The 72,089-nt window shown below is 37.1% G+C and overlaps 3 protein-coding genes across 6 annotated transcripts; all 3 read right to left on the bottom strand.

The window, feature by feature from the left end:
* Positions 1 to 27,765: 27,765 nt before the first annotated feature.
* ppp2r5cb (protein phosphatase 2, regulatory subunit B', gamma b) lies at positions 27,766 to 59,054 on the bottom strand. Of its 3 annotated transcripts, none has more exons than XM_030128324.1 (16): positions 58,930 to 58,956; positions 58,306 to 58,365; positions 54,981 to 55,146; positions 42,733 to 42,932; positions 38,838 to 38,948; positions 38,605 to 38,697; positions 38,336 to 38,466; positions 38,149 to 38,208; positions 37,902 to 38,010; positions 37,343 to 37,396; positions 35,940 to 36,110; positions 35,697 to 35,824; positions 35,441 to 35,542; positions 34,370 to 34,442; positions 34,015 to 34,131; positions 27,766 to 30,695 (listed from the first exon to the last, which is right to left on the bottom strand). In XM_030128324.1, the coding sequence occupies exons 1-16, from the start codon at positions 58,954 to 58,956 to the stop codon at positions 30,564 to 30,566; spliced, it is 1,734 nt and encodes a 577-aa protein (XP_029984184.1). In that variant the 3' UTR covers positions 27,766 to 30,563. The 3 variants fall into 3 exon arrangements, with proteins under 3 accessions (XP_029984184.1, XP_029984185.1, XP_029984186.1); XM_030128325.1 differs by having other exon boundaries at positions 30,564 to 30,695; positions 54,981 to 55,143; positions 58,930 to 59,054; XM_030128326.1 differs by lacking the exons at positions 54,981 to 55,146; positions 58,306 to 58,365; positions 58,930 to 58,956 and adding an exon at positions 48,606 to 48,790 and having other exon boundaries at positions 30,564 to 30,695.
* Positions 59,055 to 59,993: 939 nt separating this feature from the next.
* hsp90aa1.2 (heat shock protein 90, alpha (cytosolic), class A member 1, tandem duplicate 2) lies at positions 59,994 to 66,567 on the bottom strand. Of its 2 annotated transcripts, none has more exons than XM_030128319.1 (11): positions 66,410 to 66,567; positions 63,910 to 64,059; positions 63,421 to 63,787; positions 63,168 to 63,301; positions 62,624 to 62,944; positions 62,363 to 62,528; positions 61,989 to 62,179; positions 61,325 to 61,477; positions 60,970 to 61,233; positions 60,525 to 60,858; positions 59,994 to 60,410 (listed from the first exon to the last, which is right to left on the bottom strand). In XM_030128319.1, the coding sequence occupies exons 2-11, from the start codon at positions 64,057 to 64,059 to the stop codon at positions 60,298 to 60,300; spliced, it is 2,193 nt and encodes a 730-aa protein (XP_029984179.1). In that variant the 5' UTR covers positions 66,410 to 66,567; the 3' UTR covers positions 59,994 to 60,297. The 2 variants fall into 2 exon arrangements, with proteins under 2 accessions (XP_029984179.1, XP_029984178.1); XM_030128318.1 differs by having other exon boundaries at positions 60,970 to 61,238; positions 61,330 to 61,477.
* A 411-nt stretch (positions 66,568 to 66,978) lies between these two features.
* hsp90aa1.1 (heat shock protein 90, alpha (cytosolic), class A member 1, tandem duplicate 1) lies at positions 66,979 to 71,424 on the bottom strand. Its single transcript, XM_030128320.1, has 11 exons — positions 71,295 to 71,424; positions 70,249 to 70,398; positions 69,790 to 70,156; positions 69,536 to 69,669; positions 69,132 to 69,437; positions 68,857 to 69,022; positions 68,545 to 68,735; positions 68,288 to 68,435; positions 67,900 to 68,168; positions 67,414 to 67,747; positions 66,979 to 67,306 (listed from the first exon to the last, which is right to left on the bottom strand). Exons 2-11 carry the CDS (start codon positions 70,396 to 70,398, stop codon positions 67,197 to 67,199), a joined length of 2,175 nt encoding a protein of 724 aa, XP_029984180.1. The 5' UTR covers positions 71,295 to 71,424; the 3' UTR covers positions 66,979 to 67,196.
* Between the last annotated feature and the right edge of the window lie 665 nt (positions 71,425 to 72,089).

The raw sequence follows: 72,089 nt of genomic DNA, 5'->3' as shown, positions 1-72,089 counted from the left end.
GCGAACAAACTTAAATACTATGTTTTTGGGCTTCTGAGACCTATATGACGTGACTGAACAATAGCATAATACGGGACCTTTAAAGGATTAATTCCGAGTTACTCAGAAATTCGGGTTACGATGCCGGCATAGGAACAGAACTTGTTCCTAACCTAAGTACCTGTTGTATATTGTAGCATAAATGGAAGTGAGATCAATATAATGTGCCAGATCAAAAAGTGCTTCAAAGTTGACAATATATTATGATTTTCATTGTACAATACTAATTTTAGATGAACAGGAAAGTCATAGTTCTTCCTATGGCTCTGACTCATGGTGCAGCTCTACAAAAATACAAAAACAAACACAAAAAGGCCAGTAAACACTGCCATACACACATTAAATCCAAATTAACACTAACACCACAACCCCGCTGAACCCCTGCACATAAAAATAACACATTTTCAACAACATGCCCAATACCCACAATGCAATGCAAAGATAAAAAGGTGTGGTCATGACTAAAACTTAGTGATTTAATTCCATTCAACTTAAACTTTTTCGTGCTTTCAACTATGTCTACAAATTAGCAGAATATACTTAACATTTTATAATAACATCATAAAACTTAAATCATTTAAGTGCATTGTAATTAAAGCATTTTAGTAAATACAAATTCCGGGCTTACAGTGTAGTAGTCACTACAGTAGACAGGTATTCAAAGTTGTTCTCTTGTATATTGATGGATTTTGTTGTTTTATTTGCATATCAGCCAACACAGTGGACGTTTATGCATCATCTCATACACTGCAGTTCATACCATTACTGTAACTTTCCTGTTCTTATCTGCAGTAACATGTTTGAGTGTAAATCAATTGTTAATGGTTATTAGACTGGAATTAACAGGAGTTTTTCTAACTTTATTAAATTATGAGAAGCTTAATCAAGATTTTTTTTCCCGGAGTGTTTTTATTCCTCTTTAAGCATGAAAAATAATACAATTGAAATTTTTTTTATGAACTTATTTTACATGGAGTTGCACAAATGTCCACTCAGCTGGACACCATGTGTTTAATTTTTGAAGCAAAGAAACATGTATTTATTGATATACTGTGTGAAAACAATGAAATAAAAACATTTTTCATGCAGCTAATCTGATGTTTTCTCCTATTTAACATACTCTAATACTAGTTATTACTCACTTTATGGAGATTATATGGGAAAAAAAAAAAAATTGTAAAAAAACAAAACTTATAATTACAGTCTAATAACAATCAGCAATTGATTTACACTAAAACATGTAACTGCAGATCAGGTTTATCAAGAACACCAAAGTGACAGTATTGGTATGAATATCAGTGTATTATGGGATGGTGCATAAGTGTCCACTGTGTTGGCTGATATGGAACTAAAACAACAAAACCCATGAAAATACAAGAGAACAGCTGGAGAATAACTGTCCACTGGAGTGACCGCTATGCATGAAAGGGTTATACTTTCTTTCTTTTTTTTTCAGCACAATACAATGTATACATATAAGTACAGTTCAGTTAGTTTCTTTTCCTTTTTCACAGCTGTATGTGTATTCCCACAAACCTCCACAGGCAACATAGGATGGAAATTAAAGAAAACAATAACAATCACTGCAAACAAATAATGTCCACTTCCAAAAATAAGGCTGTAGATATAAATCTTAGTCAGAAGCAGTATGATAACATGGAGTTTTGCATCACCAATTAATATTATTGCAGCAACAAAGGTAACATAGGTTCCCATCTTTTTGTAAAGATGGTTTTCTGAAGCCTGCGTAAGAATGTGATCTGCTCCATTTGGTAAATATCCCAAACCTTTTGAATCCATGTATTATATAAGGGAGGTTCTGGTTTCATCCAACTGATGGTTCTAGACTTTAAGGCAGCGAGGAATACTACAGGGTGTCCCATAAGTCTCCATACATAGGAAGAATAAACGTTTCTTGACATAAACCATTTTTATTTATATAATATGCTCTATATGACTGCCATTTTGTCGGGAACACATTTCAATGCGTGTCTTCCACTGCTGAAGAACTATAAAGAAGAAATATAAAGAAATACATGTTAGAACCATATATGTATTATGTCTCCTACGTATGGAGACTTATGGGACACCCTGTATATTACAGAGGTATTTATCTGCCCTTCAGGTATTACTCCAGGTACTGCCACTGTGAAGTTTTATGGGATGTTCATTTTAAAAACCTCCGTCAGGGCATTGAAAACCTCCTTCCAAATATCTGACAGTTTTAAGATGAAATACGACACATTGATAAAGACAAACCCAGTGGTTGCCTAACTGTTTAGCTTCTTCTTACAAAAAACACTGCTTGTATCTCCATCAAAAACTTAATTTTCCCTCCAAACTAGTCCAAAATTTACAAATTGTCACAAAAATGAATGAGAAAAAGCCCTGATTTGTGAATCCTCTCTTTAAACTGCATATAAAACTCACTCTACCTCCAGTAACATCCAGCTTTATATAATAAAAAACATAATAAACATGATATAATATAACAAGTGGTCCCTGGCACAACAAACCCCACCCCTCGCGCATATTGTAGCTTATTTTGGCATCGATCCAGCTGATGTCATCATGTCTATGCGTGTGCTGACGTCAGCATATCAATTGCCTCTATATATGTGCCAAGTTTGGAGTAAATTGAAACAAATGAATGAATGAATGAATGTTTTTATTATTGTGTCTTGCATAAAGAACATGCCCAGCCCTTACATGGGCTTATAAGACACCAAAAATACAAACCAAAAATCAAACACCAGACAACAGGCACAATAGATATGAACAAAACAAAATACTGACCTATTTAAACAAACACATCTGCCGCTATTTCCAGGCTTTACAAACAAATAATGCTAATTTATATACATTTGAACTAAACAACCATTTCATCTTGTCATCATCAGTGCTCCAGAACATATCAGGATTTCGGATAAACATATCATCAAACAAAGGGGCTCTCAGTTCATCAAAACTGAAGAAACTGATGTTTTCATAGACATTTGAAATTTCACCCATTATAAGTAAATGGGGGAAAAAAAGATTTTTAAAAATTTATAAAAAAAATTTGAACATTGAACTACTTTTCCCAAATCTATTCACATCTGTTTTGGGCCACTGATAATCTATAAACCCAATTTGAAATGAATTCAACTGTTTTGCTGCTACAGACATATGAAATATTGCCCATTACAAGTAAATGGGAAAAAAAAAAAAAAAAGATTTTAAAAATTCATAAAAATTTTCAACTTTGACTTACTGTTCCCAAAATATAATCACATCTATTTTGGGTCACTGACAATCTATAAACCCAATTTGGTATGAATTCAACCAAGAGTTTTGCTGCTAGAGTGTTAAACAAACAAACACACAAACAAATCAAACCAAAAACATTACCCCTTACCTCCCCTTTGGGGGGCCGGGTAATAAATGCACAACTAAATGGCTTCCCCAAACAGTGATTTACTGTTTTACATTTAGTTTAATAATTCAGCTTCAAATTAAAGCTTCCACGCTGGACATTACATGAGGATCAGATAATTTTATAACAAAGAAATGCCACAGTCTTTAAAAACAACTTCAAATTATTGCTGAACATTGTGGCCGACTGGAGCCAGGAATGCAGGACTAAATGCACAGTACACATAAGAAATATGGACAGAAGCTCATTTGTTTTTAATTTGATTCCATAGAGCTGTTGTATACTGATGTTAAACTAGCACATGATATTTAACAAAGCTGCCATTGTCCAACTCAGCCTGTGATATGTAAAGGATGATGTTTAACTGTATTGTAAACTGGGACACCATAAAACTCTACAATTCATGGTCAGACCTTGTGTCTGGCCATGGTTCTGGTGTTTGACGTAACATACAAGTTGTAAATGTGCAGAAAGCAGCTTTTTGGAAAGCACAAATAGACTCCACCTTTAGGGGAGATCCTCCAGCCGTTAGACAGAAATATCAGACAGTTCATTCCCTAAAAATGTACTGCATTTGGATTTGTTGCATAAAATACCAGGGCTAGAGGCTCCAAATTTCAACTGAGCTGATCATCATTTGTTTTGTGGAACAGATTACGTTTTATTTAAGAGAGTCGAAGCAGAAGGTTACTCTTTTACAAAGAACAGTATGTTAATGGCATAACACTAACTGTAGAATCATAGAAGACATTTATATGGACACTTATATTCAGAAACTGTGCAAGACTGGAGTTAGTTTATTGATCAATAAAACTGTCACACAGGAGTATTCAGCCTCTGTTCAAAAACAGATATATATGCAGGGAGGTTTCACAATACACAAATGAATGGAAATCAAAAGTAGTTAAGGGTACGTATTTTTATTTAGGCTTACGTAATCAACATTGTCATATTCAGTTACTGATTAATATTAACTCAACAGTTCACCAGTACTGTTAACTTGTGAATACACACTAATTAAAAGCCCTTGAATGAGTAATAACTGCAAATAAGATAAGATAAGATAAGATGCAAGAAATATAAAGAGAGATCTGCTATTTATTTTACTTGTACTGTACATACAAAAATACTATTTACATATTTACAATATAGTTGCACAACTAAAACAAAACTAAAACACAACAATATGAACATAAATCTTAAAAATAAGAAACGCAAAATCAAATAAGGAACATGCAATTAGCCATAGTTTAATGACCTTCTAGAGCAGGACAGACTGAAACATCCTAAATTTTATTAAATTTTTTGTTATTGTTTTTTTTTTCAAGAGGATTTTGTAAAATGTGAGGAGTGCTTCAGGAATCTCTGTCCTAACAAAGGAAATCAGAGTATTTATTTTAGGACTGAGCTGTAGTTTTGTTGTTTAAACCCATACAGGTTTGACACATTGTGTGCATAAATAACAGAATCAAAAGTCAAACACATGTAGACACTAAAATTAACCCTATGGTATTCCATCCAGCAAGGCCCTTACTAAGTACCAAGTGTGCCTTTTTCGCACACTTGTGGAATAATGTCCAAAAAATTTTCATACAGTTTGTTTTTAATTCTTTTACACTTTTTTTTATTTCATCAACTTGAGCCCTAAATAAAAATACCAAATACTCAATAATTGTCACATTTTTTATCCCTTTAAATGCCATGTTTGTAATGGAAACAAACAATGTTTTGATGCAAAAAACACAAATTTTTTTTTTTTTTTTCAAAATACTACATAAAAATTGAATCACATATTATTTGATTTTTGCATCCTGGCATATGTCAGTGATTAACTCTAACATCGGTTAATTTACAAAATTTTTTTTGGCGCTAGGTCAAATGTTCAAAAATACTAGCATCTGTCACCAAGTATGCGTAAAATGCACACCTATAAATAAAACTATTAAATATTATATATTGATTTATTTTTCTGCTCTAATTTGATCTTATTTTTGTAAATCAAGGTCAGCCCTAATCATACATATCAAATGGAGGAAATAGTGCGTTTTAGGCACACTTGGGAGACAGATGCTAGTCTTGTAATTTTCTTTTGTTTACCATTTGCAAATTGTAGTTGGTGGCCAGAATTTAAAAGATCATGCAAAAATGAACAACTTTTGAATTCTAACCTTATTTAAATTGTGAAAAATAATATGAAGTTTTTTTAAAATGAAGTGCAACGTGTGCCTAAAAGGTGCACCCGGATACTGGAGGGTTAAAGAGCAAAAACATGATAACTGTGATGATTTGTGATCAGCTTTAGGTTACAGTTCAATTTAAAAGAGTTTTCAATGTGAATTAAATACTCATAAATATAATCACACATTTAGAAAGACCAGTGATCCTAAAGAATGCAGGTTTTAGATTCAAGAGTGTCCCTTTAGTTTTATGATCAGTGAAGCTCCAGCAGAAGAACCACTTCTAGTGTGATGCACTATATTTGCAAGAAATATTACTGAAAGGTGGGAAAGTTGCTTTTTGTGCATTTTAGCATCCCAGATACATGATAGAAAATGTATTGTCCTGCATATCGTCAAAGTTATTTTAGTTTTGTTGCTTTTTAACTGTATTGTTGACTAAGTTATAGGCAGACTGAAGATGTAAAATCGCCCAAATTATGAGCTAAGGCAACAAAATAACCGACAGTTTTCGTGATGTATGTTGTAACTCATGTATTTGTCATTATGTTTATGTTTATGCATTTGGCAGACGCTTTTTTTCCAAAGCGACTTACAGGGGAAAACCAATCAAATCACTCAATCAATCAAATTTTATTTATATAGCGCCAGATCGCAACAAAAAAGTTATCTCATGACACTTTATATATAGAGTTGGTCAAAACCAGACTAAGCCAATTTACAGAAACCCAACAGAATCCTCCAGGAGCAAACACTTGTGACTGGTGACAGTGGAAGGAAAAACTTCCCTTTAACAGCAGAAACCTGGAGCAGACCCAGACTCCTGGAGGATGGACGTCTGCCTTGACCAGTTTGGGTTAAAGAGAGAGGGTAAAGAAAGAGAAAAAGAGAGAGCGATAGAGATAGAGACTGGGGGAGAAGGGGGGAGTAGGGGGAGACACATGGATGCAGTTGAGGATAAATGAGTGATGATGATAAAGGCAGGAGAGAGGCAGGACCACCGCAGCACGTCCAGAGATGATCCTGGGAAAATCTGTGATAATCCTGGGAAAAACCTTATTAAAATATTTAAAATGGAATGTTCGAAAGTGCTAGGACAGGAGGTGCTCTCGGAAGAGTTGGGTCTTCAGGAGCTTCTTGAAGATAGGCAGGGATGCCTCTGTTCTCGCAGTGCTCAGTAGAACGTTCCACCAATGTGGAACAACCCATGAAAAGAGCCTGGATTGTCTTGTACAAGGTCTGGGGACCACCAGACAACATTCCCCAAACAAGCGGAGTGGCCGTGGGGCAACATAAGCTTTTAGCATTAAGGCTGTTCACATTCTCTAACATTATAATTCTGTATTAATGTGACATAATAGCTACAATTACACCAGTATGTTCAGTCTAATGATGATGTTTCCAAGAGATGTGTGATTTCCTTCAGGCTTTGTTTTCACTGATGTCACTCTGTTTCAAACATGGCATACTTAGTTTTAACCCATGAAGACCCAAACAGCCACTGACGACCAAAACCATCTACTGATCTAAAACGTTTAAGAACTTCTGAACCACTAATCTTATTGATACATGTAAAAAAAAAACTGTAAAATGCAGTTTGTCATGTTTTCATGGACATCAGATTTAACCCATTTGGATGTTCAGAGGCTCCGTAGTTACTGTGGAAACATTGTCATCTTCTACAACATTAATTCACCAGTAAAACGCATGGAGTTGGATCAATGATAGTGGATGGAGACACGTGGTTTATGTTCAATTAATGATATAGTTTGCTGAAAAAGTCACTTTTTCTTCAGTTTTCTCTGTTTCTGTTATAATTACCATCAACTTTAACCTATAAAGACCCAGTGCTACTTTTGTGGCAGTAACTTATCTCTATTTAACCTTTCTTAAGTGAAACATCACCATATTATCTTCTATATTTTGCATTTTTCAGTGAAAATCTGGAATTTTCCTATATTTAATTTACTGATCATGTACTTTAATCATCAAGATGAGATTACATTTAAGGGTTATTATATCAAAAACAGAGAAAATTGAAGAAAACATTGACTTTTTCTGTCAAATCTATCATTTAACTCAACATAAATCAATCCATCCACTGTCATTGATCCAACTCCATGGGTTTTACTGGTGAATCAATGTTGTAGAAGATGACGGTGTTCCCATGTTCACTACAGAGCCTCTGAACATCCAAATGGGTCATATGTGAAGACCATGAAAAGATGACAAACTGTATTTTAGACCAATTATTTGAACATATTGATAGGATTAGTGGTTTTAAAGTTATTCAACATTTTAGATCAGTAGATAGTTTTGGTGACCGGTGGATGTTTGGATCTTTATGGGTTAATCTGAGCTTTTATGCACATCTACATAATCAGTGAATTAAATACAGGAAAATACCTGATGTTCACTGAAAAAAAACACAAAATACAGAGGATTTTGTCATGATAAATTGTGATAAATCATTGAAGAAAAGTTAAATATAAAACAAAATATTTTGGAACTGACACAAAAATATCACTGGGTCTTTATGGGTTAATATGAATGAGACACCAAGATACTTTTGGTTAAATGTCTATTATTTACAACAAATTTAAAAGATATGCTTAAAATAATTTGTTCACATAACTATTGCATATGACTTATAATTAACTCAGCAGTGAGCACATAGTGTGGAATGTGCTGCGTAGTCTTTGAAACTGAAAACACTGGTACATTTGTGTGAGTCTTTGTTGGAGATATTTGGAGCAGGTCACAGGGTCAACCTCACTTGTCAATATGATGAAATTGGTTATTTAAGTTGTACTTAACAAATGCAGTGAGCATTAGAGTTTCTTTGTGAACGTGTTTTGTGTAGTTAATAACCTAATCTTTTTGATGAATTGATTTGGAGAAGCCAGTGTGTGAAAAGACTCAAGTGAAACTGACATACCGGTAGTCATAGATTCCAGCTGATCAATGGGCCTATTGTTGAGGGAGTTAGCATGTAGCGTTGTGTTTACTGTTCCATGTTCTATTCATAACATATTACAGATTTAGTGAAGTATCTGTGGTTACTGCTATTGTTCTTGATAAGTTTTCTCCTTAATAGTGTAGTAGTAGTAGTTCACTGTAAAAAAAAAATATATACTGTTGTTTTTACGGAAAAAAAACTGGCAGCTGTGGTTTCCAGAGCAATACTGTAAAAAACACATCCGACTGTAAACATATTTCTGAGGTAACATGTAGATTTAACATTTTAAATATTGTATATTTAACACTGGATTTAAATGGTAAATGGACTACACTTATTCAGTGCATTTTCTACACCTTCATGGTGTCCAAAGCCACCAGGTCAGTTTAGGCTTCAGTGTCTTCCATGGACACTTTGACATATGGACAGTCTGAGCCAGGATTCGAACCACCAACCCTTTGGTTACTGGACGAGCCACTCTACCAACTCTACCAACCCATGAAGCTGTCATCAATCATGGACAATGTCTCCCACCCCCTACATGAGACTTTTAGAGCCCTGGAAAGCTCCATCAGTGACCGGCTTCTTCACCCACGCTGTACGAAGGAGAGATACCGCAGGTCCTTCCTTCCCTCTGCTGTCAGACTCCACAATCAGTCCTGCTCCCAGTAGATCACCACATATGTGGTCTACATATGTGGTGTAATAACAACCCTCCTTCCATTCCATTTATGTTGTCCATCACTGTCCATATGGATCACTGTCTATAGGCACCATATTTATATATCTAAAACCGCACCTGTCCAAATCTGTATATATTCAAATACATATTTATATTTTTTTTATATTTATAACCATTTGCACTACATTCATATCAAACCGTATTTGCACTCTCCTTTTAAACACTTTTTTATTCAATTTATATGACTGTTTGTTTTACGTGTATGTGTATGTTTATGTGTATGTTTGCTGCTAACAACACTGTGAATTTCCCCATTGTGGGATCAATAAAGGAATATCTTATCTCATCTTATCTTATCTTATCTTATCTTATCTTATCTTATCTTATCTTATCTTAACCCATTAATTTACAAATTTAAAATGTTACATTGTTAAATGTTTACTTTTTTATATAACTTTTTTATTAACAAAAAGCAAATATACTGTTATTTCAACATTATGGTCTTGCAATTTAAATGACATCACGTTCTTTTTAAATGTACAGTTTTATTTTCTAAAAACAATAGAAATACATAATTTCTACATGCAAATCTAGTTTTGTTCACATACTCTTCCCGTAAAAACTACAGCTATATTTGATTCAATTGTTAACACAAAAATCTTGTCAAATAAACAACTTTGCATTGTATTGTCACTTACAGTTTTTTTATGTTGTAGTTTTACAACTTTTGGTGTTAATTCTACGGTCATTTTTTTACAGTGTAGTTTATTTGGTCGTTAATTACTTCAAACAACAAACAAAAACAACATATCTATTGCTCCATATCCAATGCGAATGAAAGGGTTTAGGCAGAAAAACAGACTTAGGCCCAATCCCAATTCACCCCTTGGCCCTTGCACTTGACACTACTCCTTGAAACAGAGCTGCAAGGGGTAGGGGTTGAAACATTCTCCTATGAAATGGGGCAACCCTCCGTGACCTGTTACATCACAGGTGTCAAACATGCGGCCCGGGGGCCAAATCTGGCCCGCCAAAGGTTCCATTCCGGTCCCGCAGGATGAAAGTGCAAAAATGAACCTGAACAGTCCAGGTTGTCCAAATCATTTTGGTTCAGGTTCCACATACAGACCAATGTGATCTACAGTAAAAATAACAACACAATAACCCATAAATAATGACAACGACAAATTTTCTTTGTGAAAAATTATTTGGAAAAAATTTAAGTGAAAAAAATAGCATTACACTGTGAAAATATTTACATTTACAAAACTATTCTTTCACAATAAAAATGCAAATAAATACATAAATAAAAACAAAGATGAACAACCTGAAATGTGCAATTTTAACAATATTCTGCCTGTTAATAAATGTTTTGTGCATTTATGGATCCACTGTGATCTGTAGTTGTATTAATAATAACAGATGTAATATTGTAGAAATTGTTCAAATTTTAGTTCCAAACTCCAAAATTTTAACAAAATTCTGCCTGTTACTAAATGTTTATGTAACACTGTGTGTAAATGTACATACATAAATAATAAGTCGAGGCATAATATTGTAAAAAATTGCAGTAATTTTTCAAATGAAATTTCAGTTTTTTCAGGTTATTCACATCTTTTTTGTAAAGTGTAAATATTATATATTATATTATTATTATATATATAATATATTCAGAATTTAATTGGGGTTTTTTTGTGCTAAAACAAAAAGAAAAATTGGATTTGTTATTATTTATAGGTTATTAAGTCATTATGTTACTGGTCTGGCCTGCTTGAGATCAAATTGGGCTAAATATGGCCCCTGAACCAAAATGAGTTTGACACCCTTGTGTTACGTCATCAGCGGCCATCGATGCCGCTATAAACAGATGCAACAGCTTTGTTTCCGAAAGTATTCTCTATGCTGTCGGCAGCTGTAACCACCTCTGTTCCATGGGCTTTGGTCATCTTTTTGCGGTTATCAACTATAAACTGCAGAAACGCGATCTACATTGAAACAACATTAAACGGTCAATCAAATGATTAAATTGTTTACAAAGAAAATACGTACATTTGTGTGTTTCTTTCATCACACTGCTGCACTTTTTGGCTGCGTTTACCTCCATCTTGTCAATGATTCAAACAGAATTATGGGAAATTTCTCCTACCCCTCTGTTCGTAGTGTGGTCCTGGAAAATCTCCATTTCTAGGGCCATACAGCCGTCCACCTTAGCCCTTCCCCTCCGTCTAATCGAGAATCGGGACAACACCACCCCTTCACGTGTACGCGCAAAACGGAGGGGTAGGGGTAAGGGGGAGGGGCCAAGGGGTGAAATGGGATTCAGCCTTATTTTGCCTAATCCTATTTACAATTAACACAATGTTTCCTCAAGAAAACAAAAAAACAAACAAACAAAAAATTTTTTTAAATGTAATTATTGCTAAATATACAACAGAAGAGAATACATATTTAAATTTAATTCAGGTAAACCATGCCCTTATCTCAGCTACCAATACTGATCCTAGTCTTTCAAACAAGTAAGTTCTTTAGTCAGTCCAATCCAGTCCAATCCAATCCTTCATTAATTAACCATAAATTAACCAGGCACTGTAATACACTATAATCCCTGTAATGCCTTATTTTGCCTAACCCTATTTACAATTAACACAATGTTTCCACAAGAAAACAAAAAAACAAACTTTTTTTTTTTTTCAATGTAATAATTGCTAAATATACAACAGAAGAGAATACATATTTAATTTTAATTCAGGTAAACCATGCCCTTATCTCAACTACCAAAATTGATCCTGGTCTTTCAAACAAGTAATTTCTTTAGTCAATCCAATCCAATCCAATCAAATCCTATCAAATCAAATCAAATCCTTCATTAATTAACCATAAATTAACCAGGCACTGTAATACACGTTTCATTTGAATGTATTGTGTTTGCTTGTTGTGTCCACTGCAAATTATTTGGTTCTTACCAAGATTAAAAAAAGAACAACAATTTAGATTTAGAAGCGTTAGATAATTTATCTTGTTCTTATTTTAAGTATTTATACATCATTTAGACATGCTTATTTCTAGATTTAACTATCTTAAGTCAAGAAATCTTGTGAAGTGAAATTCTCTTGTTGCACGGACAGATATTTCACATGTTTTGACTACCTTTTTCCTCAGATTTTGTGTTTTTATCATATTTCTAGACACCCCTTTTTTGCAGCGTAGGACTGGATGCTTTTCCTCTGAACTGCAAAATCATTTTACCTACAGGTACCAATAAAGAAACCTGAACCTGAACTTCAGAAATACATCTGAAAATGCATCTTAAACTGTACCAGAGTTCCATCCTAATGCTAATTGTGCAAAGCCTTTTTTTTTTATTTATTTATTTTTTTTTAGCTTTACACCTGTAAACTGAGGCTTTCTGCTGCTGATAAATGACTGCACTAAAAAACTGCTGTGATACTAACATGGTTACCATAGTTCAGGCTAACATCTCAGTTTGATCCAAACGAGGGGCATCTGTTTGTTTTATGAATGCTTTATCAATGAGCCACATCTGTTAGGAGACCACATGTAGGCACAAATTACATGGACATACGTAATAAGTTACATAACAGCAACAGGAACAGCGTGGACTCTACAACACCTTAAATCAGATCATTTTTACAGACTGACACTTTATTTACAAAGGAGGTAGTACAATAATAATCATACTGAACATCGTGTGTGTGTCACTGATGTGTGTTTGACTGTTACCACATTGTAGTTTTGTACAAAAGCACTGTAATGGACAATTTTACCAAAAATGTTGTTGTGTTTGTTTTGTTTGTTCTCTCTTTTCTCCCTTGTTGGTATTGTTAAATGTGAAAAATACAAATCCATGACCTTACTATGAAATTTTTACATGAATAAAACATTGAAAATACCCTGAAAACAAATATCTTCCTGTGAGTGAATAGGGATTAGAGGCTCCATTGGAACTATGCACTGCTAAAATCCAAATCTTACCAAGTGTATTTTTCTCATTTCACACATAAAATAAGACACAATCACCTAAGGAGTAAATTTTCAGTGAGATGTAAGAACTTATTTTTTAGACAATAGATCTTGAAAATCTTATTTCAAGAAATCTTAATTCAAATCTTAATTCAAGATTTTTTTTTTTTTTGTTTAATTCAAGCAAAAAAAATCTGCCAATGGAACAAGTGAAAATTATCTTGCTAAGATTTCTTAAAATAAGATTTTGAAGATCCATTGTCTAAAAATATGTTCTTATATCTCACTTACAAGTTACACTTTAGGTGATTATGTCTTGTTTTAAGTGTGATGAGATATTTTGACTAGAAATGACAAAAATACACTTGGTAAGATTTGGATTTTTGCAGTGTAGCTTTGTACAAAAGCACTGTAGCGTACAATTATACCAAAAATATTGTTGTGTTTGTTTTGTTTGTTCTCTCTTTTCTCCATTGTTGCTATTGTTATATGTGAAAAATACAAATCCATGACCTTTCAATGAAGTATTTACTGAATAAAACGTTTAAAATGGGCTGTGAGTGAATAGGGATTAGATGCTCCATTGGAACTATGCACTACAAAAATCAAATCTTACCAAGTGTATTTTTCTCATTTCTAGTCAAAACATCTCATCACACTTAAAATAAGACAGAATCACCTAAAGAGTAACTTGTAAGTGAGATATAAGAACGTATTTTTAGACAATGGATCTTCAAAATCTTATTTTAAGAAATCTTAGCAAGATCATTTTCACTTGTTCCATTGGCAATTTTTTGGGTTAGTTTTTTTTTTTTTAATTCAAGCAAAAAAAAATCTGCCAGTGGAACAAGTGAAAATTATCTTGCTAAGATTTCTTAAAATAAGATTTTGAAGATCCATTGAAGATCTTCAAAATCTTATTTTAAGAAATCTTAGCAAGATAACTTTCACTTGTTCCATTGGCAATTTTTTTTTTTTTTTTTGCTTAATTCAAGATTTTTTTTTTTTAATTCAAGCAAAAAAAATCTGCCAATGGAACAAGTGAAAATTATCTTGCTAAGATTTCTTAAAATAAGATTTTGAAGATGTCTTGTTTCAAGTGTGATGAGATATTTTGACTAGAAATGAAAAAAATACACTTGATAAGATTTGGATTTTTGCAGTGTAGCTTTGTACAAAAGCACTGTAATATACAATTATACCAAAAATATTGTTGTGTTTGTTTGGTTTGTTCTCTCTTTTGTCCCTTATTTCTATTGTTAAATGTGAAAAATACAAATCCATGACCTTACTATGAAATATTTACATGAATAAAATGTTGAAAATGGCCTGAGTACATATACCTTCCTGTGAGTGAATAGGGATTAGATGCCCCATTGGAACTATTGGTATCCATAATGTAATTTTTAGGGGGAACGGGCGTAGAAAGAATTTAGTAGCTAAGCTTTACTGCTTTTTATTTCCATAAAAGTTCAGAAACACTGAGTCCGTGGCTCCATCAGTGCACATGCTGGCCGAACCATCCACCCGTGCTGTTTAGATAAAGCCTCTGAGCTGCACATCTCTTCCTGTGAAAGGTTGTCTCCGTCATTCTCTGCACATTCGTCGATCGCTCAGCCAAGTGGAAAAAGAGCAAAAGAGTGTGAAAGACCTCAGTGTGTGATGTCTCTGTGTGCTTGTCTTGTTCCCTCTGTTTCTATGTCAACTTTTTTTTTTATTGTGTTTTTTTCTCCACATATAAAATAACCCTCTCTTCTTCTTCTTCTTCTTCTTCTTCTTCTTCTTCTTTTTTTTTTTTCTGGCTTTCATGTCAAGTTCCAGACAGTCAGGTGAGGCTGCCGGGTCCACAGTGTGTTCAGTGTTTTGGTTTAGCTGGCCCACATATAGTCAGACAGTTACCTGTGTCCCCTGTACAGACTGAATGCTTACGTGTCTGTGTGGCTTAAGCAGACAATGGGGTTGTCCTCAGGTGCCCCAGATACTGGAAGATAATAAAGGTTTTTGTGTGTGTGTTCCAGACAGTGGCGGTAGAAGAGTGTCCCTGTATGGCTCTGCTGTGTCCATGCTGACAGGCTGTAGGATTACAGCTGAGGAGGTTACCACCGCTTCATCTCCCAAATGCATGCATGTGCCCGTGCACGCACATGGAGCACAGGCCAACGGTGTCATTACCTAACAGCATTTGTGCTTGTATTTTTTGTTTGACATTTACCTTTTTTTAATGACTTGAAAGCAACGTTAGAAGCTCAATTACGCTGAGCTGGAAACATCATTATAGGAGCATTTGATCGATCTTTGTATATAATTGGCATAACCCATAAAGACCCAAATATACACTGGTGACCTAAACTATCTACTGATGTAAACTGTTTAATACCTGCTGATCCACTAATCCTATCAATACATGGAAATAATTAGTGTAAAATGCAGTTTGTCATCTTTTCATGAACATTTGACATGTTTGTTTTTATTCTGTATCAGCTAAAATTTGCTTAGAGCTCTTATTTATGTCTTTGTGCAAAAGAAATCAATATAAGTGAATCCCCAAAGGAACTTTGTGTTGGTAAATGCAAGTTATGCAAATTGACAGGATTTCAGTTCTGTTGCAACATGTTGATGCTCATATGAACTATGTTTTCAGGTCAAAAATGTCCAATTTCATCACAATTAATGCTATATTTTCATGTCACAAATGGCCAAGTTATATTTGAACTGAATTTACCTGAAAAATAAATATTCTATTCTTTTAGATTCCCCAATTTTTCTTACAAGATTCTATCCTACATATCACATGTTTTATTTTTACAGGTTCAATATGGAGTATGGTGCTGATCCATCCTGCTTATGTTACGCCAATACATACATTAAGAATGTCACACGTCACTTTTTAAATCAACAGTTTTCTAATAATAAGCATTTTTATAAAGAAATAACAATTCTATATTGTTATTTACTCTTTAGTATGATAATAAACTATACAATAAATAATTCTGATCCTAGTTTTTGCACAGGGATCATTTGTGGAAACGGTGACATGGCTGCTGAGCATCAGTATGATGGGATCCGTAACAACCATGTCACATCCGTCCACTGCCACATTTTGTGTTTTTGTGTCAGCTGTTATTGTTTTAGATCCACAATACTAACATTTATGAATAAGAGGAGAATTAGCAATAGTAAGTATATAAGTTTATTACTAATAAAGTACTGGTACTAACCAGATCATCATGGGTAATGTCACGTCTGTCCACCAGCAAAAGTTTTCACATACACGTGTTATTCCAAATCCAATATTTCTGAAAATATAGCTTCCACTGTCAAATAATATCAGTAGTCTGTGCACAAATGTATTAGCATTATTTCAACACAGTTCTATGCATTTCTTACAACTTTTTTTTTTTTTTTGACAAAAATGGCCACTCATTTGACCCTTTAAGTAAATTTTAGCTGGTATATATATTTACACTTTTTTTTCTTTTCAACTGTTTTGCACTACGCACCACATGAGAGTTGTCCCTTTTAATTTTGTTGTACATATGTATAATGACAATAAAGGCATTCTATTCTATTCTATTCTATTCTATTCTATTCTATTCTATTCTATTCTATTCTATTCTATTCAGAGGTTTCGTAGTGGACCCGGAAACACCGTTATCTTCTACAACACTGATTCACCAGTAAAACCCATGGACTTTAACGAATAACAGTGGATGAAGACACTTGTTTTATGTTCAGTTAATGATATATTTTACTGGAAAAGTAACCTTTTTTTTTTGCTTTCTTTGTTTTTGGTGTGATAACTCTCAAGTGTAATCTCAGCATGATGACACTGGTCTACAAGTAAAATGCTTCCAGAATAAAAAATATTTAAAGGTGTGATATTTTGCTTTTTTAAATGGAATTATGCATTTTAAAACATTTCCCTGTGGTCTACATAAACTGTAAATGCTATACTTGGGTCTGAATTCTTCATTAATTCAACTCCACAGGTCCATCTTCAACCCTATTTCTGAGTAATGACACCAGAAAGGTTGTTTTGAGCGCTGGCCCTTTAAATGCAAATGAGACACTTTACGCCCTACCCCCTCCAGGTTATTGGCTGTGCTGTTCTGTCCCGTTCAACCAACAACTGAACATTTTAGATAATCAGCTCAAAGTTTGGACATATTTTCTGTATGGACTACAACCTCTGCTGCTGATAAACAATTATGTTGTACTCAGAGAAATGTTCGTCGGAAGTCTTGACCTTATACACTACATCACCAAAATTATTCGCATACCTGCCTTGCCTCGCATATGAACTTAAATGACATCTCATTCTTAATCCATAGGGTTCAATATGACATTGGTCCACACTTTGCAGCTAGAACAGCTTCAACTCTTCTGGGAAGGCATTCCACAAGGTTTGGGAGTGTGTTTAAGGGACTTTTTGACCATTCCTCCAGAAGCGCATTTGTGAGATCACACACTCACTGCAAAAATTAAAATCTTATCAAGTGTATTTTTCTCATTTCTATTCAAAATACCTCATCACACTTAAAATAAGAACATATTTTTAGACAATAGATCTTGAAAATCTTATTTCAAGAAATCTTTCCAAGATCATCTTCACTTGTTCCATTGGCAGATTTTTTTGCTTAATTTGAGATTGTATTTTTTTTTTTTTTTTTTTTGCTTAATTCAAGGTTTTGTTCTGTTTAATTCAAGGGGGGAAAAATCTGCCATTGGAACAAGTAAAAAATATCTTGGTAGGTAAAATTTCTTGAAATAAGATTTTCAAGATCTATTGTCTGAAAATAAGTTCTGATATCTCACTGAAAAGTTACTCTTTAGGTGATTATGTCTTACCTACCAAGATAATTTTTACTTGTTCCAATGGCAGATTTTTTTTTTTTTCTTTTTTTTGCTTGAATTAAGCAGAACAAAATTTTGAATTTAGCAAAAATAAATAAATAAATAAATGTCGAATTAAGCAAAAAAAATCTGCCAATGGAACAAGTGAAGATGATCTTGGTAAGATTTCTTGAAATAAGATTTTCAAGATCTATTGTCTAAAAATAAGTTCTTATATCTCACTGAAAAGTTACTCTTTAGGTGATTATGTTTTATTTTAAGGGTGATGAGATATTTTGACTGGAAATGAGAAAAATACACTTGGTAAGATTTGGATTTTTGCAGTGCTGAGGTTGAGGTGAGCATGGACATGTCCAAAATCTCTTGCTTCAGCATACCAAGAGATTTTGGACAATTCCATGCTCCCAACTTTTTGGGAACAGTTTGGGGATGGTCCCTTCCTCTTCCAACATGACTGTGCACCAATGCACAAAGCGAGGTCCATAAAGACATGGAGAGAGACTTTGGTGTGGATGAACTGGACTGGCCTGCACAGAGTCCTGACCTCAACCCAATAGAACACCTTTGGGATGAATTAGAGCAGAGACTGAGAGCCAGGCCTTCTCATCCAACATCAGTGTGTGACCTCATAAATGCACTTCTGGAGGAATGGTCAAACATTCCCATAAACACACTCCTAAACCTTGTAGAAAGCCTTCCCAGAAGAGTTCAAACTGTTCTAGCTGCAAAGGGTGGACCGACGTCATATTAAACCCTATGGATTAAGAATGGGATGTCACTTAAGTTCATATGTGAGTCAAGGCAGGTGAACGAATACTTTTGGCGATATAGTGTATGTGCAAATGTCTTGAGGTAACTAGTTATAGACGTAACAAATTAAGCAGGAATTAAAACAGGTTGTCGAAATCCTCTGCCAAAATAAATATAAAAATAGCTTTGCAGCACCTGGAGGGTTCACATTCAACCTTTATGAACTATTAGGGTCCAAATACATAAATAAATGTACCAAAGACTAATAAAAGTGGGTTTAGCAAAATATGAGCCCTTTAAACTTAACCATATTCAAGTCACTAGTAAAGAAAAATGAAGTCAAAAATGCTAGTTGGTTGTAGTTTCTAAGATACAGTCTTGGGCCAACTTCCCAAATGACTTTTTCTCTAGATTTAACGATTCATAAGTTATTTGTCATCATTTATTATAACATTACCCTCTGTATTGTACTTCTTTTTGTGAAAATCATGTTTTTTCTGTATTTTATTCACTGATCATGTAGATGTTATAAAAGCTCAGATTAAAGTTGAGGGTTATTATATATCAAAAACAGAGAAAACTGAAGTAAAAGTTGCTTTTTTCAGCAAATATATCAATAACTGAACATATACCTGATTTTTACTGAAAAATGCAAAAAAAATAGAAGATAATAATATGATATATGGTGATAAATCACTTCTCATTCGTATTAACCCATAAAGGACCCAGTGTTATTTATGTGTCAGTTCCAAAAGATTTTGTTTCATATTTAACTTTTCTTCAATGATTTATCACAATTTATCATAACAAAATCCTCTGTATTTTGTGTTCTTTCAGTGAACATCAGGTATTTTCCTGTATTTAATTCACTGATTATGTAGATGTGCATAAAAGCTCAGATTAACCCATAAAGACCCAAATATCCACCGGTCACCAAAACTATCTACTGATCTAAAATGTTTAATAACTTTAAAACCACTAATCCTATCAATATGTTGAAATAATTGGTGTAAAATACAGTTTGTCGTCTTTTCATGGTCATCAGATATGACCCATTTGGACGTTCAGAGGCTCCGTAGTGAACACTGAAACACCATCATCTTCTACAACATTGATTCACTAGTAAAACCCATGGAGTTGGATCAATGACAATGGATGGAAACATTTGATTTATGTTGAGTTAAATAATAGATTTGACAAAAAAAGTCAAATTTTTCTTCAGTTTTCTCTGTTTTTGTTATAATAACCCTTAAATGGAATTTCATCTTGATGATTAAAGTACATGATCAGTAAATTAAATATAGGAAAATACCAGATTTTCACTGAAAAATGCAAAATATAGAAGATAATAATACGATATATGGTGGTAAATCACTTAAGAAAGGTTAAATAGAGAGATAAATTACTGCCACAGAAGTAGCACTGGGTCATCATAGGTTAAAGTTGATGGTAATTATAACAGAAACAGAGAAAACTGAAGAAAAAGTTGCTTTTTTCAGCAAAATCTATCATTAACTGAACATAAACCAAGCGTGTTCATCCACTGTCATTGATCCAACTCCATGGGTTTTACTGGTGAATCAAAGTTGTAGAAGATGACTGTGTTTCCACGGTAACTACGGAGCCTCTGAACATCCAAATGGGTCATATCTGATGACCGTGAAAAGATGACAACCTGTATTTTACACCAATTATTTACATGTATTTATAGGATTAGTGGATCAACATGTATTAAACATTTAGATCAGTAGATGGTTTTGATGGTTGTGGTTGTTTGGGTCTGTATGGGTTAAACTGGTGGTTGTTAAATAAATGAGAATCTACGCACTGCATCAGTTCAGGATAAAGAATGTGTTGCAGCTAAAACACATTAATCATTGCAGTAAATATCCAATGGAACTGAACTGAACTATTTATCAAGTTAAATCCAGACATGGACTTTTTTTTTTTTTTTTTTGTCCAGGCTGAATACGTTCCCAGTTGTTTGGGAGGAAACTAGTCACATATAATGATGTTCCTTTACAAAATAAATATAATTGCAGTCACATGGAGTTCCTGTGAATATTAAGTAACTGAATTGCAGTTATTAACGACAATATTCTGTTCTGTTACATCTTGTGCATGAATGGGTTTTTTTTTTACGGTAGATTTACACAGGTCAGTAAAACCACTTGAACAAATATGAATGAAACTCCATCAACAGAAGAAGGATTGAGTACAAGAAGCTGTCTCTACATCTGGACATGCTTCATTCATTCATTCATCAGTCAGCTGCACAGAACACAAACCATTTATCCATCCATTCATTTTCTGAATTGTTTAGTCCTCATGAGGGTCTTGGGGGTGCTGGACCATATCCCAGCTACCTGGACATGTCACTAGGTCATCACAGATATACACTTTATGGACAAAAGTATTCAGACACATTGAATTCAGGTGTTTCTTTTATAAACTATAAGGACAAAAATATTTGGACGCATCGTAGCTACAGCTGTAAGATGTTCCATTCGTGCTGATTTTGAAATACAAACATCAATATTTGCTTAAGGTTCAATGGCAGATTTTTCTTCCAAAGTGAGATGTGAAGAACGTAGATGGTTAATTGTGACAGAAAATTATTATTTACAGTCAGAGCATGAAAAATATTTTAGAAATTTAGAGGTAGAACATTTAAAATCACAGTCATGGATGATTAAATAAATAAATAAATAAATACATACATACATAAATAAATACATAAATAAATTTTAGGAGAAATTAGGTAATTTTGGAAGCAAAGATTTTTACAATTCTACGCACCACATGAGAGTTGTCCCTTTTAAGTTTGTTGTACATATGTGTAATGACAATAAAGGCATTCTATTCTATTCTATTCTATTCTATTCTATTCTATCCTATTCTATTCAGAGGTTTCGTAGTGGACCCGGAAACACTGTTATCTTCTACAACATTGATTCACCAGTATAACCCATGGAGTTTAACAAATAACAGTGGATGAAGACACTTGTTTTATGTTCAGCTAATGATAGCTTCCACTGTCAAATAATATCAGTAGTCTGTGCACAAATGTATTTGCATTATTTCAACACAGTTCTATGCATTTCTTGCAACATTTTTATTTTGACAAAAATGGCCACTCATTTGACCCCCTAAGTAAATTTTAGCTGATTGTTAAAAGTGAAAAATACAAATCTGTGACCTTACTATGAAGCATTTACACGAATAAAACACTGAAAATGGCCTGAGAACATAACATATCTTCCTGTGAGTGAACTGGGATTAGATGCCTCGTCGTTCCCCTCCTCACATTCTCCAGAGAAAACTACTTTCTGCTTTACTTTAGCCAGCTTTTCTTTTCTTTTTTTTTTATGTGTGAAGCACAATTGCGCCAACTTTGTCTTGTTTTATAACCCCTTAAGAAAACTAGTCCTGTTAAAGGCGGATGACCCTAAAGGGAAGATGCTCCATCCTGCCTCGGTGTCTCTCATGTGAGGCAGGATGCTGGACTGCTGCTGGGCCCGATCCCAAGTCCTCGGCTTTGATGCTCAGGACTTTGAAGCGGAGTGTCAGAGGCATCAAAGAAAGGGACTGGGCTGCACCCCAAACCTCTCCACGCCGGGGGAGACCCAGCTGAACTGTTAAAGTGTGACTACACAGTTTGCTGAAGAGGACTGGCCTGAGGTGACGGCCTTCCACGGCTTCAGCGTGAGAATTCAGCCTGAAAAGGTGGATGAGGAGCACAAAAGCTAAGTAGGATTTCTGCTGCCTTGCATCTCAGACCCCCTGGGTGGTGTGATGAGTCACCCTCACAAACGCACAATCAAAACCCAACTCCACCCAGTGTTGCACACACACACACACACACACACACACACACACACACACACACACACACACATAGACACACATACATGGACCGAGAGGCAGGCATGGCACAGAATCAGGTCCACGCAGATGTACCCACACCACACTTCAGACTAAAGTAATGCAGCGCTGAAAGCTTTTCCTAAAATCTGATTGGATGCAGTCACAATGGGGGTCAATGCTCGAAAAGTTTTGAGCACTGTTTCCATGGCGATAGGTTCTGACATCTCCTGTCGTGACGAGATGTTTTTTTGGTTACAAGAACCAGAGAGAGAGGCGGGGGGATTGCGCAGCAAGATTTTAACACTGACAGTCAAAGGAGGCTGTCAGAACATCCTGATCCAAAAAAAAAAAAAAAAACTGAATGAAATAAAAAAGCATCACACCATATTTCAAGTACAACTGTGCAGCTCTCCGACTGCAGGAAAAAAGCAGCGAACCCAAGTGACCTCATCTCAGTGAGGTAGAGATGCACAGACTCTTTTAACCACCCACAAACCCACTGACGTATTCAGATTGTCAATGACGCATCAGGCCCAGGGGAGTATTTCCTCTTAGGTAATAGGGATACAATGTGTTGATAATGAGATAAATAGGTTTTGTTTTTTCCCAGGATTGAGTTTGCATCCTCATTAGGGCACGAAGTCTATTAGTAGCAGTAAATACAGAAATGTATGTTTAGTCCTTAAAAAAAAAAAAAAAAGCTTTAAGGAATGAAACAAGGTGACTTCATCCCATTAAAGATGCAGAAATGGAACATGAATATCCTTTTTAAGACAGTCCATCACTGCTGTTATGGCAGCTCTATATTTTAGATTAGATTCAACTTTATCATTGCACATGTCACAAGTATAAAGCAATGAAATGGAGTTTGCATCTAACCAGAAGTGCTTAGCAGTGATTAAATTTTGTCTTTTACAGGTTAAAAGAGCATATGATGAAGTATTGCAACTAGGAAGATTTGTTAAAAAAAATAAAAATAAAAAAATTGAATTAAGTCGGGCAAATAACATGAGAAAATAAATATTGTGGGATAAATAGTGTGAATCAGTAGTGCAAATGGGATGATTACAATATATACAGAATATATATATGTACAGAATGTATATACAGGATGTATATTATCCACAGAGAGGGGGGTGGTGGGTATGTGTGTGTATGTGTGTAGGGCAGGGGTCTCAAACATGCGGCCCGGGGGCCAAATGAGACCCATGGGATGAATGTGTATAGTGCAAAAATTCCACAGTCAAGGCTGTCGAACTTATTATAGTTTAGGTTCCACATACAAACCAATATTATCTCAAGTAAAATAACAGCATAATAACCTACAAAAAATAATAACGTCATATTTTCTTCTCGGTTTGATGTGAAAAAAATAATATTACATTATGCCTATAAATAATGACAACTTAAATGTTTTGTCTTTGTTTCAGCGCATAACATTAAATTAACATTAAATTATGAAAATATTTACATTTACAAACCATCCTGTAACAATAAAATGTGAATAACCTGAACAAATATGAACGACCTGAAATGTCTAAAGAAAATTAAGCACAATTTTAACAATTTTCTCCCTGTTACTAAGTGTTTAGTGTCTTTGTAGATCTGATCCATAATGCACATGTATGAATGATAAGCTGAGGCATAATATTGTTAAAATTCCACTTATTTTTCTTAAGAAATTTCAGTTTTTTCAGTTTTTTATTTACATCTTTTTTGTTTGGATAGTTTATAAAAGTAAGTATTTTCATAATTTGATGGGGTTTTTTTGCACTAAAACAAAGACAAAATTTGGAGTTGTCATTATTTATAGGTTATTATGCTATTATTTTACTGATCCGGCCCACTTGAGATCAAATTGGGCTGAATGTGGCCCCTGAAAGAAAATGAATCTGAGACCCCTGGTGTAGGGGATGTTGGGGAGTTTTCATTTAGGCGGCAAAAAACTCAACAAGCTTATTTGTTTTCTAAATCCCTGAGTTCATCTGGGTTCAGCACAGATCCCAGCAGGGGTGCTAGACACAAGAGGGTGGGCGGGTGCCAGACCTTACTGTCATCAAATGAATGAGGGAAGTGACCTCAGATGAGCCAATACAGGAAGTGATGGGGCAACAGCGAATGGCCGACAGCAGCACCTAAAGCAGCATCCTCTGGAGAAAAGATGAAAGGTGGGAACGAACGATTGTATAATAGAGAAGATACGAGTTTTGGGTCCTGATTTAAGCCAAAGTAATGAATATATGCTGATGGGTAATGGATTAATAAAATGTTCATCTATTTGTGTTCAATACTGCATCATTGACACAAACAGAATGCAAAGATGTACTAAATACCATTTTCAATATAAAATTGATTTCATTATTTTTTTTATTTTTTTTATTTATTTATTCTAATTCTAAACAGTGATATTTAATAGTATATTTAGAATTATCATAAGCATTTTCAGACTCATCATCTGGCTTTCAAGAGGTTTTCAGTGAGTAGACATTACCACTTTAATCCAGAAGGTGGCAGCAAAGGACTGTGGTATTATTTTAGATCTTTCTACTTACTCTGGTGACCCATAGGACTTTAATGCAGCCATAAAGCACTGATGGTACAGTAGCATCATTTTAAGCTGTAAGTAAGCTGTCAGCATCATGAAGAAGAATTCCATGGATATTTTCTAACTTCATCTAAAAACAGGAAGCTACATTTTAGAAACCAGACAAAGATGGTTTAAAGCTAGAGTGTCAAACTTTAATTTTCTTTCAGGGTCCAGACCAGTAAAATAATAACATAATAGCCTTTAAAAAATGACAACTGCAAACTGTTCTCTCTCTTTTAGTGCAAAAAAGGACATTAAATTATGAAAATATTTACATTTACAAACTATCAAATGTGACTGACTGGAAAAAATGGAAATTTCTTGACAAACATAAGTGCAATTTTAACAATATTATGCTTTAACTTATCATTTATACATGCGCAATACGAATCAGATCCATAAAGGCACAAAACATTTAGTAACAGGCAGAAAATCGTGAAATTTGCACTTAATTTTCTTTAGACATTTCAGGTTCATATTTGTTCAGGTTATTTACATTTTATTGTTAAAGGATAGTTTGTAAATGCAAATATTTTCATAATTTAATGTGATTTTTTTTTTTGCACTAAAAGAAAAATTTGGAGCATTTATAGGCATAATGTACTTTTTTTTTTTTTTACATTAAAGAAGAAAATTTGGAGTCATTATTTATAGGTTATTATATTATACATATGTGGCCCCGGAACTAAAATGAGTTCAACACCCTTGATTGTTAATATCTTCAGTCTAACAGTAGTGTAGTGTACACTTCGTAAATTCGTGGGCCAGATTGGACCCTTTGGTGGGCAGTTTTGGTCCACGGGCACCTGTGGTTTAGATATTTTGATCAGACCATCACAAAACCCTGATCATAATCCAACAGAAAAGAATGTAACGAGGCCTACAAATCTGATTAAACACACAAGTTCTTTAGGAGGAATGAGCTAAAATTCATGCAATGTTACAGGAAACTTAAGGAAAGTCATCTTAAACATCTGCTTTAAGTTAAACTATATAGTACAACTGAAGTGTACGTAAACTGGACCTCCTGAGAATCTATACTACTACTAGTTAAATTTCACATCAGAATAAAGGAGTTGAGCTAAATGAACAGAGGAACACGAAGCCATAGGGCACTTCATTAGTTACCAGGTGTACCTAATAAAGTGGCCAGTGAGTGAATATGCTGCTGAAGTCAAAGTGCTTCAGGATCGAAGTGTTGTGCTTTCAGACATGTTCACTTACCTCAGTTACTGTTGTCTTTTGTATCAGCATGAACCATCTGACCTCTGGACTCTGCAAGAGACTTTGACCCAGAGATCTGCCGCTCATCAGATACTGGATACATTCTCTTTTCTTGTGCATTCTCAGTAAACCCTAAAGATGGTTCCCTGTGAATATCTGAGTTCATGAGTAGTTTTTGACAAACTCTGACCTTGGCAGAGTTCTTGGTGTCTGATTCTGGTGCTTGGTTTGGTCTTCGGTAGATCATATTGACCACGTCTACATGTCTAAATGTACTGAGGTCCTGCCTTGTGATTGGCTTTTTAGATAGCTGTACTAATGAGGAGCTGGTTAGATGTACCTAATAAAGTGGCCAGTGAGTATATACTGACATGAAATATTAGTCAAGGTGTTTGCAAATCCCTTACATCAATAAGAGTGGAATTTTTAATTATTTTGATACTTCAAAATAATCAAACGTGGGAATGTTTGGTTAAAGCCCAACACCTTGACCTGCAATCTGCAAAACCAGTCCTTGACCTGTGTGTGTCTGTGTGTGTTGTTTCCATCCAGACAAGTTGGTTAAAGGTAAAGTGACTTTGACAGGGTTCCTACAGGTTACAACACGTTCAATTTAAGACCTTTTTAAGATTATTTAAAACAGAATTTAATGCCCATTTCACGGCCGTACTGGCAAAAATTTGTGACTCCTAGAATTAAGGGAAACTTTTTTATTTACATCTGTAGATTGAATATTACATACATACTGTGCACAAAACTGACTGTCCCGTGATCATTTCTCACCAGAGGCTGCAAAGTTAGCAATAATTGATTCCCAGTTTCAACATAAATTGTCAGGTCTGAACAAGTGGAACTGAGTCAACTAACGGTCCTTTCTTTGCATCTTGGACATTTAAACATAATACAGCACACAAGTTTATGGCAACATAACTTAAGACCTACCATATCAAGTTTAATACCTTTTAAAGACTTTTTTAAAGCTATTAAATGCAGATTTTTAAATTAATTTTAAGATCCCACAGGAACCCTGTTTGAACAGATTAGATAAACCACTGAAGTTTCAGTAACTGCATTAACATGTTGGTCTTTTCTGCATTTTTTTTTTCTAACCCAGTAAGACACTGACGTGAACATTTCGCCTTCGCTGTTTGTTTGTACTGATGTCCTTCAAACTAAAAACCAAAAAAAAACAGACAACATACATGCGATGAATAAAGACTCTTGGAACTGTTTTTAGGATGAAAATATAAAACTCACATGTTCTCTTTATTTGCTGAATATAGATAGATGTACACCACTGGAGATTCGGATAAAAGCACACACAAAAAGCTCATGTATGTAGGATCTCAACACATGTCTGGAGGTGGAAACATAACGGAAATATGTCGGATTACAAATAGATAAAAAACTATCCAAATTCTTTACGGTTTCTAATGTAAATAGTCACATGTGTTGAAGTCTGTGCCACATACCAACTGTCTGCAGTTGCTAATAACCTCTGTATTCTGTACACAGAATATTTTGTACAAAATATGAAATCTACCATTTAATAATAGTTATAACATAAAATAAAAGTATATTATACTGTATGTACAATATTAGATGAAGCCATTTAGTATGAGACATATACTAAAGGACACTTGCAATTATCATTCTTTTAAAAGAAAAAGAAAACAAAGCTTATGTAAAATGAGGAGACCTCCAAAGAAGCCAATATTAAAGCCATTTCAAGAAGAACAACAGTCACCAAAGGGACACTGCTATGCTCCAATAGCACAACCGACAATCAGAAGATGGAGATTACTGATGGGATGCATATGACTTCTTTCATTAAAATCCACTGCAATTCCCAGTGTAGGTTTTCATAAAAGCCTTAGTCATTGGCAAATGTTGTTCTTCAAGACAAACATGAGGAAACAGAGCAATGTGACTGCAGTAATATTTACAATTTGCACATTCAGTTGAAACACTGACAAGAGGTTCTGCCGGCAAAGGAGAATAAAAACCACAACAAAAATAACTTGCAAGCATCCAGAAGCAGATCAAACAGATGTCCAAATAATGAGCCCAACAGTGTAGTAAGCTTTAACGGGGGGGGGACAATAGTACTGCCAATACAGGGACACAAATCAAAAGTGGAATGGGGGCAAAGGGGGGAGGGGGGTACAGAATGGAAAGTTACAACAACAATGGGAGGCAACTTCCTCTCCTGTGGAGGCTAGCTTGTATCAACAGGCACCCAGGGGAGGTGAGCCCACACACCAAGACAGACAGCATCACGGATTTCAATTCATTACTAGTTTGTTTTTCAGTTGTGTTTCTATTTTCTTTCAAGTTTTATCAGGAAGTGCTTCATTGCTGAAGTGGCTGGGGTGACCACTCTGCTGCTCCTCTCCAAACTACAAATCCATCAAATTTGTAGCTTAAACAAGGCATGTGCTGGGGGGTCCGAGCTGCTGAGATGCATTCTGCTGTTACAGAACAGCGCCGTGTGCCAACATAAAATGCATCTTTGCTGGAAAATACTATTACAATTTTAAATAATCTGGCATTTTAGTCAATGCTACTACTCTATTCTCAGTTGAGCGAATGTCTCCTCAGACTGTAAAAGGCACTGTGAAAAGAAAGGCTTATGTTTGATTTTTCCAGACCAAACATACCTCATCTATGACGCAATCTAATCTTGACAAGTATTTTATAAATAAAAGGGACTTGCTTGAGAAGAGTAGAAAAAGTGATCACTATCTGCCCCCGCTGACTTCTCGACACACAGTAAAATCCCAGACTTGAAACTACATCTCTCTGATCTCCCTTAAGCCTCGTATGAATGACCGTGACTTGTAGTGAATGCTAATGACCGAGTGAAACACACTCCAACAATGGCTGAATGTGAAAGAGGAACTAAAAATAAACCTCACAAATCTTCTCGTGTATCTGGCGCAGCAAAACCAGGCTCGGACTTGAACTGATCAAATGGTTTTAAACGTGTAATCGACCATCTGATCAGCTGCTGTGGGAGCCGTCGACACCCGCCACAACCTGCGTTAACTTATTGCCTGAACAATTCAAAAGATAATTTTCAAGAAAGGAGCAAAACCACAGAGAGGAGTTGGCACTAAACTAGACCCCTACACGGTAACATAGACGAAGCTTGCACCTGAACCTCTGTGTGGAAAGCACTTTAGGATGAACAGGAAGTTTGTTAAAACACGATGACAACGTCCTGATTAATACAATGATCAATCAATTTTTACAGCTGATTGAGAAAAATAAAAATAAAAATCATAAATTTGATGAGAACATTAATAAAGTCAGGAAGTGTGTTTTACTCTCCTAAAATACTACGTATGAAAAAATATAAACAGCCGTCTAGTTTTCATGTTATGAGAAAAATAGCTAATATTAAATATATAGAAACAACCGACATTTTATCTTCAGCTGATGTTTTTTTTTTAATTTATTTTGCTTTAATTAAAGAATTCCTCTGTGGAGATTACAGCTGGGGGCTCATATAATTTGTACAAGCACCTGACATCTATAAATAAGAGGTGAGAAGAGAAGACAGCTCACACAAAACAGAACACCTGAGAGAAATAACCAGAAGGGGGCAGCACAGCACCCCAAAAAACACAGAGTTGAAGGATAGAAGGATAGAAGAGAGAAAGAGAGAGAGAGATCAGGACACTACAGTATCTTGGGTGAGGTTCAGGACAAGGGTACACGTAGAGGTCAAACAGGACTGTCCAGACATCTCTGTTGGATCACAGCGGGGGTTGGGGTGGGGGGGGTGGGGGGATGGGGGTAAAGGACCGAGCACCGCTTGTCCGAACAGAACTGAAGCCGAACCAGGCTTCGATGTGCGGCGTTAGACATTTTTCTGTGTCAGGTGGTGCCGGGACTGTTCATGTCTGTCGTGTTGTGCTAGGATGAACTGAGATACCATAGTTGTGTTGTGCTGGCCTCCGTCGGCCTGTGGTTCCTCTGTGGATGCTGCTGCTGCTGGTTTGTGGCAAACTTGGGTGGTCTCTTTAGTGGCCGTCGTGCGTTAGCATTTCCTCGGCCCTCCGGTGCAACTCCAAGGCTGTGACAGTGGAGATGTCCTTAGGGAGCTCCGATTTCCTCCTCATCAGGGGACGCTCTCTACGATGGTCCTTCTGGAGCTGAACATGGGGACAATGAGAAGCTTAGTTTTCATTCACTTGGATAACTGCACGTTATCATTCAATGTAATTTTATCACACAGAGGGTCATGATATAAAACATAGGAGACCTTAGGGGTGCACCAATCCGATTTTTTCAGTTCCGATGCCGATACCAGGGCCTTGCGTATCAGTCGACTCGATACCCGATACTGATCTGATTTTGTTGATTGAAGAAGCTACAAGTCTTTCCTGGTGCAGTGTTTCCTGTGGAATTGATCGCTTAGATGCAAGTTTCTGTCCTACTTATTCACTGAGCACCCCTTGCGTACCTCACAGTTTTGTCTACTGCGCAGGTGTCAAACATGTGGCCCGGGGGCCAAAACCGGTCCGCCAAAGGGTCCAATCTGGCCCCCGGGATGAATTTGTGAAGTGCAGAAATTACACTTAAGATTTTAACAATCAAGGATGTTAAAATAATTTTAGGTCAATTCAACCTAAAGTGGGTCAGACCAGTAAACTACTATCATAACAACTTATAAATAATGAAAACTGCAAAAAAAAAAAAAAAAAAAAAGGAAAATTACACAAAAATGTTTACATCTACAGACAAGACTTTTACAAGCAAAATATGAATAACCTGAACAAATATGAATAACCTCAAATGTCTTAAGAGAAGTATGTGGAATTGTACCAATATTCTGCCTGTTACTAAATGTTTTGTGTATTTGTAGATCCACTGTGATCTGTAAGTTGTAATGCATATGTATAAATGATAAACTCAGGCATCATATTGTTAAAATTGCACTTATTTTTCTTAAGAATTTCCAGGTTTGTATTTGTTCATGTTATCTTCAAGTACAGTTCGTAGATGTAAACATTTTCATTCCGGAATTTTACTTTTTTCACTCAAAAACATAGAGAAAACATTGGAGTTGACATTATTTATAAGAGCTTATCCTATTATTTATATTATTTTACTGGCCTGGCCCACTTTATATCTTATTAGGCTGTATGTGGCCCCTGAACTAAAATGAGTTTGACAACCCTGGTCTGCTGCATTGATGTCGGCCATTAAGTGTCCATAAGTATCTGTCCCATATATCTCTCTCTCTCTAATTTCACAAGGTACGCACAAGCTGTACAGACATACAGACTGCAGGCACCAATGGTGGGGTGTGCCACGGCAAAACCTTACCAGCAAAGACGTTGCTATTGTGGTAAGTGGGACCAGTTCCTCTAAGTCCCCCGCTGTTGCGCTGCTAATTTTCCTTTTCCCTACTTTCGCAAACTTCAATTTGCCCCCTCAAATTAAAGTTTGCGAAGGTAGGGAAAAGGAAATTCAGCAGCACAACAGCGGGAGACTTAGAGGAATTAGTAAAGCGTCTTAAGTTTCACTTTCACTTTGTATGATTGTATGGTCTGCGTGCACTCGTTGTCCCCCCAGGGATCGGTTTTATGGATCGGTTGCTTTTACTGATCCCCTTTCCAGCTAAAATGTTGATATAGGAGCTGATATTCAATCCTAATATCAGATCGGTGCAACCCTCAAAGACATGCAAAATAATAAATACAGAAGCTCAAATAAAGAACAATAATAAAAACTGCAAAGAGCTAACTTCTCAAGCTCTATAAATAATATTAAGTAACTGGCATGTTACAAAAAAATGCATGACTGTATATACCACATGCAATGCAGATTTGCTATTTTACTGCAGATATTTAACACATGGACAGCATGAAGGGAAACACATCTATATAGGGAAGCATCTTTATGCAGCATAAAAAGTAAAGATGAAAAGAAAATGAAGTATGGTAATGAGCATGACAACACAAGGCAACAAGGCAAAAGGAACTGTTGTCACATTCTCCTGGTTTGAACCTTGTTCCACTTTCAGAGGATGGGAGGCTGCTGGGTTTATATTTACGAATCACATGATCCATATTTATTAGATTTGCATAATCATCTCAACAGAAGAAGTAATTTACAAGGCAGAGTTAAATTGGCGGCTTGAAACATGAAAAAGCCTCGGATGCTTAAGATGCAGTTTGCTACAAATGAACATGGTCGACAGTTGCTAAATGGATTACAATCTATATTTGAAAGCAACTTAAAGCAATTAGAAACTGTAAAATCTGTAGAAAATATTCAGTTTCTTGCCCTCATTCTGCTAAAAATTGTAAATATTCCACAAATATCATAAATATTAGACCAAACTGTTTTCCTTCTGATCAGAAATGTGTAGTCGTTTTGATAAACCATCTCCAATCTCAGTACAATACAAAGAGCTGAATGTAAATACATAGGAGACGAAATATACATATAAAAAAAACTGAGACACATTCCAAATTTGTTATATGCATAGAATGTCCAGAGTCCAAAGAATATGCCCCCCCGCCCCCCCCCCAAAAAAAATCAGATTATGTAAGTGGAATGTTATTTACATAAACCTGTATCAAATTCACAGCATAATTCTATTCACAATAACAGTGGTATATTACTGTGTGGAACATCCTTGGGCACTATCGAACACCAAACAAAGAAGGTAACTGTCCACATTTACATTCATGCATAAAAGGTACAATACAATAACAGGATCTAAAGGCAGCTTGAAGCCAAGCAGTTTTAAGAACGAATGGTGACTGACAACCGTTTCCGCCTCCATCAGCCGAGATGGAGCTCCCAGTTTTCATTATGAATAAATATACATTATGTTTGATGGTTAAACCTCAGTAACATTAACATTTATATGTAAAACAAAACAGTTTACTGAACATTAAGAACAAACGGACAAATGGTGTTGGTTAAAGCAGATATGCAGACGCCAAAGGTAGAATCACTGAAGTAGACATCATACATAAACGTCCTCAACACCTAGCCTGGCCAGTTATCTGTCTTTCTCAATGAGAAATCTGTCTGAAATCGCTGGGCTTGAATCCAAATATGCAGGCGGGACTAACAGGCGCTGAGGAAACCAATCACAGATAAGATGGACATGATGCTTTTGTCCAAAAAACTTGAGAATACAGGGTGCAATTTGCAATTCAGTCCTTATTTTTGAATCAACTAAACAACCGTCAACAGTTGTAAAGAGATTTGACTTTGACTCGCAACAAAAAGAAGTCGGTGCATATGACACATTGCAAAACATCCGCCCTCCGAGACTTGTGACTGGTTAGGTATAGAATAGATTGTGCATATTTCACAGTGACTGACTGTTTTCTCAGTATTGAATACACTGAGAAAACTGGATGGCTGGCCAGGCTACTCAACACCTGGCTAAGGAAATAAGACATGCATATGCACTTCTGCAGTACACTACACCACTCTATTCCTCACCTGTGTGGCTTCCTCCTCTACTGTTTTCTTTAGCATGCCGACATCATCTAATAGTGGCCCGTCTGTCTCCATGTCCATCGGACTGCCTGAGCCTGTCGAATCGATATACAACAGAAACTGCACAGAGAGAAGAAAAGACCAAGAGCAGGTATGAGACACCACAGCACACACACTGATGGAACAATGCATATTCAAAGGCTGAACAACTGGGACAAGTGCAAATGAAACACAATTTGAGTAACGGGAGACATAAAAAAAAAACAAAAAACAGATGATGCACAATAATGAAATCCACAATAAGATAGCAATAAGTCTGACAGAGAAAGTAATGAAAGAGTCTCTTCTATTTACTCACCTGTGGGTTTGACTTTGCTAGATTTTCGATCTTTAACCACGCTTCTTCTCGTTCCTTCCATTTGCTTTTCTCTCTGGCACATCAACAAAACAGTAAAAATCTTTAAAGACAGCTTCAGGGGGTAAATTAAAACCACACTGCACATATAACATTCCTATTGGTAGATTAAAAATCTGTTTGCAAAACATAACAGTAACACTATTTAGGTCACAGGTGGCCAAAACCGTCCTGCCAAAGGGTCTAATCTAGCCCATGGGATGAAGTTGTGAAATGCAGAAATTATATTGAAGATATTAACAATCATTTTAGTTCAGGTTCCACATTCATCCCAATCTGATCTCAAGTGGGTCAGACCGGTAAAATACTATCATAATAATCTATATATAATAACTCCATTTTTTTTTAATTACATGAAAAACGTTTACATTTACAAACTTTCTTGTCAAAAATGTGAATAACCTGAACAAATATGAACAATCTGAAATGTCTTAAGAGAAGTAAGTGTAATTTTACCAATATTCTGCCTATTACTGAACATTTTGTGTATTTGTATATCCACTGTGATCTGTAAACTGTAACATACATGGGCAAATGAGAAGCTGAGGCATAATATTGTTAAAACTGCACTTATTTCATTTTATTTTGTTCATGTTATTCACATTTTTAAGTATAGTTTGTAGATGTAAACATACTTCAAACATAATTTCTCTTTTTTCACTGTAATACATAGAGAAAAGTTTGGAGATGACATTATTTATAGATTATTATGCCTATTATTTTGCTGGTCTGCCCAATTCAGATCATACTGCACTGAATGTGGCCCCTGAACTAAACTGAGTTTGCCAGCCCTGATCTAGGTCCTAAAATATGTGTCATCATAAACAACAATCAAAGTCTAAAATTCTAAGATTAAGCTGTAATGCTAAAGCTACTTACTAATGCATCATCAGCAAACTTTACCAGGAAAAAACACTAAACACATGCTTATCAGTGTATGTTAATTTGGATCGATACGTGCATTATTCAATCTTGAAAACTTAAAATCATGCCAGAGTCAGTTTTGTGTCTTACTTGCTCTTTTCTGCTCTAAACTGTTGGGTGCAGTCATCAAACAACTTCTGGTTCATCTCCATGAAGAGTTTAAGAGCATTGTAGATCAAGCCGTGGATCGTCCTGCGAACACAAACACAACCACGGTTCACCTGACGTACAATAAGTATTACAACAACCGGTTTCATAGAAAAACGAAATTAATTTATAGAACGGTTTTCATTACAGTCGCAATGTGCTTCATGACAGTGTGGCGGACTGTAGTGTGGTGACTCACTTGTTCCAGTGTGTCTTGGAGTTGCGGTAAAGGGCTGGGAACATGATGGGCAGAATCTTGGCTGCGTTGTCACTGATGAGGCTCATGATATATTCATTGTTCCAGTAGTAAAGGGCTCGCTCTGCCACCTAATAACACACATGTTATTAGACATGGGCAGAGACTGTTTCATGATGCAAATAGACAGTAAATGTGTACTAGTAATGCAGCCAAATGCTAAATCACATCAGCTCAGTGTCAGACCTGAAAGTGTGGGCTGGATACACATTTGGCCAGCTGTCTGAAGAGGGGCTCCATGACTTTGACAAATTCTGAAGGTTCAATGACGTCCAAGATCTCCTCCAGTTCATTGAGGAACATCACTTCTTTTGGACTGTGGGTCTTTGGCCAATACTTTAACAAAGCCATCACCGTCTGCACACAGTTTTCAGAGAGATTCAATACACACGTGTCAAGTTATTCCTTAGCCTTGCATTTGTACTCACACAAAACACATCAGTAAGTAGAAAAGTCAATGACCTATATCTTTATGACTACTCAGTGACATTTGTTTCTTTACATTCATACAGGCATTAGGTAAATTTAAGGTCCATGTAAAGGAGTAATTACTGTGTTCAGTTATTAACCAGCAAATCAAAACTGAGCAACGGACCATTTTCAAAATGATAAAAATATAAGTATAATATTCTACATTCTGAAACACGGGGATGCATTCACTGAGGCCACACCTTTCACAGGAAATAAGCTGTCTGTCAAGAATCAAATACCACTACAACTTAAAAAAATGGAGGATTCCTCTTGCAGTGTTCTGTATCCTGTGCAGCCATATACCACAGATATAATGCAATGAATAATCTGAGAAATCGTAATAGATTAAAAACACAACATATGCAAAATAGAAATATCTATGACCGACTACCATCACCAAGCCAAATAAAGTAAGGCTATCATTACAAACCATAGAACAAAACATATTACATTACTTCACCTGATACTTTTGTCTGTAAAGTCATAGATAAACCAGTCCACTGTTAAAAATTATTTCATCATTAACCGTCACTTAACCTGGAGAAAACTCATTGAGATTAAAAATCTCTTTTGCAAGAGCGTCCTGGCCGAGACAGCAGCAGATGTTATAAATAGAGGTTTCATCCATACATCCACACTAAAAAATTTACATAAAACACTTGATAAAACTTAGCTCTAAAACCATACATAAAAGCCAAAATAGAAACATACATATAAAACACCATCAATAATTTAAAAAGGTACTAAAAGTATACAACAATGTTCCTTAAAAGCATCTCAAAGCAGAATCTGACTCAGTTTGAAAAACATCTACATCCAGATTTATCCTTTCCCCATTCATTTAAAAAGACTTTGAATGTATTTATACAGTGACTCATGATTATATGGAATAACTACTGATCCTAATGTGCTCTACTTTTTTGCAACACTTGAGCGTTTTTTCAGTAACACATAGTTCAGTCTTTTCCCATTTTCAGTAATTACTCTCTTGCATGTATAATGGATTTAGTAACAAATGTCTAAACTCCCTTAACAACGGACTTTAAGCAAACGGGATATTGAAGGGTAACTTAATCTACAATATTAATGATATTATAGCATTATAAATCAAATCTTACCGGTTCTGTGAGCGTGCTATCCTTCTCTAAGAACTGTACCACACAGTAGGCCAGCTACAGGACAACACACAAGACAATGTTCCCACATTAATTGATCTGCATCGATATATGCACTCGTGTTAGAAGGTTTCATACAAAAGGGTAGAGGTAGACCGATTGTGCTGGCCGATATATCAGGCTGATGTATTGATTTTTTTTTTTTTTCAATATTGGCCATATTTTTTATTTTTTTTGAAAAGCTGATATTTGATCAGTAGTAAAAATGTTAAAAGATATTTGATCAGGCACCTGGGTGGGCTGCACTTGAAGCTCAATAAATGCTAAAAGAGTACTATGTGTACGTGTATTAATAATTTCATTCATATTGCTGCATGAAAATCTTAATCATCTGAGTGTTTTAATTGTATTTTAGGGTCAATGAGATTAAAAATAAATAAATAAAATCAGCCTTAAATATTGACCTCAAAAATCAACTGTAGATATCGGCATCAACCTTAGGAAAACCCATGTCAGTCGACCTCTACAAAAGGGCAGCGGAACACAACAATATTGTGGTTACCTGTGGGTGATATACACTAAGAGACTTGACTTTGTGTAAAGGCAGTAGGACTTTCAGCAGGAATATCTTGTGCTCTTCTTTTAATGGTAATGCAAATCCATTGATTATACTGTAATGAGAAGGAGAGTCGTTAGGGAAAACAGAGCTCTACTTCCATATATCATGAGTCTTTTCTTAAAAACAGTAAACCATTACCGGAAATTAACCACAAGAAACCCATTCTGTGCACCTTCTGAAAATAACTTACCTGCCTAGTATTTCCAGTAATTCTGCTATTCCATTATGATGCTCAGTTTCATAAATGAACCTGGGAAGCGACAAGCAGACACGAGGTCATACATCAAGGTGATACATCAGGGCTGTAACATTCATTCCACAAGCCCACCCAAGAGTCCCTCATGAACTACTTAAGTTTAATTCAACTACTCACTCACCTATAAAATATGTTATTTATCTGTTTCCTAATGTACGCTCGCAAGCCCAGGAACTTGCCATAGATTCGATGCAGAGTGGTCTTTAAAAAATCTCTTTCCCTGGGGTCTTCACTGTCAAACAGGTCTAAGAGCTGGGGACAAATCATTTACAGAGACATCAGTGGTAAACTCAACTATGCACCAAATACAGATATTTATATTAAAAAGATCACAGCATGCCTTCTTATTCTCAAACATGAATGGTAATATAAATATTATCATATCCTCACCTGCATTACAAACCTCTGGTCAATATACTTTTTGGCTATGTTAGGTTGAAAGTCTGGTGACTCTAGGAAACGTAGAAAGAATTCATAGACGAGCTGCAGAAAGAACAGCAGAAGTTAAATCTCTCCAATAGAGCTACACCAATTTATTCTCAAGAATGTATCCTGAAAGAGAAATATGGCATGTGTGGTGTGAATGAGTCAGTATGTGTGTGTGTGTGTGTGTGTGTGTGTACCTGTAGATGTGGCCATGCAGCCTCTAGCGTGGGCTCGTCTTCTTCTGGGTCAAACTCTGCCCCTGTGGGGTTGGATGATGGTGGCAACGCCCTGAACATATTGACAGCGAACTGTGGAAGAGATAGCAATGGGCAGGTCAGGTCAGTACATGCTTTACTGAAACACTCAAAAGCACTGAGTGTATGTAAAGATGAACACTATGGTGTATCTGAGGAGTAATTTGGAGCCACGGTCCAAGTAGTAGAGATGGATTTATAACATTAAATAACCTACTACATTCAAAAAGATCACAAAAATGTTGATTTGACCACAATTCTGTCATGAAAATATAACCATTCAAGTTCAATCTACTTTACTGAATGTGCTCTTAGAATAATAATGACAGCTGAATCGCACAGAGAGGTGATGTTAATAAAATCTACTACAGTCTTCATCAACAATGAAGATGTTTTGTCTTCACTTTTGAGGTGCTGTCATTGTGTCATCTTTATAAACACTGTCTATGGTCAACACTTTTGATATTTGACACAAAAGTGCTAAACTAGATTCCCTAAACTTTCCTCAGAGTGAAAATAATAAGCGATGTAACTGTATAGTAGTTCTACGATACTTAATACAAAGACAAGCACATATGATACATCACAATGTTGGAGGGAAAAAGGCAAAATTTAGATTTTACCAACAGAAATTAAACAGTGCACAAAGAAAAGCACATGAAGTCTAAGCTGAGAGTTTGATAAAGCTATGCAAACATGAGCTGTGGCTATTATGTTAGTGTACTCTATTTGGGCTAGGGTTACTCCTGACTGGTTCAATACAAAGTTTTCACTATTTATAGTCTGGTCTGGTTTGCTAACCACCTCACCTCACCGGGTGAGGATAAAAGCCATTTATTCAGCATCTCTCAAAAGTTAACCACCAGTACATGCCATCATGTCAAAGAGTGAAACAGCCCTGCTTTAAATGCATTCATCCCATCCATTATGATTTCTCCTTTAGAAATACTTTGTCTATATTTTAATCCGTTTTTGTTACAAACTAGCAAAGAAGTGGAAGCCTTACCCTGCACTAGATGTTCAAAATACATCACCCACAGTGTTTTACTGCAGAAGAGCGATGTTTACATGTAATCACTTCTGACGTAATATTACAATAAATAAGGTGTTTGGGAGTTTATGACCAACAAAAACAGCCCAACCATATTCTCCACAGACCACAGCTGTGACCAGAGAAACACTTTTAGGAAATACTTTCAAAATAAAAACTCACCACCTAAAAATAAAACACTTTTCCAGATGTTATCCAAACAATTTCTAAACACAGATTAATACAAATGTCAATGATTGCAACCTGTGTCACTTGCAATGCAATTCCCCAGCCTGGGTAGCAACCATCTATTTTACCTCTGAGTCTATTCTCACTTTCCTGACAGCACTCTTAGAAAGTCCCTCCCGAGTGCAGTCGACCAAAGGTCAAAGCACACTCTCAACATCATGTTTATATTCTTAGAAGAAACCATTTCTTACTTCCCCCCAGAGAGTGGGAATAATGAACAACCACTGCAGTGTCATCCAAAGGTCTGCCAAATATTATTCTAAACCTTGAACAGTGTGGCATCAAACATGATCTGAAAAAACAAGGGATTATTAGATATTATTATATGTGTATAGCCTTAACATAAGAATACTCTCTTTATGGCGATAAAGGAGTTTGTCGTGTCACTCTTCATACTTTGATGATGAAAGCCGTCAGGAGACTTCAAAGAGTCCTTGTCTTTAAGGGGGCAGGGGAAGGGGGCTGCCTGGAATAAGAGTATATTTTCATGCTGATTTAGGAGGTCTGTTGCATTTTCTGTTGTGCTGATCAAATAAAGCCACGACAAGGAGGATGTGGGTAAATTTGCACCTTGATCACCAGCAGTTTACCATGTGGTATTGAGACGGAGCTTTGATTAACATCAAAGGCCTTTTCATTTAGCTTGGGAAAGCGAACCTGGCACAATGCAATGCAGCTCAGTGGAACCTACTTCTAATCACCAGCAGGAGCTACATGACGGTCACAGTGACTAGAGTCTAAAACAGCTTTAGATCTGTGCAGCTAGGAGCTACAAACAATTTAGCATTAGTCACGTCATGTTTTGACAATCTTTAGGCAAACACCACTAACTGACCACTTGATGGAAACAAAATAAATAGAAAGCTTAATGGCCAGCCACAAGATCTTAAGGACAATGTGTTCTGTTTATGTGACACACTGTGACATCTCCAGGTTTGAATTAAGGCCAGTGATGCTCATGTGAGTTTCCTATGACTTTTCAGGAGCCAAGAAATAAAGACTAATGATTCTGAAACCACAAAGTATTGCTGGTAGTGGTAACCGCTGTGCATTCTCTTTCGTCATGGTGCAAAAATAGTCCAGAAAAAGGTCGCCCTTTTTAACAAATGGCAGATCATTACACAAAGGTTAAGGGAATATGGCAGCACTAAGTACAGTCTAATATCCACGCTGAGTCAGGTGGCTCTACAGTGTCACATGTACTCAGTTATACACAGCAGAGCCTTATTCATAAACATGCCTTGAAGAAATTTAAACAGAAACTTATTTCACTGAGATCTGACAACTAACAGGCATTTTACTGAGAATTTAATGTAAGTGAATGTTCTCAAGGCTAACCAACATCCTCTGACCTTCATCTCAGACAGGAAGAAACAACCACAAATTGGGTGTTCAACCATATGGCCTCATTGTATAAACTCAGATTATCTTAGCTGGGGAATACCATCCCTAGGAAAAGCGAACTCATTACAGGTGGTAGTATTTGCTAATTCACCAGTTTAATTACGCCAAGGCCTTATTTGTGACACTAAAGGCACTTTCCCACTCAGCTTGATTCAGAAGGTAATGCACTTCCATGATGTAAGAACAGGGACCACCACATAATATCATAATATTTCTAGTATCACCATTGCCGCGAGTCTACTTCTACATGTGAAAAACATCACTGCATCATCATTGTAACATGTATGTGTCATCATGTCTTGATGCTGAACACTGAGCCAAGCTGAAGGGAAATCTCTGAAAGCGGAGGAAATGTTCAATCAAGTAGGCTGTATCTGGATAAATCGACCACAGATCTGCAAAAGGTTAATGGTCAGCTCACTTCATTATCATCCTCGAAGGGTTATTTGCTAGTTGCATTTTACCTATCCTAATACATACATTCAGTACCTAGCATTAGCATTAGCATTCAGACACATGAGGGGCAGTGAGCTGCCACTGAAGGTACTTGGAAACCAACCCAGATCTTCATCAGTAACAAGGTCAGGGGCATCGACAGGAGAATTTACCTATATGTTCCAGTTTGTTAGTTTTGGTTTTTTTTATAGCTTACAATTTGTAGTCTATAAAACTATATTCTCACCTGAAAAAAAACATTATTTGAATAATGATACTTGCAGCTTCAAGTTTCCTCCTCCACCATTGTTGCATCACTCGTAGCTCCAAACACACAAAACATGATGTCACAATATTTATGTTACACTGCTATGACAACCCACGCCGTGGGAGTAGTATACCTACAGGGGAAATAAAACTGAGAAAACCAACCTGAGTAAAGTCAAGGTGGGCTGAGCTGATACTGTCAGTGGAAAAGCAACATAATGTAAGTGAGGAGAGAAACTGACCTGTTGCTCTAAAAGACTCAGAATAAAAGCCACATTCTTCTTCAGACTTATTCCGTGTGGCACCAAATATAAAGGGGCTTAAATGACTTAAATGGAGGGTTGAAAAAAACACAGTCTGACACACAGGCCACCTCACTATGCATACAGCTCTATCTGTTGCGTAATTTAAAGAGATGACATTTTCCGAACTCATGCCCTTATATATACTGACCATGTGAACCACCTCTGGGTAGATGGGTTCAGTAATGACGTTTCTGTTGTGGGTGATGTACTCCACCATCTCGCTCAGCGCCGCCCTCTTCACCTCCTTCCATTTTAGGTCACTCAGAGGGTCCGAGACGAAATCGAAAAGGACGCAGCACTGCCGCAGCTTCTGAATAAACAACTTCTCCTGTTCTGCGGGGGGTACATCTGTAAGACAGAAAATGGACAAGAATGTCAAAAAAGACAAAAGTATTTGTTCTATTTAATGGCAGAGATGTAATTATAAATTCATGATAGCTCTCTCTGACACTGCAGCAGAGATATATGTCATTATCATATTAACCCATAAGGATCCACTGCTACATTTGTGGCACTTCCCATATTAAATTTCTCTCTATTTAACCTTTACTTAAGGGATTTAGCATCATTTGTTATAATATTACCCTCTAAATTTTGTATTTTCCACTGTAAATCATGTATTTCCTTATATTTCATTTCCGATACTTAATTTAGATGTTCATGAAAACTCAAATTCAAAGGTTAGTACATCAAAACAGAGAAAAGTGACTTTTTCAGCAAATATTTATCAATAAATGAATGAAAAAACAAGCCTTTCCAACCACTGTCATTGATCCAACTCCATGGGTTTTACTACTGAATCAATGCTGTAAAAGACGACGGTGTTTCTTCGTTCACTACAGAGCATCTGAACGTCCAAATGGGTCACATGAAAAGACGACAAACTGCATTTTACACCAATTATTTACATGTGTTGATAGGATTAGTGGGTCAACAGGTTTACAGTTCACATCAGAAGATGCTTTCGGTCACCAGTGGATATTTGGGTCTTTATGGGTTAAATGAACATGTATTAAAACAACATGAATTACCAGAAATTTAATGTACAGATAAACACACAATCTACATTAGTCTCCATTACGTATGCAGGAGGAAAGTAGTGCTTTGTACAAGTGGGGGTTACTGCCAACAATATACAGGCCTACTAAAATATTTCTTCATTCCCCCTTCTTTTGAACAGTTACTAAATATTTTCTTTAAGTAATAGATATTCTGACACACTGATACTTTGCTACTGTGGAACTCAGTTGACAACATGTGCAGACCTCATTTACAGGCTTCATAAATCAATAACCTATCCTTACAGAAACGGCCTCAACGCTAGAATGAATGATGTGAAAGCTCCCAGTCTGGCTCCAGGAAAACGTAGGCACACCTGTCTGTGTATATTCATTACCTTGCTAGTTAAAAATCATTACACATTTTTGTAGCTACCGCACGCCCACCGTAAATGAGCCAACATCCTTTCTGTTCCAGCGTGCATGCATTATCAACACAGAACAGCTGTCTCACATAAATCAGCTATAGCAGAAGATATCCAAAACATGTCAAGAAAACAGTCTACACAACACATTAATTGAAATGTGTTTACTGCTGTTAGTTACTATTAAATCAACTTACTAATAAAACATAACATGATGAGTATTGAAATGCTTGGTTTGCTTTAACTGAAAACACAGGCCCACTCATTCATTCTGCCACATGAAATTTAATACCTCCCTCACACAATTCCTGAATATTTAAGAACATTTCAGACCATGAATGACATATTTTAAGATTTTTAAAGGAACTCAAGGGACCCTGTTCATAAACAAATGGAAGTATCTCCCGTTGGGATTTCAAGATAACAACAATTTGCACTATCTTTCTGGTTCACATATAGAGTCTGGCTAACGTTAAGCCTTTTTTAACCTCCCTCTCACTTTTGGAAAAGAAAGACTATCATCTTGACCAGTAGTATATACTGCACATAGTAGTGATGACACTAACTCTGCTGGCAAGTGTGTACTGCAAATAAACACAAGTACACATCATCATAAAAAGTAAGAGATATTTTGAAGCTGGAGAAACCCGTTAGCTGATTAGTCACCCAGTAAATGCCCCTTCTTTCTCCTTCCTGAAAAACAAATAAATCAAAGTAAAAATGCATTTCGAGTATACTAGCTAGTAGCATACCAACTATCTTTGCCTTGACTAGAAACTGAACAACTGTCAAATGAATATACATTTTTATTTGCCTTCATAGTCAGTAATTCCGATCGAGTAGCCCCAAATTAGGAATCAGCTGCTAACAGAGCCAAGTTCTGCTGATACCAACAGCTTGTGAAACATAGAACCACTGCCTATTAATTGATGTTTCTTTTAACATATCCTAAGCTGCAACTGTTGTGGCTACAAGTAAAAACAGATTTTTCCACTTCTTTTACATTAGACCTTTGTATGTGTGAGGTGAAGAACTTCATGGTGACTATAAACCACAGAAGTTTCAACTCTACTTTCACTCACAAAGACAGCTGACAACACAAGGCTCTAAACCTGCAAAATGATTTACTTCCACCAGTCTGAATACCGAAGCTGTACATCTATTCATACTGAGCCCAGATACAGGTTAGTGACATTAAACAATATTTCACCTTACGACGGAGCATTTATTTGTTCGTCACAGTCTATGATTTACAAGACCTCGTTAACAAACTGAATGTTTAAGTCACCATGGCGACCACAGGGCTCAGACAGGACTTTGGACTAAGGGGTGACCGCTGCGAATCAGAAATGCATGTACACCGCTTCTTCTGCTAATACACATCAGATGCTACTGATGTCTGATCCATCAGCTACAATCACCAGATGTGTCAGCCAAAAGCACCTTGTAAAACATGATACAACTTGTACTATCGACTGGACAACTCCCATAACAGCAAGTCACACTTTTTTTTTTATCAGCTTTAATTAAACCATAAACATGAAGCGAGTCTTGAGAAGTCAAGCTAAAACTAAGCAATAAAAGAATTAAGACACAGGAATTTATAGGGAAGGGTGTACAGACAAGAAATAATTTTAAAAAAACATCAAAATTTAAAAGACATTAGGACAAAATGACTAAATATCAAAATCTAACAAAGTAAGATGAAACTCATCTGCTTATTGATGCCACACAGAAAACTACTACTACGATACAGAATTTCAGGGAAGCACATAGCATCAATAGAAGATAAAAAAGAAACTGAGTCAAAACAACTAAAATATCCTTCACTTTAGGCCCATCACAACAAAAAAGCACATATTCATAGACCTATAAATCAACAAAAATACTATGCACTAACTCTAGGGATCTACAACTTGCTTGACAATCTACTACCAGCACTCTGACACAACAGGAAACAGCAATGTAAACATACTGTATCAATCTCTACATCAAACACTGAACCAAACAAAGCTGCTGTAATGGATTTTGCTCTAAACAAAACTTGGTTTACAGACATGTGTAGTTCTGGAATATGCCATGTATCATCCATTAAAATCTGCCTTTTAACCAGCAGGGCTCATCAGACGACCAAGTACAAGTGACATGCAAACGTGCCCGCTGTAAGTGCAATGAAAGAACCAATACTGTGAGTTGTAATCATTAATTTGCAGCATGTTTATTGTTTTGAAGACAGCATATCAACTAATGCTGCAACAACAAATCGATCCAAATTGATTCTTAAAAGAGTTGGCAACGAATTCGGCAATCAATTCATTGGATCTTGAGCACGTTAGTATTGAGGCATGCCCGCATGATGTGCAGTGTAACAGGAAAACATAGAGCACTATGTTCTGGGCAAATGGGGCTGTCATGGCCACTGGGAACATAAAACTAGCTTAAGATAGCTTATGTGTCATGATTATTTTAGCCCGCTAGCTAGTTAGACACTACCTTCATAATTATAACATTTTCATCAATCGCCGTTTATCAGGCCACCAGACAAATGTTACCTACCGGAGCTGGTTGAAGACTATAGCTTGCTAGTCTCGAGCAATAACAAGTCTAGGTAGTGGGCTAGTGCTCACTAACTAAACCCGAAGTGAAGGGATGTACCCAAAGGGATGTAATCATTAGTGACTTGTCCGGAGCCTATATTGTTTTGGGTTAAAAACAGATCTTTGAAAATTGGGTCTTTTGTGTTTATCCGAAGAATTGATTAGTTATTAAAATAATCTACAGATTAATCGATAATTAAATTTATCATTAGTTGCAGCCCTAATATCAACCATGCAAGTATCAACAATTTCTTGTCACAACCTAGGCCTATGTCAGGAACTTCAGCTCAGAAGATTGTGCACACTTCCACAAAAGGACTACGGCTGAACAGCACTATCAGATAGACTGACTCCACAAATCCACCACATTAGGAGTCAGTGGCAAAGCTGATATTTAACACACACCAGGAAAGGCTGCCTCTAAAACTGAGGTGGTGGACGACGCATCGAATAACATGTTCCTGAAAGCATATGTGCCTTTAGGACTTTCCTTGTGTGTACGATGGCTGAATCATATGATACAATACAAATCATATTGTGCTTAATTTAACACCAACTGTGATGTGAATCACAGTTTCAGGAATGGGAAAACAACAGTGAGTTCAGACACAATGAAGACAAGTAATATACAAGTATGCCACACTGCTATATGCACCATTATAATGTTGCATTCATAGGATGCAATCAGAAATGTTACACGTAAAACCTCTTCAGACACTGCCATTTTCCTGTCAAAATGCCAACTGTATCCAGAATATGTAAATTAACCGCACAAGCAAAACAACTGAATCAATTTCAATCATGACTTGGAAGATAAATGAGTTCAGAGTGTGCAGGTATAAATAAAACAGAGGTCACCTGTGTGTAAACTAGATGTCAGTGAATTTACTTTTAACGTGCCTGGAAGGGCTGTGGCTGATCCCAACAAGCCAAAACACGGGTCCACCCCTGAGCACTTCATCTCATCAGCCCCAAAGTCCCAAGAGGTCTACCAGCTCCTGTTACACAACAGCACTAGGGTTTCTGAACAAGCCTAAAATATTAAGCGGCATGCTGTGCAACTGCAGACTTCACACACAGGCCTCGCTGCATGGATGGGCAAATAACCTTTACTCATCTAAAGCCTCCAGCTTGCACACAGGAAACTATTATGTACACAAATTCCTCCCAAGTACAAATCTCAAAAAACAACTGTGTGCCTACTGGTAAATATTTAATAAACTAGTTATTAAAGTAGCATTTAATGTCAAATACTTTGTACATACTCTAACCTGACTAAGGGCAGAAACAGGCCAGCTAATGTAGGATTAAATCATCAGACTTTAGTTATCCTTGTCACTGTAATTAAAAGTCTACATAAAGTCATTTGAACACATAGAACATATATGTTACAAATGCCTGTGAGTTAAATATAAACTCACATATCTACATATGGTGAAGACATGATGGTAAAGAAAACGGTTTTCACATTCATCCAGTGTCAGGTTCTGCTGGTGTCATGAGTATCATCTTTAAGCTTGCAATTCTGCAGCCTGCTAGACATTCAGCTACAACTAGGATTCCCACATACACCTGTGTCAAATGACACCAGGTGCCTTAATACAGAACAAATGCACACAGAAAACAAGATTTGACCTCACTTCCTATGACATCAGCAGTCTTGATGGGGGGATGGGAGACTCAAAACTAGCTCTCCTCACTCTCTTCCCCTCCCTCCCTAAATAAAGCTAAGCTGTGCAGTACCTTGGCAAAACCCTTCCTCGCTGACATACAAACACAATCACACACTTCCTCTTCCAAAAATAGTGATGCCACCAACACTTAGAGGATACACACACAGTGTCTTGCAGAAACTTTTACACAAAGTAGACTGACAACAACACTTTGTTGTACAGAATCCAAATAAGCAGCTGCAGTTGCTAAATTGCAAAAACATTCTTGCCCATCTCCCCCTGAAACACATACACAGAGCAGCAAAAGAGGTAAATTTCCTATTCTCACCTCTAAAATGCATAAGGGCCACAGGCTGAAAAGGCCCATTGGAGCTTGGAGCATCCAGAACCATCCCACTGGTAGCTCTAGTACATGCCAACATCAGTGAGCTGAAGCAGGAGACAGGGGAGAAGAGGGCAACCCAGGCTAAGGCGAGGAGCCAGCCTCCATTTTAGCACGAACACTCGGAGCAGAAAATGAAGCTCCCCTGCTGCTGGAGGGAACAAGCTAGTTAGTGATGTCATCCCCCACTGCAGCCACCCGGTTGGCCGGCTGCAATCACATGGGCTGGCTGTCAGAATAAATAAACATGAGGGAAGGGATTGGCTGGTGGGCTGAAGGGAAAGGGGTGGGGCCATTTCTGTGATTGGAGTAGGAGCCGCTACATCTGTCCAGAGTTTTAAAGCACAAACTAGACCCTTGACATCAGTCGAACACCCACAAATATAAGAAGGAAACCAACAGATGCACACTTTTTTTCCAACATGCAGACCACTAGTAAGAATCAGTGAGAGGTAAAGTGATCTCTCACTCACACAACAACCCACAAAACCACAAGTGAAGGAACAAGTTACAACAAGTGACACTTCAACAGAAAAAAATACAATACTGTAAAAAAAAAAAAAAAAAAAAAAACTAAACAAAAACACAAGCATACATGACAAAAGACATGTTTTTGGTTTCAACAGATACATTTTGTCACTAAACTCCCTGTTGTAAGCTGACGTTTTGCGGAAGACAGTTAAACACTATTTTTCTTGTAAGAGGATCTTCTACTTCTGTAACTGCCTGTATGCATCCGCTGTATATGTCATTGTGCATGCGTGTATGTGTGTGTTTACGTGACAGATGGCTCTCCAGGACCACAGCCTGAGCCCAGGTGTGTGCGACAGAGAAACAGGAAGGCAGGAAGTCTCAATGTGAGCAACACAGGATGTGAATGTGCAGTAAGCAGCACTCTTTCTGTCTTAGCAACACTGGAGACAAAACCCTGCACTGTGAAGTTGTGCAGGAAGAGGTCAAATGTACAATGAAGCAGACAGTGAAATCCAAGGTTAAGATGGAGCATTTGATTAAGGAGTTTTATTTACATCAATCTAAAATACAGAGAAAGAACAAGTTTACATTTTGCTAATTACATTTAACTCCAAAGACAGTAATATTGATAGTAAGTAGACATATATAGATGGTAGTGTATCATCTAAATTACCATGACACACTAGGACTAGGCCCAAGGGAAAGGCACAATTATGTTTACTGCAATTCAATAATGCAATATGTTTTAACAAAATTCTAGGCTAAACTTTGATGTTTATTTGTTCTGTACTACCACACTTTAAGAAGACTCCATGAAAATCAATACGTCATGAAAAAATGTCAACAAAGAATTCATTTCCTGTTCAAACTGATTTTTCTGACCCCGTGAGGATTCGCACTTAATAACCAGACCTGCAGCAATGAAGCCAATCCAAACAGTCTCTTCTATGTAAAGAGAGAGCTGGTATTCAAAGCATACAAAGCTGTGTAGTGTATGGTCCAGTTTAGTAAGAAACACAGTTCTGTATACAAAAGCTACTCAGAACCCTTTTACACTAATTACATCTTTTTCCTAAAGTATTCAATTATTGATAATCAGAAACAGTGCAACTTTTGATGACAGATATCGCTGCACACAGAGTGGATCTTTGATTTATATAACAAAGTCTGGCACATTTCTAACTTTTCAGAGACCAACTATGTAGACACTTTGTGAAACTTTAATAAAATAATTGTACTTGGTGCACAGCTGTTCTACATCAGATACAGATCATAGGTGTTTCTTTTGGGCTTCTACCTCTGCTTTGGTGATGCTGTAGGTGGCAGATGAAGTCAAGATTATCATTGTCATATATGGCTGTAGTTCCTGATTTCTATGATCTGACTGTGTCTGTTTAATATGCTAACCTCCTTCCAAGATGGTGGAGCCAATGACCTTAGTGTTAAATAACAGCACAATGTATGGACATTATCATGTAGTCTAGTCTGTGTATATAACTGATCCGTTTTTATCGTTCTGTTTACCCAGTCATGGGTCAACCTACCATCTGAAGGTCTGCTGTTCTGACTAAGAAGACAACACTAAACACACCCACTTGTTACAAAAACTCTCCAAATGCTCTATTGGCACATGCATTGATCAGGCTTTTTGCAGTATCTGTCTATTTCTGGCAGTGGAAAGACAGAGTGGAAGTCTGAGTCTGCCCTGGATGGGATGGAGGACTTGCTCATGTTAAACCACAGCTTTCTGCTGCTGTAGCTCAGCAGGAACAGACACAGCTGAGCAAGTCATTTACAGGTCTGCTGATTTTCCCATTACAATGTCATGGTCCTTGGTAATAAGCGCTTATGGTTCAAATCTATTCAGGGGAAAAGGCCTATGGATACAGTAGACAGACCCTTGTAACAGTAGCTCAACTTAGTCTTCCTTCCCCCTTAAACAGCGTCCAGTCATAAAGGCACAGCTCTAACTATATCCTCAAGCAATCCTCATTTATGTGCTCCACAAAGCAGCTATTCTGTATTACTTTAATAAGGACACAATCTTCTTACAAAATCTGTACAAAACATTTAAGATTCTCTGCTGCAATTGTCACAGCATGAGTTAATGTTGCACAAACCAGAAAAATGTAGTGCATTTATACATTTTTGTGACCAGTCTTCATTAATTCACCCTGTTCCTTAAAATAAGTTGAGCTGTGGCTGAGAGCAAAGTCAAGCCAAACATCCCTTTGCTGCTCTTAAACAACTTCAGCCCACAAGTTTTTATAGCGTGATTACTGCTGGTGGTTTTCCTTTTGTTTTTATTTGTAATTTTATATGAGATGTTTGACTTGGGAAGTCATTTTTATGAGATGCGGAAGACTTTACTACAGTATTAATAGAGGAAATCCTTCCCTGAGACTTGCCTTGCCCTTTCACTTCCTGATTTAAATTACCAAGCAGACACATTAAGAATTTCTGCAGAAATTTCACTGTCACTATTTTTAACTCTTGCTGCCAAATGAAACAATGTTATACAAAACCATTCCGATCAGATATGGACAAATCAAATGCATCAATCTTCTTCTTTCACTCTGTTTTGTTATCTGATAGTTTCAGATTTAAATTAAATGATGGACAGACTGCACTGTCTGTTCAGCTCATATGTGTGTTCTGTAGTTGCTCTTGAAAACATTTTCCAAACCCCATTTCCTTTCCTATAACTGACTTCAACATATCGAGTTGAATTCTATTACCGTCTTGACAACAATGTTGATTCACTCTAGCCTCTGACAAACTAAACCAGCAGATGGCGACAAAGCCTGTGGGACAAATGTTTCACGCCGGATAGCCCCCCCTGCTTTGAAAGATATCACACACAGTGGCAGCAACTGTTGTTCTGTTGTTTTTGGCACGCACATGTAGATTCAAAGCAAATTCACAATGAAATTACCAGGCAGCTGTTGAGCATTTTTCTCCTGTTAACTTGCTGCCACCTTCTGTAATAAATGTATTTAAGACACAGGCATTTTGTTTTGTGTGTGTCAGTAGAATCTTAAAAACTAAACACAGAAGCAGCTAACCATATAAATGCTTAATTAACAATCTATGCTAATAAGTTGCTAAAATGTGTGGGTTAAAGTGTATTATGTAGTCCTAAGAAACACATGTGATTTTGGGATAAGACCCTGGGAAAAGCCTGCTGGTCAGGGTTTTCGGTCTTGCCTCAGCCTTATGGCTCAGCGGGACAGGCTCCCGGACATGTGTTTCCATCAGGAGGTGGTGAACATGCTTGGAATGAAAACAGGCCAAGCAAGGAGCCTGTTTGGACAGGACTAAGCAATAACATCTACTGGGCCACTGTGGGATAATGTTTTGCAAAATGTTATCTAAGGTCTCATTTGAGTGTGAGAAGTGAGTGGCCTTTATCAGAAATTACATTATTCTTACTGGCTTCTTGACACAGTACAAGGGTAATGACTAACCAGTGTTCCAATACAGTGCATTATAGCTCAGTCAGCTCCTTTGTATGTACACTCATTGTAACCATCCAACTAAATCAATCCAATAATGAACAAATGGATCAGGATTTCCCAACAGCTACTTTCACGTTGCATTGCAGTTATTAGCCAAGTTGTCAAAAGTAAGAAATGATATTCAGAAATTCTCCCATAAGAGGAATGCTGCCTTTGCTTGAATGCTTTGTAGCAACGTGTTCATTCCAACAGGTATTCAGACTTGAAAAGCTAATGAGAAAAACAAAACCAATGTACTCTTTAGATGGAAAGTATGTAAATATATGTATAAATTTGTGTTAAATAACCAGTCGACCTACAACTCTAGTGTCTCCTCAGTGAATAAGAGAGAGAACGGTGGTTGAGCTATCAAGAGAGTGAATGTGAGTGCAAGCAGTGATTGTAGCTGATAACAGAAAAAATACAGTTCTTTTCTAATATTTTCCATTTTTGGTATGCATTAAAACATACATGCACCTGTCAAAATCATTGCATAATATTATGGGAATATTCTAGAGATAATACAACACATGATGCATATGCTTCTAACTCCTCTACATTCTATATCTGACAACAGATCTGTGTCAGAGACAGGTGATAGAGGTGTCTGTGTGAGTTTTACCTCTCAGACAGAACTGACAAGAGCATAATGAACCAAAGTTGCTTTGTTTGTTCCATCCATGCACATTGTGTAATACTATTGACAGGTTAGAGGTACAAAGTCACTCTCCAAAAAGGTCCACACCTAGAAACATCCCTAGTTTACATGCTATTCTATGTTAATACACCTGTGAAAGCCATCATGTCACTGTGACTTATTTAAACTCTTGTACTCATATGTCACAGCACTAGGGCTGAGTACCATGCAAACAAATGATGTTGTGGTTAATCTGATAAATATTACAGTTCTGATATCAGTCAGACAGATTTTTTCTTGTAATTTTACTTTCACTGAAAACCATAAAATTGCTAGATTTGCTAGTGTCAGTATCAAAAAAGCCTGTTTCCTTATCTGTGGAGAAAATGACCTTGATTTGTAAGTTATGGTATCTGTATATCACTGCAATGCTTCATTTATATATATTTAATATTCTAGGTTGTAAAACATTTTGTATTTACCAAAAAGTGTTGTTCTTGGAATTAGGATATTGCACCTGCTACTTGACTGATATTTCAATATATTTCAGTCCTGCATGGCAGTAAATGGAAGAGAAAATATAATCCAAAAACAATCTGTCCTTGAGAAAAGATACATAGACTGACATTCTGCCTCTCTGCTCCCAAGTTGCCAGGCAACAGTTTCAATACCCAAACTTTTCAAAAGCTCAGATTTTCTTGTTGATGGTCATCATATTTTTCAAAGACAGCACTTGACTGTTTTAACATTTACACATAATTATTAAATATGTGGTTTGCCTGGATGAACATTTTGTTGCATTCCAAAGATTTACTGGCTATGCTGCCATTCATTAGTCTTACTTTCCCTATTAGCCGCAAGGTTTACATTTAGTTCATTTTCAAGCCTGGGACAAGACTGAAGAGAGCATTGTTCTAGGAGGGTATTCATGCACACATACACAGAAAGATGTAGACAATATGGCCCAGGGCCTCGCAGCAGTGTTCACTTCTTCCTTCAATCCATCTGGTGCCAGGCTGGACCTGGGCTTACACATTAAATTAAATCACTATATATCTGCAAAGATCTGCCAGATTTTCACTGGTAAAGGAGGAGAGAAGGAGCTGTAGTATAGCTGCCAGACATTACTTATCTGGTCACTGGCAACATTCTGAAACACAAGGACCATGGAATTAAAGCTTTATCTCTGGATTACCACTAAATATAGATGCCTGGGTTAATTCCAGTACAAAGTCCATGCCATGTACGTCCTCTGTTTGTTTCCCTGTATTGCGTAATGCCATGCTCAGCTTGGTATTAAAATGAGAGTGATGCAGCAGGGATGTTCATAGATGTCTCAGTGTGGAAAACATGAGTAATTATATGTGTGCACTTACGTATGTCCAGAGTAGAGATATTTTTTAACACAATATGATTTTCTAGCTTCTAAAAGGAAAACCCCTTTTTATACATTTTCCAAAAAGCACTGTATCATACATATTAATTATTTATTTATATTTTTAAAAAATGTCTTGAAACTGCAATTTTTCAAGATGCAACTGCTACAACACTGAAAAAAAGACTATTAATATATTTAAATAAATATTTTGTATGTCCATATACTGTACCTTTATAGAGGTTAGTATGTACATACATATTGCAAACAAGTCTAGAGCATTGTGTAATTATTAGCCTACATTAGGTGATTAGACAAGCTTTTGTGCAGGTAAATACCTTTGAAGGCAGGCAGTTTTTGCAGCTCCCTGTTGTTGCTCAAGCTGAAGCGTGAGGAGCTTTGCCTCTTGTCCTTTTTGACAGGTGTCTGGGAACCTGGCTGTTTCCCCTTTAGCAGCTGAGTGGTAGGAGGAGCACTATTGCTACCCTTCCTGTTAGAGCCCTGCTGAAAGAAGACAGAAACCCACGTTAATTATACAGAAGTACAACAAGCACATGCATCACAGGTCTGGAGCAGAGTGGTGGGGTGGGGGGTGGGGGGGGTAATTAATCCTTAAGGAATTTGATAAAAAATATGTGACGTGAAGCCAAAGTCCAGGAAATTTGACTGTCACAGGTTGCATGGGTACTACAACATGCAAGCACACCTTGTTTTGGCAACATAATAATGCAAGTTAAGTTAAGGTCACAAACTATGAGTTTTGAGCTGTAACCTTAAATATCTGGCTCTATTTTGATGAAAAAAAATCAATACTGCTGTAAACATAGATAAAAATCTACTACTTCTCATTTTAAAACCACCTCTGTCCTCTCTTCCTTCATGCTGACAACTCATGCAAGATTACTCTATTTATTTATTTAGCTTTTGCGTTGCGTGTGTGTGTGTGTGTGTGTGTGTGCGTGTGTGTGTGTGTGTGTGTTAATCAGAGGTGGGCAACTAACATATGCCTCAGTGGAAGTCTGCCAAACCTTGTTCATTTTCTGACACACCTAATTGAAGCTATTGTATTATTCAATTCAGAACTCCAAAGGGCCAGCAATTTTGGCTTGTAAAGCCATTATGTCACTGTCAGTTTGAATCTGAAACATGTATCAAAACTGCTGCACAATGTGTTAAGGAACTATGGAGGGTTTGAAGAACATGTCAGGGCATCAGTTCCCCATTACAAAGGAGTGAAAATGTCCTAAATATAGTGTTGCATTAAACTGGCACATGATCGTAAAGCAATCCAAAAAAATAAAAAACCTCTTAGATCCTCATATCATTCTGCATAGGTGTCTTGTGAACTCATACCCCACACTTCCCCCCCTCGGCCTCTCCGTGGCCCACTCTCAGCCTTTTGCTGACTTCTTAGCACTTTTCAGAATCATATAGTAGGTGGAGTCTGGTTCCGAGTGGGGTGAGGTAACACTTCATATAAAAAGCCACAAAGTACAGCAAAGGAAGACCTAAAATGAACCTAGTAGCATGGGTTTAGAATGTAAAATCTACGGGGCTAGAGTGTCACTGAAGGATCTACAGAATAAGATTAGTTTGTGACATCTAGCCCTACCTGCCTGCTAGGATACATTCATCAACACACACCTGATAGCACAGTACTTTTTTTCTTCCAGACACAAGTGTGTAGTTGTGTCAGGCTGAGTCACAGGGGATTTATCAAATTAATTTAAGGCCCAGCTGAATTTGGCTACACAGTCTGACTCTAAAACACAGGAGCTTAAGAACAGGGGAATCTCAGCAAGCTGTCTAGTAATGTCTGAACTAAAGCTGGGCACCATTATGAATTTTATAACAATTTAATTTGATACAAGTTTTGAAAATAATGTATCCTTCTCAGTTAATGAACCTAAAGTTAAAGAGCAAAGCATCTATGATTTTATAATCTAAGTTTTATAATACACTGCTCATAGATAAAGCCGTCCTGGAGATAGCATATGGAGTCTTCTTATATAAGCCACAAGCTGTTGTTATAACCACCCACCCATCCTTTTGTCTCATACAGCCCCAGTGTATGAGACAATCTCATATACTCGAGACAAAGCCAGCTTGTAGCAGAGCACTTTCAATATGTCACAATATTGGTGCATTAGTAGATGTGCTGTGTGACCGCTGAATATTAAATTCTGTTAGTGTAGTATATAGAATAATAAATGAAGCATTATGTACAGAAATACCCAGCCTATAAAACATATACCTGCCGATGTACAGGATAAATATCACTGCCTCTAAAAAAACTTCATAAGTAAATTGCAATTTTTTTTTCTGATTCAGACCTTGATTAAAAACAGTACAAACTGTATAGGCTACTCATGTATAAAATCTGATGTATTGATCTGCACAAGATGCACATAATTATTACCAGTCAATATGGGCTTAAGGTGTCCTTTCCTTTAACTTTGCCAGATGTAACCCATTTGAAACTAAATCAAAGTCAAAGGCAAGACTGGCTGTTATTTCAGTATTCTGGGTTACATATATTTGTGTGCTGACTTTTATGTGGTTACATAGGATAAAACATATCATAAACAAACACTAGATACTATAAAAATCAAAATGGGAGCAATATCTGAAAGAAGCTGGTAAAAACCCTGCTAGAAGTGCTGTGTTTTTGGAAAAACCCCATGTTTCTGTACAATCCAAATAAGTATAACCTTGGTAAACTCAACCCACTGAATGGCTTTGATTGAGCGGTCATCATCTTCAAGTAATTTTAGCACCAAGTTATCAACAAACAACATGAGTCAGGAGAGGGCAACCGCAATTCTGCTCCAATCCAGGCCTGTCAATACACTACTTTCCCACAGATGCCAGTTATTCAACCAATCAAAGGCCTTGATGGCGCCGAGCCAGTATGAGATTTGGATTTAGAGGCGTATAATCACAATTCCACCTATGATAGCTTTAAATCATCACTTTTCTTACACAAGCAAGCCCATGACATGCCTTAGCCCGTAGTTAAAACCAAGTTTCCTCATGGTATGAGAGGTTCAAACAACCAAAATCATGCAATGATCAGCTTATACACCACCCTGCACTCAGTCACTGCACATATGAGCAGGTCAAACATGGCAGGGCTTTGAACAAAACAATAAGGGTCCAATCTTGGCTAAGGTAAGTGGAAAAACAACAACCGGGGATTGGACATGCAGGGGTCTGAAACATTTCCAGAGTTGTACAAGCACCTCATTGCTTGCCATCAGAATATCTAGACGCAACATATATTTTCTTTTAATAAGGTGTGATCTAATGTAGTGGATTATTTTACATGTATTACTGTTACTGAGGCCAAACCCTTATTCATTCATGTCACGTGTCATGACATGTTATGGAATTAAAAAGGTCATTACCAATATTATCACTTAAATTACACAGATTTTCTGTAGATTTCCTGTTTACAAGGACATGACAGTATGCAAATCTGATCTTCAAGCGTAGGCCTGATTTAAAAAAAAAAAAAAAAACAAAACCTCACAATGTGTACACCAACAATGCAGATCTTTATCAAACACAGACAAACAATGTAATATCCGTCGCATTTGAACTTGTGGTAAATTGACCCAGTCTTCCAGTCAGTGTCATAGAAGATGTCCTGAGTTAGCCTACCTCATGCTCTAAATTCTCCTGTCCTCCACTCTTGCCCGCTTTACCAGACTTGGGCGACTCCTGAAACGAAAAGTTTAAGCACTTGAGTGAACGTGACATTTGTGGATAAGTAGGTTTACCACAACAGTAAGCGGTCACTAGTTGCCAAATATAGCCAGCCTGTGAACCCTACTTCTTAGTCCACACTGGCAAGTCTGCAGCTAGCTACCACTTAGCTAGGTTACTTCACTAACAGTAGCAATCTCACGAGCCCGGATTTTTTTTTTTTTTTTCTTTTTTTTTTTTTTTTTTTTTTTAGCTCAACTTAAATGCAAAAGTTCTTAAGTGAATTGCTACTATCGCACTCGTAATGTACCAGAAACTGCAAACAAGCAAACATTATAACCTCACCTCTGAATAACGGTTTTCTTTTAATTAATGGAAAGCAAATCGTACCAAGGACTGGCAGGACAGCGGCTAGCTGGTGATGATTGCTGGTTGGCTAACGTTAATGTGATGCATGGGACACTGCGCTACTAGCTAAATGTCTTGTTGTGGGGCCGGTTTATCATTAAATACACTGCAATGCATACCGTGCTACCTTTACCTCTCTCCATCTTATCTCACGGCAAATCTTAGACTCACCTTATCTTTTTTCGTTTTATTCGGCATTGTACAAGCGTAGCCGCCCTTGCTCCCCTCTTGAATACTCCACAACCTAAACCTTGACAACTCTCGGGGACCACACTGCTAGGCGGTTCAGCCTGTCCTCGGCGTGTGATTGGCTGCTGTGTGTCAGCTGACTCCGGCGTCTCACATTGAAACTCTGAGCATTGATGAGGATGGGGAGCTACCTGCTGGTCACAGCTATTTTCACACATGATGAGACAGCACTGCCTCATACTGACAGCTGTCGGCAGGCTGCATTTTCAGCTGTTTAAAATAAAACATTTATGTAGTAAAAAAAAAAATAATGAAAAAAATGGAGGAATATAAAATATACATTAATGATTTTTTGTAAATCCATGTCATATTTTCCACCTCAGTATTAAACTAGTTTGTGCAACTATGCAGATTGCCTCTGCCCATTTGTCATCTCTCAGAAAGCTGATTATGAGTCACAGTTTTCTTTTTTGTCTATAGTGCATTCAAATAACTCTTAAAATGAGTCATTACTTTAAGTGGTACTTCAATTGAGCTCAAAATCTTATTAAAATGGACTGATAGTTCCAAGTGAAGCTTGACTGCCACCTACTGTAAAATACTTTTCTAGGTTTTCCATGTATTATTCAGCTTTTTTCAGATTTAAATCATAGTTAAATCTTTAAGCCATAGGATGTTAAGCCCTTAGAAATACCAATATTGGCAATCCATTTATTTGATACTAATTAGGACACCTTAAATGAGGTGCAATGGATGCAGTAAATTCTTAAATATAAAAGAATTTCTCCCATTTTCAACTTTCCTGAGATTACCACCTATTAACACATACTCAAGATGCATGTCACTGAAGCTAAAATCTGAGACATGATTCAGTAGGGTGAAAAGTTAGTCTTAGATAAAACATTCATATGATATAGTTAAATAACAATGTTAACATTTTGTCAAATTTACATTCAGTCATCCAACAGAGCTAAACACAAACTAAGCATTTGTGTAGGCATAAAAAACCTGAACCTAATGTATAATACAAACACAAGACAAGGCAGTTAACATGGTAAACTTTTTATTTGTGAGACTCACCATTTCAAATAACAGTTCTGGTATATTTACAGTTGAAATAAGAACATAAACATTGGAATGTCAATAAATATAAAAACAAAATTTATTGATACAACTCAAAATACAAAAAGTGGCAAACAAAAACACTAAAGGAATGACTTTGAACGGTATGTGGTCAATTCAAGGGGAAATAAATTGAACTTGACTGTGGGACATTCCAGGCTCATTCACAACATTAAACTTGAGACTTTACATAACGCTACTTCCCAAAGCTATCAGGAAATTAAGACTCTAATCCACCTCCTCCATCCTGGATGTGTCATCATCATCACCCTCAAGAGGGGGCATGTCCTCAGTGGGAGCAGATGGGGTATCATCTGAAGTCAGATCATCTTCATCAATGCCTATAAGAGAAATAAACAGATGTTGAGTCACAACTATGACAACTGCTATCTAATAATATTAAACACACCTTGTTTTATCAATTTTCTGAAGTTGAAATAAACACAACTACTCACCAAGACCCAGCTTGATCATTCTGTAGATGCGATTGGAGTGGGTCTGGGGGTCATCCAGGGTGAATCCTGAGGAGAGCAAAGCGGTTTCAAACAGGAGGATGACCAGATCCTTTACGGATTTGTCGTTCTTGTCGGCCTCTGCCTTCTGCCTCAGTGTCTCCACAATTGGGTGATCAGGATTAATCTCAAGGTGCTTTTTAGCAGCCATATAGCCCATGGTGGAGTTATCCCTGAGGGCCTGGGCCTTCATGATCCTCTCCATGTTGGCCGTCCAGCCATAGGTGCTAGTGACGATGCAGCAAGGGGATGAGACAAGACGGTTGGACACAGTGACCTGTGGAGATAAAGGGTTAATGCCACCTTCAGCTTCAGTTTTCTCCTCAGTGAATTACACACACCAGCAAACAATTCATGCATGGCAACAAATCCTGTCAATTCTCCTCACCTTCTCCACCTTCTTCTCCAAGATGTCCTTCATGATCTTGCAAAGGTTCTCAAACTGAGCTTTCTTTTCCTCCTGCTTCTTCTTCTCATCCTCATCTTCAGGTAGCTCCAAGCCTTCCTTGGTCACCGACACCAGGTTCTTGCCCTCAAACTCCTTCAGCTGCTGTACACAGTACTCATCAATGGGTTCGATCATGTAAATAACCTCTAGGCCGGCTTTGCGAAGGCGCTCCACAAAGGCTGAGTTGGCCACCTGGTCTTTGGTCTCACCTGAAATATCACAGTAAATTTGTCATTCCTATGAAGTCCTATAGCACAGTACACATTAAGACTGACAATTAAAGAAGAAACGCATCCTCACCAGTGATGTAGTAGATATGTTTCTGGGTGTCCTTCATGCGTGTGACATAATCTTTCAGGGAAACCATCTCATCTCCAGAGGCTGAGGTGTAGTATCGCAGCAGTTCAGACAACTTCTTCCTGTTCTGAGAATCTTCATGGATGCCAAGCTAAAAAAAAAAAGACAGATATAATAGTTATTAACAAACTGCACCTGATAGACATGGTGTAAGTTGATGTTATATGTTAAACTACTTCTATTTTAACACTGGCAACATTTACAACATCTCTCTACATGACTGCGCAAAATAAGATGAAACGCATTTGATACTATCAGTGGTGTTAAGCTGGTAATAAGCTGCAGTCACTGATAAGTAGAGTATTCCATTCAGACAACAGAAGATGGCAGTAAGGAGCCCCTAATGAGCCTCAAAGCAGCTTTTCATTGGGACAATATGGCGAAAGGATCAGACAGATGGCCACTGCCTGAAGAGGTCACAGGAACACGTGGTAATCATTAACTGCATTACCAAAGGGTCATGTAAAGCGTTGCACCTTAACTTCATACAGCTAGAAGTGAGTTCATATTTGGCCTGATTTGTCAAAACATTTAACATCAAACCAAGGTAAGTGCAGAGCATTAATGTGAAACAAGGCAAGGAAAGCGGGTCACACACTAACTTTGATGTTCTTTGAGAACTGCTCATAGTATTTCTTGTAGTTGTCCTTGTCCTCGGCTAGCTCAGTGAAGAGTTCCAAGCACTTCTTGACCAGGTTCTTGCGGATGACCTTCAGAATCTTGCTCTGCTGCAGCATCTCTCTGGAGATGTTCAGGGGCAGATCCTCAGAGTCCACCACACCCTTGATGAAATCTAGTGGGAGAAATGAAGACAACTGATCAAAAATAAATCCCTGTAAAGTTGTATTGTTCCTTAGATTTTATATACACATAAAAAGTGGTTATCTATTTTAATTTACTTCATGAACCTGTAGAACTTCATGAAGTTCTATCTCACATCTTTAATTGGCAATTTCACAGTTCAGTTAATACTCACTGAGGTACTCAGGAATGAGCTCGTCGCAGTTGTCCATGATGAACACCCTGCGCACATACAGTTTAATATTGTTCTTCTTCTTCTTGTTCTCAAAAAGATCAAAGGGAGCACGCCGAGGCACAAAGAGCAGGGCACGGAATTCAAGCTGGCCCTCTACTGAAAAATGCTGTAGGAAAAGTAGTCAGTGTCAAAATACCGTTTTACATTAAAAAGCCAAATGCAGATAATACAAGATTAACAGACGAGTTCTAAGATTCGAACCTTAACAGCCAGGTGGTCCTCCCAGTCATTGGTGAGACTCTTGTAAAATTCTCCATATTCCTCATTTGAGATGTCATCAGGGTTACGGGTCCACAAAGGTTTGGTCTTGTTGAGCTCTTCCTGATCAATGTACTTTTCCTTGATCTTCTTCTTCTTCTTCTTTTTGTCTGAACACTTGTCATGGTCATGCTCATCATCTGAACCGACATCCTCAATTTCAGGCTTGTCCTCATCCTTTTCCTCTTCTTCATCTTTCTCTTTTTCCTTCTCCTCCTCCTCTGCCTCATCATCACTTACTTCTTTGTCACGCTCTTTCTCCACCTAAACAGCAGCCAATCAGTTAATGGCTATCAATGAAAAACAAGCACAAACCCAGCAGTATTCTCGATTCAAGTACATTATACTTTTACTGAACCAAAAAGTTAAAGTTAACTACGCAAAGTGCAGCTTTACTTACACATTTGTGCCATTTGAAATGTTTTAAAATGTACATAAATCCCACAAAACAAATAAAAGTAAAATATCAACTTCAGCCATTACTTACAAATAGTGTGATTGGGTAGCCAATGAACTGTGAGTGCTTCTTCACAATTTCTTTGATTCTTCGCTCTTCAAGGTATTCTGTCTGATCTTCTTTTAGGTGCAAAATCACCTTGGTGCCACGACCCATAGGCTCAGCTGTACATGACAAGGATTAATTAAAATAATATTAATGCTTTCTGAAAAATAAAGAGAAAAAAACCCTAAATCTGCCATATCACAGTAAACGTGAAAAGTCCTTACATTACATTACTTACAGTTGTCAACTTTGACTGTGAATGAGCCTCCAGCAGAGGATTCCCAGGCATACTGCTCATCATCATTGTGCTTGGTAATGACCGTCACCTTCTCAGCCACCAGGTAGGCAGAGTAGAAACCCACACCAAACTGCCCAATCATGGAGATATCAGCTCCAGCCTGCAGAGCCTCCATGAAAGCCTTGGTGCCAGACTTGGCGATTGTACCCAGGTTGTTGATCAGGTCAGCCTTGGTCATGCCAATACCCGTGTCAATCAAGGTGAGGGTGCGCTCCTCTTTGTTAGGAATGACTTCAATTTTAAGATCCTTGCCGGTGTCCAGCTTAGTGGGATCAGTGAGACTCTCATAGCGGATTTTGTCCAGGGCCTAGGAGGAAAAAAAAAAAAACTTAACTTCTAGACTCCTTTACATTTAATGTCACGTCATCATTTTTCATTATTTAACCATTATTTAATTTTTTTTTACAAGTTATAACATGATAAACTTACATCTGAAGAGTTGGAGATGAGCTCCCTAAGGAAGATCTCTTTGTTGGAATAAAAAGTGTTGATGATCAGAGACATCAGCTGAGCAATCTCAGCTTGGAATGCGAAAGTCTCAGCCTCCTCCTCCATTGGTTGGTCGTGTAACTCAGGCATCTACACAGAGGAAAGCACTTCTTATGAAAATCACATTTAAAAAGTGACAATGTGAGAGTGAATAAATAATGGCTCAATAATGTAAAGCACTTTGGTTGCCTTGAAAAGCACTATAGAAATCCAATCCTTTATTATTATCATTATTATTATTATTATTATTATTATTATTTTAAAAATATACACATGTACAAAATATTTTGTTCTATTTGTGGCACATAACTTTATACTGTAATATAATTTACTCAGGCCTTGGCAAGTCTTTGAATTTTACTGAAACAAATACTTTGTACAAAATAAAGGAAACAGCAGAATTAAATTTGATTCATTATCTTTGCATCATCTGTGTGAGGACTGCATCCATGTTGTTCCGCACCTTAACTAACACACCTACAAGAACCACTAACCTTCAGATAATTTATGAGGAAAATACTTTAATGTTCAATATGTATACACAATGACATAATGCCAATTTCTTCACTATTACAATGCTGTTGACCCAAATGTAACAATCATAACACATTGTAGTGATGTATTAGTATTTTCATACCTTGTTTGTATTGCACCTGACTGCCATTATTCCATCAAAATGTGATTTTTGTAGAAGTTAGGCTACATTCAGACAAGAGAGTAAAATGCTTATGCTGTGCTTCCATTAGTATTCATCTATAGGTCTGGCCAAGTGAGTAATAGTGTGAAAGCACTGTGCAGCAATACTAATCATTCCATATCTGTTTTTAAAAATTAATTTAGCAGCAATCACAATAGCTCAAATTGCAGTTCTAAGCAATGAAATGAAACGAATGAAACAGATTTCATTTTTATTTTAATTTTAAAAGACCTTAATTCATGGTAACGGAGTGAGAATCCAAAAAAGTAACAAAGTGAGGTGTTTGTTAAGTGTGATGTACCATAATAATAATCAAAGATTTTATTAAGATAGTAACTGATAAAATTATCAGTCTTTGGCGACATATGATCCATTACTATATTTAACACACATCTTTCTACTGTTTTTTTTTTTTTTTTATGATAAATAACATTCAAAATCATTATATTATTTGATTATTATGAAACATAAGATTAGACACAGGCATATATTTTGAACATATTTATTTACATTCTGAATTTATGCTATATACATTCATTTACACCCTTTACTGTTCTTCATTTATTCTGTATCCTCATATATTTTCTTATACATCCAGTTGTAATTCAGGCACCAATTAAATAAACAGTTTTAAAAACAAGAGATATATGTCTTTCATGCAGAGTAATCAAAAATATTGTTTTAGAGAAAAATAAAAATAAAAAATTGACCCTGATGTTCATTTTCGCTTGGCCATACCCTCCTAAGAAATGAAACTACTACCATTTTAGTTCATCTCTAAAAATAGCATGATGCATATAAAAGTAACTGTTTAGAGACCTCAAAAGGTACCAAGAATCTAACTGTATTAAGGTCAACTGAAATCCTAGATCGTCTCCATGAAAGTAACAGAGGCTAATAAATGACATCATGTGGCCACCCTTGAATCCATGAGATAAGACTGAGACGTGAATAAATGGTCTTATTAACTCTAGTGTTTAATGAAATATAAGCACGTGGTTGGAATAGTACATCAGCAAAAATGACACCACCTGCCGGTTTCCCTGATGTAATGCAAGTTTCTAGAAGGTACCAAGAGGCGAGGAGAACTCTAGCAGTTTCCATAGGAATGAAAAGCTCCTCCTCTTACAGTTTGAGATTCTGTGAATGACCGTCTGTACTAACCTCATTTCATCTCTAGTCACTTTGCTTTATTCTCTTAATAGTGGGGGTTCAAATCGAAGCAAATCTCTGCGCTTCGTAAATCTGATTAAGGTTCATTTAGTAACACCCCTGCTTAACATAATTCCTGCTTGACAAGTGCACCAGGAATGCACCATGTGGTCCATGGTCCTGCTGTCTTCTAGTGTCTGATAATTCACTGGAAATATGGATAAGAGTGTTGCCAACATAAGACAAAGTTTGTAATGTAAATAACTCCAACTTGCCAATCAACTTTGCAAGAGTCACAGCCCCATTAAAAAGGAATGACATTTCTGGTTATCACATAGTTACACTCTCTTAATAATGAATTAAACATACTAGATTTCATCTGACATTAACTACATTAACTGCTAAGCACGTTTAAATACTTTGTCATTGGTGTCACTTTATACACCAAGGTTAGCTGAATAATAGATGTCGTGCTAACAGCTTTGGAACAGTTAAGCTAACATTAGATGACAAATACCATGAATGTCAAGCTTAGTGATTCTGTCCACTAAAGGTTAGCATTCCCATGCAGCTGATATGCCATTCACTTACCTTGGTCCTCAGTTTATTGAAAACTCTAATGACAAATGTGTAGCGGTCGTCTCCGAGGCGAAGACAAGTGGACAACTACAGATGAGGGACGTCGGGGTTGTTCCGTTTATGTACCCGTTCCGAGCATTCGAGAAATCCTGAGCTTCCAGAACCATCTGGAATCATCCTCGATACAGCTCGTTGGAGGCCGCTAACAGGCCCTTCAAGCTGTCAATCTTAGTATCTGTAGCCGCCTCTTTTACCATATGAGGTTAAGAAGGCGGGGTTAAAGGCGGGCTCGAGGTGCCGGCTGAGGAAGTCGTGAGGCAGTAGAAACTATGAGTGAACCATGAGGAGCTCACTGAAAATTCCAGAATACTTCAATGGAAAAAGAACTTTCCAAAAGAACCAATGACACATTCTTCATGTTTTGACTTTTTTGTGTTAGTACAAGTTTGACAAACTGATAAAATGAATGAAGACCACCAGAATACAGTACTGATCTTATTTCTGAAGACATTTTATTAAAAATGTTAATGTGTATCATAAAAAAAAAAAAGTTAGTTACAAAAAGAGACATAAGTCATATTCCAAATGACTTTATATTACTCTTACTGGTTGTAAGTATGTTTAAGCAGCTGATAAAATGTACTGCTATGCCACACTGTGGTCTATAGCCTAAAACATTTTTAATATAATTTATTCAACAGTTACTGATACTGTTACAGAAAACAGAATTGTGTAAGATTGAAATGTCTATTTGCAATAGCAAAAAAATAAATAGAAAAAAAGCGTCTACTAAATATTTTTAGTCAACTTCCTCCATTCTTGATGTATCGTCATCTCCTTCTAGAACAGGCATATCTTCATCAGCAGGCTGAATAAGATCCTCCACTGTAGAGTCATCATCATCAATGCCTGGGATTGAAAAGTACATTCATTAGAAACAAATGCTTCTCAGCTTTACTACAAAATAGACAAAATTAATGAGTATTCTTGTATAATCTTTGATATCAGCAACTCACCAAGACCCAGTTTAATCATTCTGTAGATGCGGTTGGCATGGGTCTGGGGGTCTTCCAGTGTGAAACCTGAAGACAGCAGTGCAGTCTCAAACAGGAGGATGACCAGGTCCTTCACAGCCTTATCATTCTTGTCAGCTTCTGCCTTCTCCCTCAAGGTTTCAACGATTGGATGTGCAGGGTTGATCTCAAGATGCTTCTTAGCTGTCATGTAGCCCATGGTGGAGTTATCTCTCAAGGCCTGAGATTTCATGATCCTCTCCATATTGGCTGTCCAGCCATAGGTGCTGGTAACAATACAGCAGGGGGAGGAAACCAAGCGGTTGGAGACTGTAACCTGTCGATGAGAAAAGTTTGTGGGGCTTTTTAATTAGCTGCAGCAAAATGTAATAATTTTATTATCATACGATATATGGTATCATACACTGTGATACCAATGTAAGCTACTGTAAATAAAGATTCGGCTGTTTCCATGAAGAGAAATGTTACCTTCTCAATCTTCTTATCGAGGATGTCCTTCATGATCTTGCAAAGGTTTTCAAATTTAGCTTGGAGTTCCTCCTGCTTCTTCTTCTCATCCTCATCCTCAGGCAGTTCCAGGCCTTCCTTGGTCACAGAAACCAGGTTCTTTCCATCGTACTCCTTCAGCTGCTGTACACAGTACTCATCAATGGGCTCGATCATGTAAATAACCTCAAGGCCAGCTTTGCGAAGGCGCTCCACAAAGGCAGAGTTGGCCACCTGGTCTTTGGTTTCACCTGTGAGAGTTGTTAAAAAGCTGTTATTGATATGTTCTAATGATAGGTATTCTATTTACCAGATTTAAAATAACCTTTTTAGGGCAATAATGTTTCATATTGAAAATTAAATAGCTAACCAGTGATGTAGTAGATATGTTTCTGGTTGTCCTTCATGCGTGAAACATAGTCTTTCAGGGAAACCATCTCATCTCCAGAGACAGAGGTGTAGTATCGCAGAAGGTCAGACAGCTTCTTTCTGTTCTGAGAATCTTCATGGATGCCAAGCTGAAACATGGAATGACAGGTGACACTGAAATTAGTCTCTAAAGTGAAATTCAAATCCTCCATATAAGAGGGTTAGGGTTGAACATCATATTCAGATGGATCTACCTACCTTGATGTTCTTTGAGAACTGCTCATAGTATTTCTTGTAGTTGTCCTTGTCCTCGGCTAGCTCAGTGAAGAGTTCCAAGCACTTCTTGACCAAGTTCTTGCGGATGACCTTGAGAATCTTGCTCTGCTGCAGCATCTCTCTGGAGATGTTCAGGGGCAGATCCTCAGAGTCCACCACACCCTTGATGAAATCTGAAGATAATAAAGTAAGAATATCAGCCATACAGCCAAAGCTCAATAAGGAGGTATTTCATATCTTAGATATTGAAATTAAACTGTGTAAATGCCTTTTAATGCATGTTTTTATACTTACTAAGGTATTCTGGAATCAGCTCCTCACAATTATCCATAATGAAAACCCTGCGCACGTACAGCTTGATGTTGTTTCTCTTTTTCTTGTTTTCAAACAGGTCAAAAGCAGCTCTTCTCGGCACAAAGAGCAAAGCGCGGAACTCAAGCTGACCCTCCACAGAGAAATGCTGCAAAGACAAGAAATAATGACATTAGAGGTGATAAGAATTGCAAAAAACAACAACAAAAAGCAGATAGACATTCTTTCTGTGTTCATCCTGGGTTAATTTAGCTAACCTTGACAGCCAGGTGGTCCTCCCAGTCATTGGTAAGACTCTTGTAAAACTCTCCGTACTCCTCATTGGTGATGTCATCAGGGTTACGGGTCCAGATAGGCTTGGTCTTGTTCAGCTCCTGAGCATCAATGTACTTTTCCTTGACCTTCTTCTTGCGCTTATTCTTGCCATCCTTAGAGTCCTCATCCTCATCAGAGCCCACATCTTCAATCTTAGGCTTGTCTTTGTTCTCAGCAGCCTCTTTCTCAACTTCCTCCTCCTTCTCTCCCTCATCATAGTCCACCTCCTTCTCTCTTGTCTTCTCCACCTTGAATATAAAAAAGTTTTAAGTCAAAGGTTGTCATTACCTTGTTAATCTGATCACTTGAATAGGTTTTATTACTAATTGTCTGTCTGGGAACTTACAAAAAGTGTAATAGGGTAGCCAATGAACTGTGAGTGCTTCTTCACAACTTCCTTGACACGTTTCTCCTCGCAGTACTCTGTCTGATCTTCTTTCAGGTGAAGAATGACTTTAGTGCCTCTGCCAATGGGCTCCCCTACAAGCAGCAATAAAACCAAGAAGTCAGAATATTGCTACATAATGGGATGAACTATATTCAACATAAAAAAAAAATTATTGATTAGACGAATAAAATAATGAAAAGTCTAAAAATTACCATTGTCAGGTTTGACTGTGAATGAGCCTCCAGCTGCAGACTCCCACACGTACTGCTCATCATCATTGTGCTTGGTAATGACCGTCACCTTCTCAGCCACCAGGTAGGCAGAGTAGAAACCCACACCAAACTGCCCAATCATGGAGATATCAGCTCCAGCCTGCAGAGCCTCCATGAAAGCCTTGGTGCCAGACTTGGCGATTGTACCCAGGTTGTTGATCAGGTCGGCCTTGGTCATGCCGATACCTGTGTCAATCAGCGTGAGAGTGCGAGCATGCAGGTCAGGCCGGATTTCAATCTTTAGGTCCTTGCATGACTCAAGTCTGCTGGGGTCTGTCAAGCTTTCATATCTGATTTTGTCCAAGGCCTGTAGAAAAAAAGAATATTAGTATTATTGAACAGTGCTATTTGGAATATGCACTATACTGTAAAAGCGGCTGATTTCTTTCAAAAACTTACATCTGAGGAGTTGGAGATGAGCTCTCTAAGGAAGATCTCTTTGTTTGAGTAGAAAGTGTTGATAATAAGGGACATCAGCTGAGCAATCTCAGCCTGGAAGGCAAAGGTCTCCACCTCCTCCTCCATAACATGTCCAGCGCTCTCAGGCATCTACAGAAAAATAGCACATGCTGTTACAGTTGCATTAAATAGTAATTAGCACTTTTTAATTACGTAGCTGTGGCTTTTTAATAATTGAATTTGGCTCAAAAATATCATAGGAATTAATGTACTGTGTATATTTGTTTGATTTTTATCTGAAAGCTCTTTGGCCACCATGTCATGGCCATATGGCATAAGGTAGCAATGGCTGCTGGTACATCAGCACATGTTCCGTCTGTCAATCAAAGGCAGACCATTTGGTCAATGGGTGGAGTTTTGACGCTTTCCCCAACCCCCACAGCTTCAACTTGTGTCATATATAGCACATTTTTTTAAAGACATAATTTTAAAGATGTGAAATAAATAAATTGTCAATAATTAGTGTTTTACTTTAGCATACTTTTGATTTCCTTGTTATGAGTCAGTGTATTTGCAAGAAAAATGTGCCAAAAAGAAACATTGTTTAAGGCTTCTGTAAAATTGAAATTTCACCAGTAGTTTAATATCAGTTCCCCATCTATATAAGATTTTTGCATCAATATGTAATTGAGCTCTTATTTTACCTAACCATTGCTTTTCTACTCATCAGCCATTTCTCCCATTCATTTAGAGTCAGAGTCAGGGTGACCCGCCATGCCGTGTGCTTCTTGCATGGCACAGTCACACACAAAAAAGAAGTTACTGTCCCACACTACTACTACTTATAACAAATATTTGAATTATATGTACTTAAATGTAAGCTTGCTTGACTTTTTTTTTAATTAAATCACTTTTGTGCAACCTATTTATTGCCATATTAGCATGGTTTTAGGCTTTTTACTGTTACTGTAACTCCTGCAGTTGGTATGTTTTTAGCCAAACTGAAATGCAGAGCCAATTTTTTATTTTTAGTGATCCACTCTTACCTTCGAAATACTTTGTCTTCTGTCACCTCTCTATGATAGCTGTCAAAAGAATCACTGTGGTCGCCTTCTCTTCTTGAAGAGTTCCAAGTGTGCGCTGCTCCTGTGGGCAGTAAGTTTCTCTTGGTGTGTTCAAGTCAGTGTCCTACGACTCTATGCAGACCGTGTGACATAACGGCGTCTTTTTATACTTAAGGGGTGGTTTCTCGAAGCTCCCATTCAGAAGCTTCCAGAAGATATGTTCACTACAGTAAGGGGGGGGTGTTAAGAAAAGCCTGGAAGGGGGGTTGTGAGGGAGACACCAGAGCCCTAAACTTTATTGCCCTTATAGGGCTGCAGAGTCACAAGAAGTGCCTGTCACTCAGGATGAGAGCTTTCCTGATAGCTTGTCTGGATATTAGGCCCCACACCCACCCTTGTCGTCACAGCTGTGCATTGCCTTCGCTATCAGCTGCTGTCATGGTGCCCCACTAGAAACACACCATGGCCTTCCTATGGATGCCAGAATAACAGGTTTTTTTGGCCTTCAAGACTTGGGTGACTCACAAGTTTCAGTTGGACAATTCACTGCAACAAGTTTCAGTGGGACATTGAAACAGACCTGTTAACACTACTCTCATCAGTGTTACACATTAAAACAATACTCCTTGACATTTTTACGTGTATTTGAGTTTACCTCACGGCCTCTAACACAAACTTCACAATATATACTGTGCCACTTACTAATCAATTTTCTGGGATTTGCTTCATCTAAAAAATATAACCACCAGGAGGGGTTTGCAGCTGTCTTAAGATTTA

Source organism: Sphaeramia orbicularis, chromosome 24 (assembly GCF_902148855.1).
Source record: "Sphaeramia orbicularis chromosome 24, fSphaOr1.1, whole genome shotgun sequence".
NCBI lineage: Eukaryota > Metazoa > Chordata > Actinopteri > Kurtiformes > Apogonidae > Sphaeramia > Sphaeramia orbicularis.
This window is presented reverse-complemented; position numbering and strand designations above follow the sequence as displayed.

Coding starts and splice junctions, on each gene's coding strand:
- ppp2r5cb (XM_030128324.1), bottom strand. CDS start 58,956: ATGCCGAATAAAACGAAAAAAGATAAG. Junction 42,933..54,980: donor AAAACTGCCTGCCTTCAAAG/GTATTTACCTGC, acceptor TCTGTCTTACAG/ATGTACCCCCCGCAGAACAG. Junction 38,949..42,732: donor ACCCAGAGGTGGTTCACATG/GTCAGTATATAT, acceptor TCTCTTCCACAG/TTCGCTGTCAATATGTTCAG.
- hsp90aa1.2 (XM_030128319.1), bottom strand. CDS start 64,059: ATGCCTGAGTTACACGACCAACCAATGGAGGAGGAGGCTGAGACTTTC. Junction 62,529..62,623: donor AGGACCACCTGGCTGTTAAG/GTTCGAATCTTA, acceptor CTTTTCCTACAG/CATTTTTCAGTAGAGGGCCA. Junction 60,411..60,524: donor AATGATCAAGCTGGGTCTTG/GTGAGTAGTTGT, acceptor TTTCTCTTATAG/GCATTGATGAAGATGATCTG.
- hsp90aa1.1 (XM_030128320.1), bottom strand. CDS start 70,398: ATGCCTGAGAGCGCTGGACATGTTATGGAGGAGGAGGTGGAGACCTTT. Junction 69,670..69,789: donor CACAGTCAAACCTGACAATG/GTAATTTTTAGA, acceptor TGCTGCTTGTAG/GGGAGCCCATTGGCAGAGGC. Junction 67,307..67,413: donor AATGATTAAACTGGGTCTTG/GTGAGTTGCTGA, acceptor TTTCAATCCCAG/GCATTGATGATGATGACTCT.